Source organism: the organism of the source record quoted next, unplaced genomic scaffold (assembly GCF_019419815.1).
Source record: "Pyrus x bretschneideri cultivar Hongxiangsu unplaced genomic scaffold, Pyrus_bretschneideri_v1 Contig10, whole genome shotgun sequence".
NCBI classification, from domain to species: Eukaryota; Viridiplantae; Streptophyta; class Magnoliopsida; order Rosales; family Rosaceae; genus Pyrus; species Pyrus x bretschneideri.
The window spans coordinates 9,508,490-9,580,578 of NW_025999391.1; the positions used below are offsets into that span (position 1 = coordinate 9,508,490).

The 72,089-nt window shown below is 38.6% G+C and overlaps 3 protein-coding genes across 4 annotated transcripts in view; 1 reads left to right on the forward strand and 2 right to left on the reverse strand.

The window, feature by feature from the left end:
- LOC125470189 (cytochrome c biogenesis protein CCS1, chloroplastic-like) overlaps positions 1-578 on the reverse strand; it is a 3,722-nt gene extending 3,144 nt beyond the window's left edge. Inside the window, exon 1 of one of the 2 annotated variants that reach the window (XM_048568839.1) lies at positions 41-578. In XM_048568839.1, coding sequence (XP_048424796.1) covers positions 41-485 — 445 coding nt within the window. In that variant the 5' untranslated portion in view covers positions 486-578. The remainder of the gene's footprint in view (positions 1-40) is intronic. The other variant, XM_048568836.1, reaches the window with a different exon arrangement.
- Positions 579-26,909: 26,331 nt separating this feature from the next.
- LOC125470193 (transcription termination factor MTEF1, chloroplastic) lies at positions 26,910-28,039 on the forward strand. Its single transcript, XM_048568849.1, has one exon. The coding sequence runs from the start codon at positions 26,940-26,942 to the stop codon at positions 27,783-27,785; it is 846 nt and encodes a 281-aa protein (XP_048424806.1). The 5' UTR covers positions 26,910-26,939; the 3' UTR covers positions 27,786-28,039.
- A 93-nt stretch (positions 28,040-28,132) lies between these two features.
- LOC103936656 (phospholipase A-2-activating protein) lies at positions 28,133-43,740 on the reverse strand. The gene is made up of 23 exons (XM_048568842.1): positions 43,493-43,740; positions 42,989-43,320; positions 42,655-42,758; positions 41,801-41,869; positions 41,359-41,419; positions 40,244-40,383; positions 39,287-39,476; positions 38,751-38,812; positions 38,374-38,462; positions 36,146-36,218; positions 35,995-36,054; positions 35,759-35,905; positions 35,598-35,636; positions 35,441-35,475; positions 34,671-34,757; positions 33,448-33,613; positions 32,665-32,742; positions 32,212-32,348; positions 31,667-31,743; positions 30,232-30,301; positions 29,986-30,051; positions 28,635-28,784; positions 28,133-28,508 (listed from the first exon to the last, which is right to left on the reverse strand). Exons 1-22 carry the CDS (start codon positions 43,550-43,552, stop codon positions 28,656-28,658), a joined length of 2,271 nt encoding a protein of 756 aa, XP_048424799.1. The 5' UTR covers positions 43,553-43,740; the 3' UTR covers positions 28,133-28,508; positions 28,635-28,655.
- Positions 43,741-72,089: the final 28,349 nt, after the last annotated feature.

The following is a 72,089-nucleotide window of genomic DNA, read 5'->3' on the forward strand; positions in this document are numbered from 1 at the left end:
TGCTCATTCAAAGATAACAAAACCCAGAAACTCAACATACCCAGAGCCATAAGACCAGCAATGGCAAACATTTCTCCAATAGCCAAAGGCAGATAAGACAGAACCGAAAGAACCCTTCTAGGAAACCTTTTCACCAAACCCATCACCCCAGTCCCACCCCCTGACTTCACCGGAGCTTCCTCGCCTCCGGCGGCGTCGCCACTCTTCTCCACCAGAGGCGGCGGCCCTCCTTCGGAGAGTATAATCTGCTTAGTTATGTTGTTGCTTTTGTTCTTGCTCTTCTTGCTGTCTTGAGGGGTCTTCAGCCCACAAGTGGTGGTAACTGAGAGGGAGAGAGGTGGTTGCCGGAAGGAACGTCTATGAATTTGGGAAGTGTGGGGAGAGAATGTGGTGAGTTTGAAGGGGCAGTGGAGGAGACGGGCTTTGAGGAAATGCGTTCTGGGTAGACATGATTTGGGGACTGTGGTGGGGTTTAAAAACTCCATTGATGGAGCTTCGTGAGAGCTCGAGTGTTATCAGATCCAGAGCAACTGTTTCCGTTGAGGGAGTGAGGTGTAACGACCGGTACTCATGTTAGTTTATCCTGAAAGGAGATGTTTATATACAATTAAACTATTTTGGGCCTTTCGAATTGGACATAACATTCGTTGCCGTGTTTTCTGAATTGTATCGTTTTTGTAACATATTCGATCATAAATTGTGTCATGTAACATCCGTTAAAATAAATAGGTAATACGACTTGATCCAAATCAACTTGTTAATATTAACAGATAATATGATCTGACTCGTTATCCATTAAATAATACTTAATATATCAATAAATAATAAAATAAAAAACATAATACTAAATTAGTATCTATTTATCGCTAGTGACCCTTTACCACAATGGTGAAAATGTGTTAAGCCCTTACATGACAGTGTGAGTTCAAATCCCATCGTTGGCTAACGTAATATCTAATCCAATAAAATCAATCGTTTGACACAAAAAAAAAAAAAAAAAAAAAAAAAAAATATATATATATATATATATATATATATATATATAGTATCGACATTAATTATAAAATATTAAATGCTTAAAGATATGCAAAATAAAAAGAGTATTTTTCCTTTTAATAATTAATTTTTTTTTTTAAAGGTTGTGGAGCATTTATCAAAAGCCAAAGGCAAATTTGGAAAAATAACCAAAGTTTAGACCCGATATGGAATTATAGCCACCATTTTAATTTTATGATAATTATAACTAAATCAAACTTTTAAACTATCTTAAAGGGAATGGTTATTAGTACTCCAAAAATCTCATTTCGCACTCCAAACTTTCTATAATTAGAAAGAAAAATACATTTGTAAGGAGTGTAGAATGTGATTTTTGGAATGCTAATAATAGTTCCCATCTTAAAATGAGAAATTAATCTTCATCACTTTTTTGTTTTCACTATTCACTTTGCACATGCAATTTCGTATTCTTTCTTCATCCATTGCAAAATATATCAGAATGTATGCAATTTAGTTAGTGAAACACCAAATCCATTGCAAAATATTCACTTTGCACATGCAATTTCGTATTCTTTCTTCATTGCTAAGCATGATGTCAATAGCTACTGAGTGCGCGAATGCATCGTCGATGATCATCTCATTCCTATTCCAAACCTCATCCAATACTGCGTAGTGGACCAAGATTTTGCGATTCTCGGGAGGCCGACATGTTTCGTCTGAAACATTACCGTAATCTAGAATAACCTCATGCGTTGGAACAGATGAGTGAGAGATGCTTGGATTCAAACTAGGGTTACTAGTTAGTGTCATCTTCCTCTTTCGGGGTTGTGAATCCTTTGAACCAAGAGGTCTGCCACGCTTCAGGGTTGGAATAGATGATTAACTAGCTGCCAAACTAGCTGCCAATATACCTTACTGCGTGGAAGGTGAGGCCTCCCCACCTTCGAGGGCGGTCTGACCTTCCCAGGCAGGTTGTTGACGTACGCGGGGTACATATATCCTTGCAAGTGCGTTTGCAGCGGGTATATGTGAACTTGTCACCTTTGCTAGATCATTAAAATTATCTGGCAGACTGGGCAATGCGGTGATCTAAATGAGACATAGTGGGAGCATACCATGACAATTCACGGCGTTTTAGGGGAACATTAACATGCTTATCTCCTCCTAATGACAGGGAGACTGTCTCATCAAAGTGACAATCCGCAAAATGTGCGGTAAAGAGATCTTCTGTCAAGAGTTCTAAGTAGCGAACAATTGATGGCGAATCATAACCGACATAGATTCTCATTTTTCTCTGAGGACCCATTTTGGTACATAGCCGCGACATTATTGGCACATAAATGGTGAACCCAAATACCCACAAATGCGAGACGTTAGGCTCATATCCAATGACCAACTGTAACAGTGAATGTGGTTGAGTAGCGGTGGGCCTCAGGTGGACCAACATAGCTGCGTACAATATTGCATAGCCCTAGGCAGATACCGGCAATTTGTTTCTCATGACCAAAGTTCGAGCTATCAATTGAAGGTGCTTTATGAAGCTTCTGCTAGGCCGTTTTGGGTGTGAACATGGGGAACATGATGTTCCACATCAATCCCTACTGACATGCAATAATCGTCAAAAGTCTATGATGTAAACTCTCCAGCGTTATCCAGTCAAATTGACTTAATCCGATAATCAGGGTGGTGAGCCCTAAGCTTAATCATTTGAGCTAGAAGTTTAGCAAACACGGCGTTGCGTGTGGACAATATGCAAACATGTGACCATCATGTCGATGCATCAACCAACACCATAAAATATATAAATGGTTCACAAGTTGGTTGGATAGGTCCACAAATGTCCCCTTGAATCATCTGATGAAATTTAGTGGGGTCGTGAATAATCTTTGTAGACGAGGGTTGAGTATTCAACTTCCCTAAAGAACACGCTTTGCATGGCGGGAGTCTAACATAGGGATGTAACTTATGCCCATGTGAAGATTTGAGGATATGACGCATCATGTCACGTCTAGGATGTCCCAAATGGTCATGCCAAAGCAACAAAGTGTCCTGGAACTCAGGCATAGGGCCGCCCACACTGTGGGCTTCAATGCTGCTAATGGTTGTGATGTATAACCCACTTGGCAGACGTTCCAACTTCTCATGAATACGCTTTTGGCCATATTCGTATGAAGTGATACAAAGAAATTCAGAACCATTATCTTCTTTGGTTTCAATATGATATTGATTATCTTGAATATCTCTAAAACTTAGCAACGTTCTTTCGGAATGTGGAGAATAGAGTGCCTCCTTAATGATTAAGATAGTATCATTGGACAACATGATATGTACCTTTCCGTATCCTTCAATTAGGTTGGATGAGCCTAAGAGAGTTGTCAAAGGAACTTTCTTGGGTATTAAGTTAGTAAAATAGTGTTGTTCACGCAAAATAGTGTGCGTGGTTATATTATCTGCCAGACAACTAACTTCCCCGTAAGACATACCTAGAAATAAATTGATTGAATTGGTCACATGTAAAAATATAATTCCATTCATTCAATTAAGCAATTAGAGAAAATAATATCCATTCAAATAACAATCCATAATTCAAAATAAACCAAAACCAAACAAATTATTCCAAATACTTAGAAAAATTGTTCAAAATTAAACTATAAACATAGAAAATTAGGGGGGGGGGGGGTAGGGCCGGCCACTCCTAGTGGTTTTGGCCACTAGGGGGTAAACACCCTAAAAAAATGTCTAATTTATTCATCCATAGGCGTTGACGCCTCCTGAAAATCCGATATTTACATTGATGTAGTTTCTTCCAAATGATCCATATGTGCAAAGTTAGACTCACGACATGAATGATACTTGGCAATAGCCTCAGGGGAAGCTCGGCATACGCATGACCAATGATCCCTTGATCCACAGTGATAACACATGTCCAGTTTAGTAGAAGCAGGCTGAATGGGAGCTTTGCCCTTATTCTTGAAGTTTGGGACCTTATGGGCGAGTATCGGACGCTGCAGGGTCACATTTCTTCCTTTAGGTGCGGCACTCTGTTAACCTTGGGCCCGTGGTGGGGCTAGCCACACATTGCCATGGCCACGACGATTCTTTCATCGTTTATGGCTGGTATAATAGGATGCATGCGCTTCAGGCGCGGTGTTCGAGCCAGTGGGTCACGATTGATGATTCTTCGTCAAAATTTGGTTCTGCTTTTCAGCAAGAAGTAAAACAGAGATCAAATCCGAAAACTTGGGTGAATTTCTGTGCCCTATATTGTTGCTGCAGGACAATATTGATGGCATGGAAGGTTGAATAGGTCTTCTCCAGGAAATCTGATTTGGTTAGTTCCACTTTGCAAAATTTCAATAGTGAACGGATTCTACAAACTTCAAAGTTGTATTCATTCACGAACTTAAAGTCCTGGAAGCGTAGATGCTACCGGTTGTGTCTTGTTTCAGGCAAGTATATGTCTTTTTGGTGATCGAAATAGTCGGCCAGAGCAAGCCAGAGGGTGCGTGAGTCCTTCTTAGTGAGATACTCAGCCTGCAGTTCATCATGGATGTGTCTTCGAATGAAGATCATTGCAATAGCCTTCTGAGCTTCGTTAACAGGTTTGTCGACAATAGGTGTCTCGATGGTGGCTCCAATACCCTTTGCAGTCAGATGGAGCTTCACGTCTTGAACCCACTTCAGATAGTTTCTTCTAGAGATTTCTAGAGCGGAGAAATCGAGCTTGTTCAAGTTCAACATGTCCCTAAAACAGAGGGGAAAATGTGATTAATCATATGGTAAGCCATAGACATATATCATAGAACATGCAAGTTCTATAGACATGTATTGGTTTAATTTATGCATGAAAACTACAGGTTTAATGTGGTATGTTTCGAATGAAAACTTCGGGTTTCAAAGCACTAAATTTGAAAGGGATCTTTTGATATAGACGCCTCAGTTTTAAATTTTTTAGATCAAACGTCCATGCCTTTTAGTGATTTGATTAATCTTTTTTTGTCATAATTTTGGTGCTATATGCACATTATATTGTAACAAATTTCCTATAATCTATCCTTTTAGTTACACTCTCCTCCGTTAGGGATAATTGTAAAAAAAAAAAAAAAATGTTGGTTAGATTCAATTTATTTTCACAATAATGCTACAATTTAGCAATAATTATCTATGATTTAAGATATTTTCTTTCCAAAATAGTTTAAGATATTTTTAAATCCCACAAAATCAAACGTACTGAAATAAGTTTTTCTTTTAGTACGTTAAGAGAAAATAGGATTGAGAATAATATAAACGTACCAATACACAATGCGTACAAAATAAAACGTACCAAAATAAAAATAATGTACCAATATTAACAATATGTATCAAATCAAACGTACCAAAATTACAAATAAACGTACCAATTAATGATTTTTGTAAATTCAAACGTACCTGCAGATAATATGTACGTAATGTTTTGTACCTAATAATAATTCGTCAACAACTGTACTTAAAAAAACAGCCAAAAAAAAAAACAGCATTTACGCTTCCAAGACTTTAAGTCTGTGAATGAATATAATTCTGAAGTTTTTTGAATCCGATCATTTCACAAGTTTTGTAACGAAACTTCGATCGACGAGGATCTCCTGGAGAATACCTATTTGACCTTCTCCGCTACTAATATTGTCCTGCAACAACAATATAGTGCTCAGAAGTTCACCAAGTGCTCGAATTTGATCTCTATTTTACTTCTCGCTGAAAAGCAAAATCAACTGTTGATGAAGAATCATGAAGCTCAACCTATTGGGGTGACTGCTGTACCTGAAGCAAACGTTAACACAAACAAACGTCCAAAACGCCAAAAGAGGTGTGGAAGGGGGGCCAGAAGCCACCTTGCCAAGGTTAACAGAGCCAAGGCCCATCTAAGGGAGGAAACAAAGCCCAAAAATGCCCTAACCTCGCTCCCAAGGCCCCAAACTTCAAGAATAAGGGCAAAGCACCCAAAACCATGGATGCGGACATGTGCTATCGTTGTGGTTCAAAGAACCATTGGTCCCGTGTTTGCTGAGCTCCCCAAAACGTTGTAGCTAAGTTTGAATCAAACTTTTTACAAGTGGACGAATCAAAGAGTTCGAAGATGGAGGTTTCTGACTTTCAAGAAGCTATCATGCATTTTTTCTTAGACTATGGATTTTGTCCCTACTTGGGTTTTTGCCATAGCCTTAGGGTTTTTTAGTGAGACTTACATCTTTATGCAAGTTCCTACCTTATTGAGAATAAGCGTTGTTCCCAGAATCAGTGTCGACGAGTTGACTTCCTCAACTTCTACATGATGCAAAATCTACTTTAAGTATTTACACACTCAAGGGGGAGTATTATGAACTTTCCTAGTTTAAGTGTGATTGTGTAAATCCTAGATTAGATTTGATTCTAGTTATTCTTTCCTATATGAACTTGTATTCCTTGGGGATGAAAGATTTCTTCTCCCTCTAGTTTAAGTGTCATGCTATAAAAAGGAGTACTCCTTTTTACCACTAAACCATCTGATATGTCAGTTGATGATATGACATGACAACTCACTTCAATTTTCTTTAAATGGTTACAACAAACATTGGGTCAGTTGCTAGTTGAGTCGCTTGTTGCTAGCTTGACATGTGTCTTAAATAAAATAAGTTTCCTAATAAATGAGTAATAAGATAGAAACAAATTATGCCAAGGACAAGGGGTTAATAAATGATATTATTTATTTCATAATTTTGGAGAGATTTTTTAAAGTATTGGGTATTTAAGTGGTACTCCACATGTTATAATACAATTAGAGGAAATTATACCTTTTTTTTTTTGTCCCTCTTTATTTAATGACACGTGGAGTACCTGCTTAAATACTCGCCACTTAAAAAACTTTCTCATAATTGTGGTCCAAAAAAGATAGCCTCCCTATCATATTCTAAAAAGAAAATCTGATAACTACAGGGGTTTTTATTTATGGATAATACTTTCATTTTTTGTTTTTCATTGAGGGATGAACTTATTCTTTTACTTGCAAATAGTATATTTTCACTATAGTTATTTTATAATTGAAACTACTCAACTTCTCAATCATTATTTGAAAATCATACTTACAAAACATCATCCGAACCGGAAATCGTTTAGTCATTTAAGATATATCAAATAAATTGACGGTTTTATCATTGATATATTATTTGGTATGTACAGCATTGATTTATTTGGTACATGGGAAATAAGGAGTTAATTAATAATAGAATCCCTTGCTTTGGCTCTATCATATGACATATGTACAAATTCAAATCCCACAACCAATAGGTAAAGCGACAATAAAAACTGTACCAAAAGCGACAATAAAAGCTGTATCAATGTAATGTACAATATATATAAACAATATTCATCCGTTTTGGAAGAGCTGTACATAAGTAAATCATATTGGGAATCAAATTTTTAAATGAAGCGATATTTCTATTCTAAGTTACATTACAAGAAGAAGGCGGGTTTGAGCTTGGAACGTAATGGGTTAAAGAGGAAGACCTTAACCACTAGGGCAATTCACTACTTTCAACCGGAATAAAACTTAATGTATCAATTTTTTATGTCGTTTAATGTTCCCATTGAGGACATCCCAAATGACTAAAACGAACCAAGACCACAAGCTCCAAACCAAAACCTTTTCCACCAAATCATTCTTTCTTTCCCTTGGCAAAGAGGGATGCAACATTACGAGAATTGCTATAACTGGTAACACCCTTGTCATACAAACTTCCATGGTACGTCGACCAAACCGAAACAAAGCTCTGATCGTAGCAAACACACGTTGAACAAAACAGTTGGCTTCGAGACTAAAGGCAGTGCCAGCAATAACAACAGGTACAGACCATGATCCCAGACCTGCGGCACCGTGTGATTCGATCCCTTTTCCGTAGAGAGGGACCACTGTTTTCTCCTCTATAACAGCCTTGCAAACCCAGCAGTTGGAATTTGAATTCCATTTGTTAACCCATTTGTTCAAACAAGGCCAACAATAAAGATGGCCACAAAGTGTGACAATCGGGTCTCGGGCTAATTCGGAGCAAATGTTGCATTTGAATCCAGATGTTGGATCCGATTGAAGTTTCGATTTTCCGTAAGAAAATATGAGTTGGCTGAACTCTACACCAGTTCTACAAATTGGGCACTCATTGTTGGAATGTGACCTGAAAAGCCATTTCATCAAACAACTCCAGCAGTAGAGGTGGCCACAGGGTGTTATGACTGGGTCTTCCGCTAAGGCCAGGCAGATGTTGCACTCAAAACCACAAACATCATCACCTCCAACATCCATGGGAGCTCTTCAAGATCCTAAACCACATAAATTACCAAAATTAAGTTTAATTAGATATAACAAAAAACATAGGAAAGTTAGCGTAGCAAGACAAACTACAGCACCAAATTTTCTAGGATAAGGGAGAAAATACAACAAATTAAGCATCTTAAGAAAAGTATAATACCTCAATATCAGCAAAATACAACATATTACTGCTATGAATTAGGGTTTTTCTCTGATAAGCTCACCTTAATTTTCAAGAAGGTCTAGGAATGGTTCTGACTCCTGAGATCGAAGCTCGTGTTCCTCGTTTGTTCAGGTGCTTCTGGAAATGAGAATGGTCTGAGGTCTGCTATAGGTAACACTTACAGTTTTAAACAAAAATTAAAAACAGTTTATAGTTATTTGTTTTAAAACCGACAACTTGTTTGGTTTTTTAATTTTCCTAGTGATTGGGAAAAGAAAACAGCAACCATTTGGAAACTGTTTTTAACAAAAAACTGTTTTTCCTTTTTGCTAAACGAACACACACCCCAACGGCTATCTTGATCGAAAGGGTTTTATACATTAATAGTTAATTTTCGGCATTTTGTATATATTGTTATCATAAGAAAATAACAACCATCGAATCAAACAACTAATCATGGAAATGATGTATTCGAATGAAAATGTGAAGCGTACAACACTCCCAAATTTAAAATATAGAAAATTATGAAGTTGAAGAAATATATAGTAAGTGCTTTGAGTAAGGAATTTGTAATTTTTTTTTTTGTTATATAAACGATGTTCTACCCTAATTTATGCTAGATGGAGGAGATGAGAACGGTTTGAACTTAAAACGTAATAAGGTTGAAAGAAAAGGCCTTAACCACAGGACAATCCACCACTTGCACATTACAATAACGAAAGTTGTACAATCACTTAATTAGCACATAATGAAATTGAAACTATTTCTTTAGTATATACTTGAGTAATTAATTTGAAAAAGAAACACTTATAGCAGTACTTAATGGGAATTAATTCAACGTCATCTTTCAAGACAAGGCCGGCAGTAACAAGGCGTTACAATTGGGTCTGCATCACCAATTTCACGGCAAACATTGCATATAAAACCACAAGCATCATCCATGACCTACAGAATCCCAAAACACGTTGATCATCGACCATACACATTCACAGTAATACTTTGCACAAACAAAGAAAACTAGGCGTATGAATAAGTAAAAGACCGAATTTGTTCACAGTAATACTTTCTACCTGTCATCCCTCTTATCTTTAATACGCAAACAAAGAAAGCTTCGGATGGAGAAAGGATTACCAAGTGAAAGGGATTCGATCGACGTTTGCTATCGTCTATGGTGTCCGAACGAAAACATTTTCCTCTCCTATTTTTCATGCACCGAAAAATAGAAAATCACAAAAAGAGATGGAGAACTGTTCTTGAATGCATGACCCCTTAAAGACGAGTTTGCTCTCTGCCGATTAGAACGGGTTGAACGCGGTCACCTTTCTTTAAATTTCTTGGGCCAAAAATAAAAATAAGGCCTCCTAGCGGCCTATTCATTTTTATTTATGCAAAAGTCGTACAATTTCGGCTCACCAACTTCGAAGTCCAAACTAAGGTTCGGACGATCATCTCCCTTCACTCTAACCTGTTTGAGACATTATACAAGATTCCCTCCAATACGCGCCTACCACACAGATGACCAGAGCCCGAAATATCTCGTCCTCTTAAATGCATGTGCATGCATCATTCAACATGTTGATGTCACTATTGCGATCGTGGCAACTGTCACAAGACACAGCTAAAACACCTACCAAGAATTACAGTTATTGTCAACGCCAAATGAACGGTCTACCTCTACTCTAGCTCAGCGATATGTTGAGGTTGCTCATTCTCCACTACCTATAAATAGATGATAGGAGCATATTTAGGCGACTTACTTAGCTTGTTTTCGTGCATCTATGTTGTTAATTCATAGTTGTTTTAGTAGTTTAAGCCATTTTCGTGTGTTTTTAGGTTCATATGGCTAAGGAAGCAAAAAGATGCATTTTGGAGCATTTTGGAGCAAAATTGGGCTTGGAATGGATAGCATATGCTTGGAGCCAAAGTGTTGGACAAATTTGAAAGCCTTGTATGCACTTTGGACATAAAACAAAGGGCCTAGCCCAATCAAACAATCCTTTGAGCCATGCAAAACCTCTAGCCCAATCAACAACCCTTAGCCACATGCATTTCCACCTTCCTACTTCATCATTTCATCATTGCACCACCATTCACACACACATGCACTTACTCTTTCATCATTGCACCACCATTCACACACACATGCACTTACTCTTTCATCATTGCATCACAAATTCAACACATGCATTCACACACCAACAACCTAGCTCTTTTTCCATCATTATTTCATCCACATGCACTCTTAATCATAACAACCACATTCACTCTTAAACAATCACCCACATATTCTCCCATTCCCCCTATAAAAACCCATGCATGCATACACAAAAATCACATCTCATGTTCATACACAAGACACCACAAACACATCCAATCTTCCCCTTTGCCGCAAGCTCCCATTCCATTTCTACACAATCTCTTCTCGGCTTCATTCCATTCCATACACTCTCCCATTTGCAGAAACCATTCAACCTTAGCCGCTCCACCTTCATTTACAACACACTTGGAGCACCAACACCGAATGCAACTCTTAAGGGATTTCAACATCAGTTTTGCTTCAAGGGTTCTTTCTTCTTAATCCTATGTTCACTCATGTTATATATTTTTATGTCAAACCTTTTGTAAACATGAAGTGTAACTAATCTCTCTCTAGGGATTCGATGTAGCCTTGCAAGATTGCCATGTAGTTAATTCAGAATTCTCATTTAATTTATCTATTTCTTGTTTCATTCTCCGATTTAATTGTGACTTAGTGTGTTGATTTTAATGCTTGATCATCATTTGAATTAACCACAGGTTGTTTAGCCAAGATTAAAGCACACATCATGCATAATCTTGGTGGATATGTGAATGAATGAAGGGAATGTTTTGCAAACATCCTGCTGAGTGTTCCCTTTGGTTTTGTGAAAGATTCTTGTGCACTACATATTCTTGATTAGGAACCAAAGTTGCACATCACAATTAGGCTCATGATTAGAGACATTTGATCAAATCCGCACATCATATGGTTGATCATATCTAAGTGAAACAAACTCAAGAAATAGGTAGATGACTGAGTATAAACTGATTTAACAAACATGGCCTTGGGTTAGCAATGGTAAAATCGAATCCCTAGCTTCATCTCCATTGGTACTATCTCATTTTATTAGTTGTTGATTCATTTATTTGTGTTTACTTCATTTCCTTATGCTTTCAAGTTACAACAACAAATCTGCCTACATTGATTAGTTTTATTTCTCTAGTAAAAAGTTCTTGCAAAACAAGTGATTATATAGGTCCAATTAGTCCCTGTGGATTCGACACCCTTACTTGTGCCATTATACTAAACATATTCTAGCACGAAGAAGGAAAACCTCAATTAATAGAGCCAAAGGCCTTCGCGCTCGTGGCCTTCATCAGATTCAATCTCTACGATTAAATAAAACCTTGAGTGATTCTTCAATCAACCCAACTGTTATTCAGTATAAACCTAATTGCTCTTGAACAAAACTTAGTATAAACCTAATTGCTCTTGAACAAAACTCTCTTAACTCTTTAGCTACAATCTCAAAGCTGTCATTCAAATCAAACATTGCCTATGATCCCTAAGATCTAACACTTTTACAACTTTGCCACCTCGTGGTATAATTCGGTAGATGTGCACTTCCAACCACCCTGATTTCCTCTCTGAGGTACATGTTTTGTACTAAGTCTAATTCGACACTAGTGATCTCGGTGGAGTTCTCTAGCATTATCTCTCTCTTCATGACCTGAATCTTATTAGAATTTTACTGATTTCTTTACATTGTCAGTCAATTTACATTTCAAGTCATGTAGCTCTGCCCATCGGCACATATTTTACTACTGTAAACATTCGTAGTCTTGACTCAATCATGAAATGATTACATTTTGTTGTTTTATTTTCTATTTTGCTTTCATTTACATTTTAGGCAAGTAAACATAATGTTACACTGAATTTTAAATCCTTATTTGCTTGAGGCACAGAAAAGAACTTAGTCGAACTAGCATCCCACTCGGTGCAACATCATTTGGTTAAGAAGTTAGTTTTACGTGCAACTTTCACACACACTCAAGCATAACACTCTATGTTGGAACCCTAAACCCAACAGTGGCATGCCTATTTTATCTTTCTCTCGAGCCATCTCGTGCCACTGAGACCAAAAGCAACACTTAAGGCAAATACGTGTTGAACCCAGTCCAAACTTTGTCCGAGTTTTTAACACCAACAAAAATAATAAATAAACCAATATAAAAATCAGTTCTCTAGTTGGTTTTGATTAGAACAATATGATAATTTATGCTCATAAGTTTATCTACTGTTGGATTAATCTAAAGACTCATATTAAAAAGATTCTCATAGGTTCTCAAAATGAGAATCATAAGTTGTGTGGGAGGAGATTTGAATTTGGTGCAGAAGATGGAGCACACTGCTCTAGCCAACTTGACTACTAAACCCTATGACATTTTATCTCTTGACACTCACTAGATTAATGAAGTCTTTATTTTCAATTATTGTGACATCCCGTCCCGGAAATATAGAAACGCACGTGTGAAATTACGACTTTGCCCCTAGTTCGTTTTTGTCACGTTATGGGTTGTTTTGTGTGTTGTGGTATGTGTTAGGCCACACACACACACCTGCACATTCACTGTCTCTCTCTACCCTTTCTCTGTCTCTGTCTCTCATCTCTCTCTCCTTTCCCGTTCTCACCAAACGTACAGACACACACCAAGAACCATTATACCGTAGCAGATCGAGGAAACCAAGGGTGCAGTTGTGTTCGTGAGGTCGAGGGGAGCACGAATATACCATTTTCAGGTAGGAACTTCGACGTTTTCACGTTGATTTCACAAGCTCCGATTTGTGTACTGTTCATGCAAAAATTATTCATTGAGTTTTTGGACTTTCGAAGCTTGTAGATGTGTTGGTGAGGTCCCAAGGAGCTTGGGAGTGCATCGTTGGACGGATTTGGACGTCAGAACTACGAACTGTAAGTTTGGCCGAATTTTCATGTTTTTGAAAAGTTTATTCCCGTTGTTTTTAGGCCCTAAAACTAGTCCAACGTGGTAGATTATGATTAGGGCTTCATTTTGGTATAAAGTACATGAAAAATGGATGAAAAACGAAGGAGAATAGTGAGTTTTAAGTTTTCCCAGTTTTTCCGGTGACCGGAGTCCGGCGAGGGTAGGCCGGAGAAGAAACAGGAATATTCCGTTAAGTTTAATTGAATATTCCTAACAGCAGTAACGGTATCCGGTTAGTTTTAACGGAATATTCCTGACGGCGTCAATTGACACCATCAGTGTGCATGGCACGTGGCCGCGCGTAGGTCCGTGCCTATTTTGGCGCGTGGGGGCGCATGAGGGGTCCAAAAATTATTTTAAAAATATGGTTGTGATCCTGAGGTTGTGTAGAGCACGTTGGTATATTCATTTGTCCATTTTGAGCAATGTATGAGAAGTTATTACGAGAAGTTGGTTATGTGCTTTAAAGTTAACGTTTTTATAGCTATTTCGCATATAGGTGACACGTACCCCGAGGACGAGCGTGCACACGCGAGGCAGGGGGGCTACGACCCTTCTACATACCAGTGAGTGGGCTTTTGGTTTTCCGTATATACCTATATACTATATTTTCCCAGAACTTGAATAAATGTTTATTCATTATGCCATGCATTACATTATCGTTTTTCGTGCATCGTTGAGTACGTTATTAGTTGCATATATTTATACTTATGCATATTGGGTGCTGTGGACGCACAGGTAAGCGCTATTCACGTTTATGTTTCAGTAATGGTTTGAGATAGTTAGAGAGCTCATAACCTGCACCCCCGGTGTTAGTGCTCCCGCCCATGGCCAGAGCACAGTCCTTCACGTGATGTTCACCTCCCGCACCTTATGCTCACCTTGGATTCAAGGTAGGTGCACAGTCCTGTCGTACAGACCACTTTAAGTGGTTCCGACTCGTAGGTGACCCGCGATTATTCGCCCAGTCTTCACGTGATCGTAGCACTTGTTTACACCCAGGCCTGTCGTACAGACCACTTTAGGTGGTTCCGACTCGTGGGCAGGTTTAGATATTGAGATTGAGATTTGAGCTCTAGATGCAGCCGTACAGGTCACGTTAGGTGACTCCGGCTGCCAGATTACATGATATTGATATGTTTATACCTGGGCCCTTGCATATCGTTATGAGATTTCGTCATGGCATATTATCGAGCATGATTGATATACCTTTGAGCATATTTGGCATATGTATTATGTGTATATATTTTCTGGGAAGTATACAAGTTTTACGGCGAGGGATTAGAAAGTATTTTATAAATGGTTTTCGAAAGCTTTGTTTTTGCCCACTCACACTTTTGTTTTGCGCCCCTCCAGATTCTAGCTGAGTAGCAGTTCCGGTGGTTTCCCAGAGGGTGTTTCCGGCACTTCTGACAGACACCTATCCTTGTAGGGTCACCTTCGGGTGAACTATCGTCGCATATTTTTCTTTTGGACTGCTGTTGTCTGGCTTTGAATTTGTCTTTCACTTACGCTAGCACTTGTTTAGTACTTTGTATGCTAGTTTTTAATTATTCGTACTTTTATATTATTACTTCATTAGCTTCCGCACGTGCACATGGCTACGTCACCTTCGTGTGACGGCCAACACGCTCCGATCTCGGTCGGGGTGTGTCAGTTTGGTATCAGAGCCTAGGTTTGGCAGTCCTGTGTCCTTGTGAGTATTCTAATGGTTTTGGTGTCTTCTGTCAGAATTATGCCTCCTCGTCGAGAACCACGTCGTTCTTCTGAGTCTAGCTTCCCCGATGTTGCTCAGTTGGGGGAAGTTTTTGCTACAGCCCTTCAGTCAGTGATGCACCCTCCCCAGAGGACTCATCTGGAGACTATGTACAATCTGAAGTTGGATAAGTTTAAGGGCAGTGAGGGGCATGAGGGCGCAGAGCGCTGGCTAGAACACATAGAGAAGACTTTCCGTGTGCTGCATAATCAGGGAAACCTTCCTATGGAGAGGTGGGTCGAGACGACCTCATGGTTTCTGGATACGGAGTCTGCAGCTTGGTGGGAGCAGGAGCTTCATAGGTTGACTCCAGATCAGAGGACGGATTGGAATGTTTTTACGGATTTGTTCAAGCGGAGATATGTGCCCCCTGAGTATATCGATAGGAAGAAGCAAGAGTTTACTGAGTTGAAACAACGGAAGATGTCGGCGAATGAGTACTACCGCAAGTTTACGGACTTGTCTCGTTATCATCCTGATGTCGTTGGTAATCCGGCGGAGATGCTTCGTCTTTTCCGTTTGGGCACCAGGAAGAAGTGGCGTTCTATGGCGACTACTGTCCACAGCGAGACTTACCGGGACTTCTATGAGATACTGTTGAGGATCGAGGACTCTGAGAATATGTCGAGCGACACTGATGAAGAGAAGGACAGCAACCAGAAGAAAGATGACAAAGGTAAAGGTCAGGCATCACTCGGGCCCCGTCAGACTCAGAACTTCAAGAGGGGTGGTGCTAGAGGCCAGAGGCAGGGCGATGGTGGGCGAGGCAGAGCCCCAGTTTGCCGTAGGTGTAACAACCGGCATTTCGGCGAGTGTAAGCATGGTAGCAGTGGTTGCTTCACGTGTGGACAGGTGGGACATAGAGCGGCGAATTGTCCCCAGGGTCAGCAGCAGCAGAAACCGCAGCAGACCTTTATACCACCACCTGCACCGCTCCAGCAGATCCAGGGTCCTAGTAGCTACGGCCAGGCGGGTCGAGGTGGTGCTTACCACTATCAGGGTGATGCTGTCCCTTATGCTCCGGGGCAGTATCAGCATCCCCAGGATCCCTATTCCCAGGGTGGCTATCCCCAGTATTCAGGCGGCTATATGCCGTATCCTCCAGCTCCAGCGGGTGGTTCTCAGTGGTATCAGGGAGAACAATATCAGCAGGGGGAGATGGCCACTAGCAGTGCAGGGTCTTCGAGACAGTCGGGTCAGCCCAGTCAGGGGCGTGGTGCTCAGGGACGCGGCGTTCAGGTGAGCAGAGGCCGCGGCGGGCGTCAGCAGGGACAGGGGCGTCTTCACAATATTTCTCTGCAGGACGCTCAGAACAACCCAGACTTGATTATGGGTACGTTGAACATTCTTGGTTGTTTCGCTAGAGTCTTAATTGATTGTGGAGCTACACATTCCGTAATTTCTCATACATTTGCTCAAGTGACGCAATCTCACCCCACACCTCTAGGGTATGATTTAGAGTTTGATATGCCTAGAGGAGAGAGATGTGTTGTAGATTGTGTGTACCCAGGATGTCCAGTGATCGTAGAGGGTGTTGCTTTGTCAGCCGATCTTATCCCGTTAGATATTGTGGACTTTGATGTGATTCTGGGCACAGATTGGTTGCACTTCTATCGTGCCAACATTGACTGTTACGGGAAAGTAGTTACGTTTCACCGACCTGGACTACCTGTGGTTACTTTCGTGGGTGAGCAGAGTAGGGTGAGACATGGCATTATTTCAGCGTTGCGAGCGAAAAAGTTGTTGTCTAAGGGTTGTCAGGGGTATCTAGCTCATGTGGTGCTAGATGAGGCTGTTCCTAACAGAGTTGAGGATGTGATAGTGGTCAGACACTTCCCTGATGTTTTCCCCGAGGATTTACCTGGTTTACCCCCAGATCAAGACGTGGAGTTCACTATTGAGTTGCTTCCAGGTACTAATCCTATTTCTTTAACTCCTTATCGTATGGCTCCCGCGGAGTTAAGGGAATTGAAAGTTCAGCTGCAGGAGTTAGTGGATAAGGGATTTATCCAGCCTAGTACTTCGCCTTGGGGCACTCCAGTGTTGTTTGTGAGGAAGAAGGATGGAACTTTGAGGCTGTGCATCGATTACAGGCAATTGAATCGGGTAACGATTAAAAACCGTTATCCATTGCCTCGTATCGATGATTTGTTTGATCAGCTGAGAGGTGCTTGTGTGTTCTCTAAGATTGACCTGAGGTCTGGTTACTATCAGTTGAAGATTAGTAGGGATGATGTCCCTAAGACGGCGTTCAGGACTCGTTACGGTCATTACGAGTTTCTGGTTATGCCATTTGGGTTGACGAATGCACCAGTTGCCTTTATGGATTTGATGAATCGGGTGTTTCAGCCTTACTTGGATAGATTTGTTATTGTCTTCATTGACGATATTCTGGTGTATTCTAAGTCGAAAGCGGAGCATGTTCGACATCTTACTTTGGTGTTAAAGAGGTTGAGGGAACACCAGTTATTTGCTAAGTTTAGCAAGTGCCAGTTCTGGTTAGATCAAGTTGCGTTCTTGGGGCACATCATTTCTGCTCAGGGTATTTTGGTTGACCCTCAGAAGGTTGCAGCAGTAGAAAGTTGGGAGCAACCGCGAACCGTCACCGAGGTGAGAAGTTTCCTTGGGTTGGCAGGGTATTATCGGAGATTCGTTAAGGATTTTTCGGTGATTGCCTTGCCACTGACGAGATTAACGAGGAAGGATGTTAAATTTGAGTGGGATGATAGGTGTGAGCAGAGTTTTCAGCAGTTGAAGCATTGTCTCACTCATGCACCTGTTTTGGCACTCCCAGACGATAGTGGTGATTTCGAGGTTTATAGCGATGCTTCCTTGAATGGTCTGGGATGTGTATTGATGCAGCATGGTAGGGTGATTGCTTATGCCTCGCGGCAGTTGAAACCTCATGAGTTGAATTACCCTACGCATGATTTGGAGTTGGCTGCTATCATCTTTGCGTTGAAGTTGTGGAGACACTATCTTTACAGAGAGAAGTGCAGGATCTTTACAGATCACAAGAGTCTCCAGTATCTCTTTACTCAGAAGGAACTTAATCTTCGTCAGCGGAGGTGGTTGGAGTTACTCAGCGATTACGATTGCACGATTGATTATCATCCTGGTCGTGCGAACGTAGTGGCTGATGCACTTAGCAGGAAGTCACAGGGTCGTATTAACGCGTTGTACGCTAGTCGTGTCCCTCTTTTGGCTGACTTGCGTGCTACGGGAGTGAGGTTAGAAGCAGAAGATCGAGAAGTGGCGTTACTTGCTAATTTTCAAGTTAGGCCGATACTTGTTGATCGGGTGCTTGAAGCTCAGGTAGTTGATCAGGAGACTCAAGAACTTATTCAAGCTCGAGAGCAAGGAAGGAGGCGAGACCTCAGAGTTTGTGTTTCGGATGGCATGTTGATGCTAGAGGGTAGAATGTTCGTGCCTAATAGTGTGGAGTTGAAGAAAGAAATTCTAGATGAAGCACATATCTCGGCTTATGCCATGCATCCAGGAGCTACTAAAATGTATCATACCATTCGACCATTTTACTATTGGGCGGGTATGAAGAGGGAGATAGCCGAGTATGTGAGTAGGTGTGCTGTTTGTCAGCAGGTTAAAGCAGAAAGGAAGAAGCCGTTTGGGTTGTTACAGCCGCTTCCCGTTCCAGAGTGGAAATGGGAAAATATCACCATGGATTTTGTGTACAAGTTGCCGCGTACACAAAATGGCTTTGACGGCATTTGGGTGATCGTTGATCGACTCACTAAGTCTGCTCATTTTATTCCTGTGAGAGAGAAGTATTCCTTGAGCCGTTTAGCGGAGTTGTTTATCTCGAAGGTGGTGAAGTATCATGGTGTCCCAGTGAGTATTGTCTCGGATCGTGACCCACGATTCACATCGAAGTTTTGGGTGGCTTTTCAGGAAGCTTTGGGCACGAGATTACTTTACAGTACGGCGTATCATCCACAGACAGACGGACAGTCAGAGAGAACTATTCAGACGTTGGAGGATATGCTGCGAGCTTCGGTGTTGCAGTTTGGTGATGCTTGGCATCAGCGGTTAGATTTGATGGAATTTGCTTACAACAACAGTTATCATTCGAGCATTGGCATGGCGCCATTTGAGGCCTTGTATGGCAGAGCTTGTCGCACACCGTTGTGTTGGTCAGAGGTTGGCGAGAGAGTTTTAGTGGGTCCAGAGATTGTCGAGGAGACTACTCAGAATGTTCAGGTGATTAAGTCTAACTTGAAAGTAGCTCAGGACAGACAGAAGAGTTTAGCGGATCGGCATGCTACGGACATAACGTATGATGTCGGAGATTGGGCATTTCTGAAGCTTTCACCGTGGAGAGGTGTCGTACGGTTTGGAAAGAAGGGGAAGTTGAGTCCCAGATACACCGGACCATACATGGTCACAGAACGAGTCGGTGAGGTAGCTTACAGGTTGGAGTTGACTCCAGAGTTGGCTAGAGTGCATAACGTTTTTCACGTGTCTATGCTCCGACACTATGTTGCTGATCCATCTCACGTGATACCTCCGCAGCCGTTAGAGATTAATCTGGATTTGACGTATGACGAGGAACCGGTGACGATCATCGATTGGAAAGATAAGGTTCTGAGGAACAAGACGGTGAATTTAGTGAAGGTTTTGTGGAGGAATCATTCGGTCGAGGAAGCTACGTGGGAGACAGAAGATCGGATGAGGGATCTGTATCCTCGATTGTTCTTTGACCACTAGGGGTTGTTACTTGGTTGTTTTGAATTTCGGGACGAAATTCTATTAAGGTGGGAAGGTTGTGACATCCCGTCCCAGAAATATCGAAACGCACGTGTGAAATTACGACTTTGCCCCTAGTTCGTTTTTGTCACGTTATGGGTTGTTTTGTGTGTTGTGGCATGTGTTAGGCCACACACACACCTGCACATTCACTGTCTCTCTCTACCCTTTCTCTGTCTCTGTCTCTCATCTCTCTCTCCCTTCCCGTTCTCACCAAACGTACGGACACACACCAAGAACCATTATACCGTAGCAGATCGAGGAAACCAAGGGTGCAGTCGTGTTCGTGAGGTCGAGGGGAGCACGAATATACCATTTTCAGGTAAGAACTTCGACGTTTTCACGTCGATTTCACAAGCTCCGATTTGTGTATTGTTCATGCAAAAATTATTCATTGAGTTTTTGGACTTTTGAAGCTTGTAGATGTGTTGGTGAGGTCCCAAGGAGCTTGGGAGTGCATCGTTGGACGGATTTGGACGTCGGAACTACGAACTGTAAGTTTGGCCGAATTTTCATGTTTTTGAAAAGTTTATTCCCGTTGTTTTTAGGCCCTAAAACTAGTCCAACGTGGTAGATTATGATTAGGGCTTCATTTTGGTATAAAGTACATGAAAAATGGATGAAAAACGAAGGAGAATAGTGAGTTTTAAGTTTTCCCAGTTTTTCCGGTGACCGGAGTCCGGCGAGGGTAGGCCGGAGAAGAAACATGAATATTCCGTTAAGTTTAACGGAATATTCCTAACGGCAGTAACGGTATCCGGTTAGGTTTAACGGAATATTCCAGAATCTTAACGGAATATTCCTGACGGCGTCAATTGACACCATCAGTGTGCATGGCACGTGGCCGCGCGTAGGTCCGTGCCTATTTTGGCACGTGGGGGCGCATGAGGGGTCCAAAAATTATTTTAAAAATATGGTTGTGATCCTGAGGTTGTGTAGAGCACGTTGGTATATTCATTTGTCCATTTTGAGCAATGTATGAGAAGTTATTACGAGAAGTTGGTTATGTGCTTTAAAGTTAACGTTTTTATAGCTATTTCGCATATAGGTGACACGTACCCCGAGGACGAGCGTGCACACGCGAGGCAGGGGGGCTACGACCCTTCTACATACCAGTGAGTGGGCTTTTGGTTTTCCGTATATACCTATATACTATATTTTCCCAGAACTTGAATAAATGTTTATTCATTATGCCATGCATTACATTATCGTTTTTCGTGCATCGTTGAGTACGTTATTAGTTGCATATATTTATACTTATGCATATTGGGTGCTGTGGACGCACAGGTAAGCGCTATTCACGTTTATGTTTCAGTAATGGTTTGAGATAGTTAGAGAGCTCATAACCTGCACCCCCGGTGTTAGTGCTCCCGCCCATGGCCAGAGCACAGTCCTTCACGTGATGTTCACCTCCCGCACCTTATGCTTGAAGGAAAAATTTTGTCCTAGCTAAGAACATGCATGAACATTTGAATACATAGGCATACTAATAACACTTTAAAGTAGGCATGCATTCAAAAACAATTCATAAAACCCATGACTTTCAAAGCCTAGTATATGGTGAACCATAAGACTCTTTAACAATATTAAAGAGAATAAGAATTTAGAGATTCTTTACCCTTGAAGCTCATCCTTGATTGCACAAGGGATTCACCCAAGTGGAGGGCCTTCAAGTCACCTCCTTGCTCCTTGGATCTTCCTTGTGTTTTCCTCCCTTTTAGTGCTCCTTTTTCTTCTTTGAGGATTTGAGGATTTGTTCTCCAAAACACCAAAAGTTTGGTGTCTCTAAGTCTCCACACCAAAGATGTTGTGTGAAAATGAAATGGATGACTTAGGGAAGAAAGATTGCTAGATGTTCTTCCCCTAAGGTGGCCGGCCTCTATGTAGAAAATGAGAGAATAGGTTTCACCCAAATTCTATTAGAAAACCCCTAATGTGAAAACCAAGCTATAATGTTGATTTTACACTTCATTTCATGTGAGTGGCAAACTTGTAATTAATACAAGTTTGCTACCCCTCACCCTTATGGCCATATGTTGTTATTGGGCTTAATTGCCCATTTTGTTTTAGTTGTCATACAACTTAAACATAATGGGCCTTGTGGACCAAAACGTTTTTGTGCCCCGAAGCCCAAAACTAACTTAAACGCCCAATACGAACGTTTCGTATAATTAATTAACTATTTAATTAATCTTGACCATTCTTCAATTAAACCATTTAATTGCTTATCCATTTCATATAATTTCTTCACTTATATCCTTACTCGGTGTACGATCCATTAGGTTCCAATTAGCGAGGTAGTGGACGATGTTACTCTTAACGATCGATTGTGAATTGAAACCACATTTCAATTCTCCCTTAAAATTAGTATTTGCTAATCTTTAGGGCTTCCACAAACCATGGGTGACGCCTAGCAGCATGTCATGGTTACCCAAGCTAAGTAGAAGTGGTTGGAGAACCTATCCAGTTACAACTACAATGCAATACGGTCCTTCTCTAATACAATACTCTTAATCACATTGTTTAAGTGATAGTTTGTTTCATGTCTACTATCCAATGTGATATTTCTCTATATGATTCAATTGAATAAGATTTGGAACAACCTTCCTTAGTCATATTCATATGCTTTGGCCAAAGACTCTCGAATCATATCTTAGAGTATTCTCCTTCCACCATGGAAGGTTAGAGATCCCTTGTTGTGCATTCATATGCCTACATGACTAGATAGCTTGACCCCAACAATGCCGTGGACACTCCAATGGAATGCCGTTGACATAATCAAAGATCAAGGACCTAACCATTAGACATCAATGATGCCTCAGGTCAAAGGACTACTTTGCATATTGCAACTATTGAGTTCTCACATGACATGTATGTTCGAACTCTCGTTTGATCGTTGTTCAGTGTACTCGATTACTCTTTCGAGCACCTATGTGTTTGCCTTAGTGTCCAACACCAAATGACTTGAGACTAGTTCATACTCACGCTTGAGTCGACATAACACATACTAACCTTAGCGGATTGTCAATGCCCAATTGGCAATCCTATGGCTAGGAACGTTTTAGGAATGAACATAAGAGAAAGGTCTCGTTAATTTAACTAACTTAAATCACTTGTCTCTTAGATCAAATACATTCCTTGGATTCCTTTATTGCTTAAGCACAAGATACTATAAATAGTGATTAACAATAAGCTTTTGCCCTCTATTAAACATATAAAAGTTTAACACAATAAGTATTCCAAAAAGCTATTACATCAAATGAGTGGCTTTGTGGGCATACTTCCAACAATGCTCACCTTGGATTCAAGGTAGGTGCACAGTCCTGTCGTACAGACCACTTTAAGTGGTTCCGACTCGTAGGTGACCCGCGATTATTCGCCCAGTCTTCACGTGATCGTAGCACTTGTTTACACCCAGGCCTGTCGTACATACCACTTTAGGTGGTTCCGACTCGTGGGCAGGTTTAGATATTGAGATTGAGATTTGAGCTCTAGATGCAGCCGTACAGGTCACGTTAGGTGACTCCGGCTGCCAGATTACATGATATTGATATGTTTATACCTGGGCCCTTGCATATCGTTATGAGATTTCGTCATGGCATATTATCGAGCATGATTGATATACCTTTGAGCATATTTGGCATATGTATTATGTGTATATATTTTCTGGGAAGTATACAAGTTTTACGGCGAGGGATTAGAAAGTATTTTATAAATGGTTTTCGAAAGCTTTGTTTTTGCCCACTCACACTTTTGTTTTGCGCCCCTCCAGATTCTAGCTGAGTAGCAGTTCCGGTGGTTTCCCAGAGGGTGTTTCCGGCACTTCTGACAGACACCTATCCTTGTAGGGTCACCTTCGGGTGAACTATCGTCGCATATTTTTCTTTTGGACTGCTGTTGTCTGGCTTTGAATTTGTCTTTCACTTACGCTAGCACTTGTTTAGTACTTTGTATGCTAGTTTTTAATTATTCGTACTTTTATATTATTACTTCATTAGCTTCCGCACGTGCACGTGGCTACGTCACCTTCGTGTGACGGCCAGCATGCTCCGATCTCGGTCGGGGTGTGTCAATTATACCCTTGTATGAAAAGACAATAAATAACAACTATTATTTCCAAAAAAAAAAAAAAAACTTGTGAAAAAAAAAATTCTTCCCATCATCACTCACGCCAAATCCTCCTTCACTCCACATAACAATCAGAAGTCACTCCCTCCCTCCAAAATCTCCAAACCCCAACTCCATCCTCTTTCATGTTCATTAAGCATTGATACACATTTTCGGAACGTGGCTTGCCAGAAGCGGTATGCCACCATTTTTCTAAAAAAAACAAAAAAACTTAAGGAATTAAAATTGTATTAAAACAAAATTTTAATCTCTATCTTTCTCTTGTAAATTGCTAATATTGTCATTGTCTTGCTCTTGACATATGCTCCCACCTTGGCAGGATTTGCACAAGTAGGTGGAGCAATCTGTGGAGAAGTTTGATGACATTTTTTACAACTTACATGCTTAAAACTGAGATCTTTATGTAGCTGTCCAGGGTAAAAAAATATAAAGCGACCGGAAGGAGAAGGCATCGGGCAACTTATTATCAACGTGGCCAACGATTTTCTGGCCAAATGGTAACGGTACACGCATTAAGTACTTTTTTTTTTTTTTTTAAGGCGGAAAAAGTCTGAGAGAACCGCTTTGTACGATAAACAAGATCACAGAAAATACTTTTTTTCTAAAAATATTTGGAAGTACTTATTTCAACTTTTCGTAGCTTTAATTAGGAGAAGTTCTTCAGGAGAGAAGATTTTCTCCGATTCTTTTTGTAAGGATCCTGATAATCTTTAAATTGTGTTCGTTTATCGCACATCATGTTATCAGAAATTATTTCAAATATTTTTATTTAAAATTAAATATAAATAGTACCTGAAGAAAACTGATTGCATAATATATGATAAATAAATAAGATTTAAGAATCACACAATATATGATAAACAGACAAAATTTAAGAATCTTCAAAATTCTCACAAAAAGAATTTGACGAGAATCCTTATTCGTTCTTTAGTTCTGATACCAGGCCAGCTGTCTCATATAACCCACTCACAAAAACACCCCATACCCCACCTCAATATTTGTCAGGGCCACCATTTCTCAAATTTTGGTCCCAGTCCTCTCTCATACAACACCCACTCTGAAGGCGCACCCAGGACCTTCTCCATAAGTAGGCATGAGTTACAACTGAATTGAACGAAATACTATAATATAAGAATAATATTATTTAGACATCAAAAGCTGATATTATTTACTGGTACACTCTCTTGTGCAGTGCTTACTAGTAGAGTGTTCATCAGTAGAGTCTATCTTTGGTATCCAAATAGAAATGGATAATACTAAGGAGAATTAATTTTTGGACTAAATTTTAAAAATTAAAGAATATGAAAGTTGATGGTTGGTTTATTACTTAAGTTTTGATAGATGTGTTTATTTTCACTAGCGACAAATCATTTAATTTGTAAATTTAGTCTAAAAATTTAATCTTCCTAGCATTACCCAATAGAAATAAAGGAAAAAAAAAGAGACACTAGACCTACATACCGCTACATAAAACAAGAATGTTCCAAGCTCGAAATAAGGCTTGTTCAAATCAGACACCATAAAACATGTAACCGTAGTGAACAATTTGCTTTGAATTTTTCCCAACGATCGCACATTATTTCAATAAAATCACACTCGTCCAATTGTCGTACACATTTTCGCCACACAATCACACTTGTTTCATTCCGTGTCCAACATCATATAGCTGGCAGAACAACAATTCCAGTCCCAGCTAGCACGGTTGACATGAACTGCAGCACCTTAGATAAACAATTGGCATTAAGAGCTGAAGCAATGGCATTCCTAACTTGATGAACTGATCGTCTATTCGAAGTACAGAAGGAGTTCTTCTATCAGAATTGATGAATCACCAACCTCTATGATCTCCATATAACCATCAATAGCCTTCAAAATTACAAAATAAAACATCGATTATCAACCATAAGTATTTGCTCTGAAGAAAAATAACATTAAGAAAAAGGGTTAAGGATTCGTTAGGAGAAAACTTGCACTCGATCGACAGTTTTATTTATTTACCTGTGTTTTTCTTGCTCGAAAAATGTTATTTCGAGCCCTAAAAGCTCGACCGATTGAAATTTCTATTCGGGTAACAACCAACACATAATTTCAGTAAAAAGAAATAACGAGAAGAAGAATGTAACACAAAGACACATCCATGTGAAACTTCATAGCTAGATTTTATTATTTATCATAACTCAGTGAAGAAAAATCACAGACGACGCTACCTCGATAGGTTTAGGGTTTCAAATTAGTCCCCTTGTTTCTTTTTGTTCAAGAAAATTTATGATACGTATCCTTTATTGATTTCATATATAGTCGTCCATAAATACAATTACAAAGCATTAAGTAAGAAGCTAATAAAAAGGAATGAAAAGGAACTAGCTAGGCAAGATAATAACTTTGCAATAAACGTTAAGAAAATTAGTAGGGCCATTTCACACATAAAAAATTTAAACTTGAGAGTAAAAAGTCGACATAATGCCCTAAATAACCAACTAACGAAGTCCACATCTACTATTAAATATCAGTTTAAATTGCATCTTTTGTTATGGTTTTCAACGTTAAAATATATATATACACACACACGCACTTTTAACTACGTAAATTAACAACTATCTTCAAAAAGAAAAAATATATAGCTCAATTTTCAATTCACTTAGGCTTAATTCAAATCTCTCGCCCTAAATATGTGGTTGTATTAAGAACTTTCAAAACATATCCATCCATCCCCTTATCCTCTCAATGCCTACCGCCTAAAATAACGACGCCCACACACTCACCAAAACTCCCTCTTTTCCCAGTTGCTTGCGATGCCACTGCTTCACACTCTTTCCATCATCCCACCTCCCTCTCCCTCCTCCTCCTCCTACTCTATCGCCACCTTAAACCCTAATCCCCATCCTCCCTCCCACTTCATCAAGTTCCGTACATCCTACCGCGAAAACCTCCGGTACCTCAAAACCCTGCGCATCATCTCCCCCGAAACCAGCCCCAAAAAGCTCCCCCTCCCCGACGCCACCGACCAAATCCTCGCCACCGTAGGTTTCCTCAAGTCGAAGGGCTTTACGGACCCCGACTTCCCAAGACTGGCCTTCCTCTCCCCTAAGCTCTTCTCCCCCTCCCTCGACCCAACTGACATTGCCCCCGTCTTTGATTTCCTCGCTTCTGATCTCTCCGCTGACCCTGCGTTTTCCTGCGGCCTCATCCTTCGCTGCCCCGACCTCCTATTTGCGGATGTCGAGTTCTGCCTCCGCCCCACACTGTATTATCTTGAACAGTTGGGGATTGACAAGCCCAAGTCACCGTCGAATCTGAATGCACATTTGCTGAACACGAGGGTGGAAAAGCTCAAGAAGAAGATGAGGTTCTTGAGGAGTTTAGGGTTTTCGCACGAGGAGGCGGCCAATGTGTGCGCGAGGCTGCCTGCGATTTTCGGGTACAGTGTGGAGGATAACTTGCGGCCCAAGTGTGAATATTTGGTGAAGGATATGGGAAGGAGTGTGGAGGAGTTGAAGAAGTTTCCGCAGTATTTTGGATTCAGTTTGGAGAAAAGAATTGTCCCCAGGCATTTGCATTTGAAAGAAAGGAATGTCGAGATTCCGTTGAATAGGATGCTATTGTGGAGTGACCAAAAGTTTTATACAAAATGGAAATAATCAAATCGATGAATGGTATGCAAGTCATTTTGTTCAAAGATTTTAGTAGAAACATAAGTTTTACCAATTTAATTTTTCTTCCGTATGCGAGTAGAGAGAGACATAAGGGTACAGAAACCGTCTACGCATATCGACCGTGGATTTCTTCGAGAAATTTGTTGGAATAAGTAGCCCAACGGCTTGCTATTCAGAAAATCATAATTTGTACGGTTAATGCAGAACATCGAGGGGAAAACAATCCCCGGAGGACAGCCTGCATATCACTCGTTACCGTGACCGTAATTGTATAAGAACGGATCACAAATTGGAAACTCAGAACACACGCTTCAGAAGACGAATTAGAGATATAAGAATTGCCAACCATTGTCTGTAATGAAAAATTAGGCACTGTATAAATGGTTCACTCGCTTCGAGTGCATTTCCATCGACAATCTTGAATGGTACAATTGACACCGTAGTGACACATTTCTCATTCATACACTGCGATTAAAGTCAGTTATAAGTACGAGAAAAGTTTGACAGCTTGTCGTCGTAACACCCAACCAGGGTGTTCCTCAATCGTTGGATACTATTTTCGAACCAGAATCATTGTATCCTTTTTCACACGTCAAAATGATGCATATATTTGGAATCATGTGCAATTGCATGTCTCCACAAAATTGCACGGCTACTGCAGTCCAATATTGAGAATCACTTCGACAGGTAAATCACCGGTTCCAAATCCTATCAAGAGTAATCAAAAGATAGCAAGAGAGGGAAGAATTAGCAAACTGCAAGATCAACATAGCCACACGTTCCAGCGTAGTTGAAATGTCGCAAACAATTTCACAGCTGAGGATAGTAATTTACCAAGGATTCAGAGAGCGAGCTCTATTTTGTTAAAAGTTCAATGTCCGCTCCAACTTCAGCAATCTTGGTTTCTTTGGAAGCCTTTGCTAGTTTAGCAATGTTTTCAACATCGAAGTCAATAGCTATCTTTTTCACAAAGCCCTCAAGCATCTGTTTTAGACAAGTCGTAAAACAACATAATGAGCATCACTGATCAGACCAAATATAACCACTAAGGGGCGATTTCTGACAGAGTAAAATGATTCAAGAAAGTAGTCAAGACAGCTATATGAGACTCACATGTACAAGAAAAGTGAAACAGCGGTCCACCCAAGTAAAACACTCAAAAACTATGAAAGCATGCGAAACAAAGACCCAAACAAGAAGAAAAACATCCAGGAAACAAGCAGAACAAAAAACAACCAAGGAAACATGAAAACTAAGAGATGGCTGATCATGGAAAACATTTTAAGACTATTAGAAAAAAAATTTGTAAATTTATTAGGTGAAGAATATATTATCCTTGCCTAACATAAGTTTTGTTGCCCTACCCAATAACACCCAATAACAATATGTAAATGTATTCTTCCTTTACTGTGTATTTAACTATCTACCTGAATTTTGGAAATTGCTTAAGGACAAAACATCAAGTCGTAAAAGTTTTAAAATACATTCGAAGTTGTAGCATGGAAGATGATGGCCCTCTTTTTTACATTCTGTTTTATGGTGTGGAGCAGGTTTCTTCCAAGAACTGTTACACCTTCCTGATGTTTTAGTGGGGATCAGCAAACAAGGCGGCTATTACAGTATTACTCCTCTACACTGTATTTAAACTACATCGTTGTACGGGAACAAAAGGATTGTTAACATTAGAGCAGAGAAGAAGATGGTTTGCTTGTCAATTTGACATAGGTGATCTACCTAGCCATCTCCTTTTGTATTTTCTGATTCATTCATGTTACATTTTGTTAATACAACTCTCCATGTACAATAGGACAATTGCTTGACTTTTTGTAATAATTTTTACTTTCAAAAGAGTTTTCTTGAGATTTCAAAATTGTGAAACTTGCTAAAAAAGTGAACAGCATTCTAATGAACATAAAAAGTAAGTACCATACCCAAGCCATGAACTGGCCCATTGTACCACATGTATGATAAAAGTTACAAAATAGCACACACTCTAGAAAAGAAAAGATATTATATTGAAAGAGGATAGGGCACCATTGAACCAAGATATATGAAAGACCACGAAAACACACAAAAAAACGCCCTTGGGGGAAAACGAAAAATAAGAAAGAAAGCAATATATGCCAACTTATTTTCAAGAAAAGCAAGTACTAGCATTAAATGGTTATGAGTTCTCAACACATACCAGTGATCCAATGGCAACTAAAGCCCGAAATTTTGCATCAGCATCTAGATTTTCTTCTTCTGCAATCTGCCCAAAAAAAAAAAAAAAAAAAAAAAAAAACACTTTCATGATTCACAACATTTTAGAAATTCTCCATAGGATAGAAAGATAATCTAGTCCACCTCGAAAAAAGCAGTGGGCCTCTTACGTCCAAGTTCAAATAATTGCAGAAGAAGAAAAGGCAAGTAATAAGATGATGTATTATACCTGAAGTGCTGAAGAAAGAACCTGGGATTGACCTTCTTGATCCTTCTTTTCGGTTAACAAAACAGCATAACTATCAATCCCAAAGGAAAAACTCAATCGATTAAAAAAGAGTATTATATACCAAGTGTGGAGCACATTATGTAAGAAACATCAAATTTTCCGTTTTGGTTGGCTTTGCAGTCTTTGTTCATCCTATTACGTGGAACTATCACAAATTTGGAGAAAGAAAGATAGGGGGTGGAAGGACAAGTTGTTTCATGTATTATTAATAATTCAACATATATTGATTTTGCATTGTCCATGCATAACCTATTATGCATATATCATATATGACAGGCAGACAATATAACTTTCAACCTCCCTTTAAGTTTCTTCTTTACATGCATAACAAGTTAAAAACTTGAACACACAGGTGTACAAAGATGAAAATGTCGGTATTGGTGGAAATATTGGTAGAATGTTGATAGCTAATATTGATTTAAAATTATTGAAAAACGAAATTTATTTTAAAATATAAAAATTCAAAATGAAAGTTTAGGAAATGCTAAACAAGTAACTATAAACTATGCATCATTTCTTATTATGAGAAATTAAAAACTTATCAATTAAACAAGTTTGATATAGCATAAATATGAATAAGGATATACTTGGATAAAAATACTGTGCGCCACTGACACATAGGACCTTCAAACTTCAAGTCTAAAGCGTAAACACTTCTTACTTTCATTTACATAAGCATTCTAATGGGTATCTTTAACCGAAAACAAAAACTCAAATTCTAAATTGCAATCTTTTTTCTTTTTTTTTTTTACTTTATAACTATGTGCCCATACTAGCAGGCTAGTATTCCTACTACCAAGTTTAATTCAAGGTGGGTGTGTGTGTTTCTGTTCGAAAGTCCATTAAACTAAAGTGGAAAAACATGTTCAACAAAAGCAGAAAATATCCTAAAAGTAACATGTTGGTGACATCATTAAGACATCGGTACACAAAGAGAATGAATATCTTAATGGTTCTCACTGACATGGTGACACCAAACCCACCAGTTCTCACTGACACCAAAACCAACAAAATCCAAATTACATATCACTATGATGTCCGTGTCACCAATTCTTCATTGTTGATAAAATGAAAAATGAAATTTCAGCACGTCAATATTTATAAAAACCAAGCCCTAAAGCACATTTATAAATTAAGTGAAAGCTACAAAGCCTCAAATTTATTCAAATGCTGTTTATAATTAGAATGCTAATATGCTACAGAAACAATTTCCCCGCAGAAATAAATCCAAAAGGAAGGAAAAGGAAAACAAGGTCAACCATGCATTATGATCACAGTTTTACTTGAAACAGATTACATATGCAGGCAACAGTAAACTTACTTGATCACAGTTTTACTTGAAACAGATTACATATGCAGGCAACAGTAAACTTACTTGAGAATCAAGGTTGCATATGATAACTGCAAATTCTTATTTGGAGATGAATAACAACTTGAATACACATCTAGAATCTGCAAGGCGATTCAACAAATCAAATTACTAAATCATGATATCCAGAATCCAAGATGCACTAACCATGAAAGGCAGTGTACCACTTGCCATAAGAGTCATTATTCAAGTACAAAAACACATCTTTTTAGTTGTTCAATACATATTCACACAACCAGCCAATGCATCTATATTAATGATTCATTCAAGCAAGTGATTGAATCACACTCAATCTAATGATTCCTGCAACAATCAAAGGATAGATATCCTTAACAGAAAATATTCATCATAAAAATAAAATAGAAAGAATGCAATAAACATTTAATTTACAACTTTACATGTTATATAACCGCCGAATCATTAACAAAGAACTACATTTGTACAAGTAATCATGCAAGGTGGAAACGGATCTGCAAATGTGACTGGGAAAGAACCCTTTAGCCTCTCAAAAACCATAATGGTCACACGAACAATCCTGAAGGAAGGCTAACCTCAGTCCGATGCTTTTGTAACCAATTGTAGTAGCATGAATTCTTGAAAAGATTGGTCACTGCACGAACACTTGTTAAGAGATTAGCAGGAAGGGGCGGATTTGTTGCAACTTTTCTGATCAACTCCATTAGTAAATCTGGTTAGACAACAAAAGGTAAGAAATAGAGATAAAAGTTGAAAAGGACAGCAACAATGAGAAGCATGACATTTGCAACATTGTTAATGTTTTTCTTATACCATATGTAGCATGCATTTCAAGATATCAACTTGAGCATGTTCCTAGAATATCAGCCCTCATCAACCAGTCTTTAATTTTTTGGTCTTTCGACAGGTCTTTATTGTTATGTATTTTTATAGTTCATGATAAAAAATGAAGTACTTATCTATTTAAGATAAGAAGAAACGACTGCACAAGATAAAAGTACAGCATTGGATATTTGTAGCATGAGTACCATTTTCAGCTTCAAGTAGCTGGAGAAGCCGAGTTGCCCCATCAGGGTGCAGAACAATCATCCTCAAAATATCAATAACTGCAGATATAAAATAACAAATATACTTGAGTTGGCAAAATTATTTATGAAATACAAGGTGTCCACACAATAAAACTACACACCCATAGACTTCCGATGTAACAATGGACGAGCATGCAACAATTCACATTAAAACAAAGCTTATTGATTTTGTACTAAGAAAATATAATGACTCTTTTTGCCATACCTATGAAAAATGAGATGTTATGAGCAGTCGTGTTATGCATAAATGGCCCCAATCCCAACGCAGGAATTTTACCTTTTCAAAATGAAAAATCAACTATACACACTTATACTCAGATAATTCATGTCCCTTCCTCTACCATTTTTCATTTTTTTTTAACCTGTAGCCATCAATCATAAAGCTAAGAATCCACTTCAGCTACATCTAAAAAAAAATGAGGTAACCTGCAAGCTGGCAAGGTTCAGTATAATGCCTAAGACACAATAGGTTCAGTTATAATGCCTAAGACACAATCAGCCACGATAAATCAGCCACAAGCCAATTCAAATAGTTGAATCCATTAGAGATTGCATAGTCATTAGATAGCATGAACCATCCAGTTATTAACTTCAGTTCATTCTTAAACATTGATTTTTTTTAGTGTCAACTTGTAACCCGAACAGATGGAATAAATGTGCTCCAAGACCTCTAAAAGATGAACAGAGCTATACACAGAATTCCTCAAAAGTTCGCACACTAACCTGGAAATAACATTGCAACCGGCCATGATTTTAGCAATCTCAGCAACAAAGCAATGTCAACTTCGGCAAATTTACTAGAATGATAATGTGATGTGTCCTTCAATATTTTAACTATAGCACCCAACCTGGAAATCTCAACCTCATTTAAAGACGAGTTCTTCTTGTCCTTCAAGAAATTACCAAAGGATCCATTATTCAGGAAAACATCCTATGGTTAATAGAAAAAAAACGAGACACAATTCTAAAACAGTAAAAGAAAACAACTTGTACCTAGCTGCTCCTCAGGTTTGGTTAACAAGCTTGGAATTTAAAAATATAAATAAATATAAAGATATAAATAAAGTAATAAAAATATTATTTTGGAGTTATTCAAAACCCTATCATGTACAATGAAAGGAATAGGAAAAAAAAAATCAAAATAACTCCAAATTAATATTTCTATTAGTTTGTTGAAAAATAATGAAAATAACTCTAAGTTGGAGTTATTTTCATATTTTCGAATTAATATTAATTTGCAGTTATTTTCAAATACTTCATATAAACTAATAAAAATACTTAAACAAGTTTTGATGGAATACAATTTCTGCTACATGTACAATAACAATGCAAATAAATGTCAGAAAACAGTGATCATAGAAGTAGGAACCTCAATAGTTTCTATGAAAAATATAATTGTTATATCAGTATCACCCAGGTACAAAAAATTCATTCCTTTCTATCACTGAAGAAATAACCAGACCCATAGAGCAGGTCTGGAAATTAGTTATCACAAACACATGACCAGGACACAGTGGAATTAAACAAACAAAACAAGGTGCAAAATGCTAATTAGAATGAGCACATATAATTGAGTGGTCAAACCCAAAGAAAAATTCAAATTTAACGAGTGTAGCAAGCCTGTGTATTTAACAATGCATCATCTCCAAACTTTGTGATTTGTGTTTCGGTAAATATCAGATAACTCCCTATATGCATCACCATACAACTAGAAATGAAGCAATGGGTAGCTTACAATTATCTGTTAAATATGAGGACGTTTCAACAATGACAAAGAATCATAATGGTAAAGGTTGGCAAAAACTTATCAAAAGGACTGGCGGGATTTATTTTCAGTTGATTGATAGCAAGTTATAATGCTACTATCTACAACAATATGCCAATTTCTAATAAATGAAAATAATTTGAAAAACAAATGAAACTTTCAGGCATGCAAAACAACAAACCTGGTCAGAGAGTAAATTACTGTTGAACTCTGTAATCTTCTTTAGGATCCCATCAAACTGGGCGACGTCAAAAACGAGCATTCCTTTCTGAAACAATAAAAGCCCCATCCAGGCGAAAAATGAGATTGAAATAATGATTTCACTGTAGAACTGTGACTGCCGGTATTTGCGTCTAAGAATAAAGCATTCCCAAAGATGACTAGACTTAGTTGCAGTAAGTTTTTACCCCAACTACTAGGGAACAGCTATGGAAACATTAAGCCCATAAGCAATCTAATGATAGTGCACAACCTCAGTTTTTTTACTTTTCCCTTATTTGAAGGAAAATAACAAACAATAAAAAACATTTGGCCTAAGCTATAACTACATTGTCAGACAAATTATCAACATCTAATACATGCTCAGCTTTTAAAACCCAGTTATTAAGTGGGGTTTCCAGATCGTACAAAATAATCAAATTGTGCGCATTAGTTCACACACAGAACACTCAATATAATAAATCATCGATAAGTTCAAAATACTCACTCAACTGGGCCTTAGCTTCAACCACATGGATGTGCCAATAGGTCTCATATCGACCCTGGTCTTTATCTAAAACACTATTTTAGAAGTACTGAAGCTAAGAACCTTCACTATTGAGCTAAGTATATAGTACATGGATAAAACATATAACTTCAATGTGATCAGCCAATACTTTTTGCATTAACTCACAGTGCATTGCAATCTAATAGATACATCCCAAAAGTTTAGCACGAGCTGAAAGATCCTACCTTAGGAATATGTTTGAAAGTAGGTTTTGCAGAAGCTGTTACAATAAGAAAAACAAAAAAAATTAAATAACTGTTATTGGCAAATTTATAGTAAAGATAAAAAAATATGGCATACTTATTCAATTAAAGAAAATAAAAAAGGCAAAAAGATACACACCAGACTTGTTTGAAGATTGTCCAGGTACATAAGCACTTGCTGAAATAATGAAAAGATAAACAAGTAGTTATAATCAAGTGAAAACTGGAAAGCAAACAAGGAGACTATATCACATGAATCACCAACCTATAAAGGTTAGATGGCCACAACAGAATACTTACACCCAGTGTAGGGATCACGAAATGATGGATCAAGGGTGAAATTATTTTGTCCGGTATTTTGGAGGATGAAGGCAACAACTTGTTCTCGGTAGGAAAGAGGAAGGTTCTCCCTCAGAAGCCACTTGTCAGCAGTATCATATGGATTATCTGAAACATTAGCAACTCAGTGTCACATTCTTGCAATAATGTCTTCAAGTCACACCAACTACAACTAAGGGCTAGAAGAGGACTGATACCTGATCGATTGTAAGGCAGCTTACGAATAGGCTCTCCATCTCCAATGTCGACATCAAATACTGAAGAACAAGAAAGTGTTCATAAATTTTAAAATGTCTACGTACAGAAGAAAAATCAGATCAAACATTGACACAGATGTAAGATCCAGACCATAATCATATTCGTTTCCATCAAGAACAGGACGCTTCATGCCGTCATCTGGCCCATCGACAACCTCGCCAATCTGAATTGAAAGAAGTAACAGATGAAGGTTCCCAACTTTTCAAGAATTATACACAAAAATCAGCACCATGAAACATTTAGCTAGCTCTTGTTTCAGTTCTTTATTTAGGAAGCACATTTGTATGACCTTGATGTACTGTGAACCCAGTACGAGGATTAATACTTTAAAAGGTAAATTGTATTAAAGGACTAGACAAAAATTAATCCATAAAAAAGATTATCCCTCAACCTATAAATCTCTGAAACACAAAGGTCTGTCTCTGTTACGGACCACAATGAGACCAACAGGGGTTCAAAACTACTCGTATCATTTTTTATTGTTTTGACTGCAAGCAATTATGCAGGCATTGCCTAATTCAACAGCTCAAAAAATGTAAATCCCTAGAACTAATCCTAAACATAAATGATGGTATGAAAGCATTAAAGTTCAAGATCACCGCATCAATCATATGTTGAATAAGGGGCGAAAGTACAAAACTACTCGTATCATTTTTTTTATTGTTTAGACTGCAAACAATTATGCAGGCATTTCCTAATTCAACAGCTCAAAAAATGTAAATCCCTAGAACTAATCCTAACTTAAATGATGATATGAAAGCATTAAAGTTCAAGATCATTGCATCATCAATCATATGTTGAATAAGTGGCGAAAGTACAAATACACCCATAAATCAGAGGCCTAGCCTGATGAATGGCATAGGCAAATTGGATAATAAATGTGCAAGTCCCAAATCATTTTACACTGAAACCATACATCTTGACCCTCAAATTAGCCCCCAAAGCAAAAGGTATGGAACCTAAACGTGATTGATACACTAATATAACTACTATCAGTCGTATGTCCTAAAATCCAACATCTGCAAAGCACAAACACTTGAACCATTTCAAAACTCTACGTGTCTGCAGTCCAAAGCATAGAATTTTTTTTTCCCACAGGAATGTTGTTCATATAAATTCTTTCAAAACACACTTATTTTCTTTTAAAAGAGCTGCCGTTAAGTAAGACGATGGTGCACCTGCAATGAAAACATGATTGCAAGGATTTGAAAAGGAGGGAGTCCACAAGGCAGGCCTAATAACTAGCCAAACCACCTGTACAAGCAATCCAACCCAACTGTTTTAATCTACGTGGATTGACATATTTCCTCTTGCTGTCAATTTTAACAGCAGCGTCTTTTTATTTTTATTAAACCATAAAACACCCATGCTGCTTCTTTGCCATTGGTTTCATCTTGAATAATGATCCATGTTTCCCCTGGTGTATGATTTTTGCAGATGATAAAGTGTTGATAGATGAAATGCAGGAGGGAGTAAATGTGAAGCTTAACCTTTGGCTGGAAGTGTTGGAATCTATAGGTCAAAGACTGAGTATATGGAGTGCAAGTTCAGTGGGAATGAGGTCCAAATGAGATAAGGGTGAGGGTTGGAGATAGGAAGTACCAAAGAGTGAACGATTTCGTTTTCTTGGATCTATCTTGCAAAAGAATGAAGAATTGGATGGAGATCTCAACCATAGAATACAAGTTTGATGGCTGAAGTGGAAGAGTGCATTGGGTGTGTTGTCCAACCGTCATACGCCACTAAAGCTCAAGGGAAAATTTTATAGGATGGCAATAAGGGAAGCAATGCTTTATGGCATAGAATCTTGGGCGTTCAAGCATCAACAAAAAAAATGAATGTAATAGAGATGAGAATGCCTCATTGGATGTGTGGGCAAACAAGAAAGTACAAAATTAAGAACGAGAATATATGAGGTAAAGTAGGTATGGCCGCAATTAAAGATAAGATGAGAGAAAATCGGTTAAGGCAGTTTGGACATGTGAACCGCAGAACTTCAGATGCTCCAATTAGAAAATGCAATAATGAAACAAAAGCAAATGGGAAAAGGGGTAGGGAAAGACCTAGGAAGACTTGGAAAGAGACTTTAAAAAAAAGACATGGAGTACTTGGAGCTAACTGAAGACTTAGTGCAAAAACGAGCACAATGGCGTTCTAGGATTCATACATATAGAAATTGCGCTGACCCCACTTAGTGGGACAAGGCTTTGTTGTTGTTGTCAAATTGCCACGTAAGCTATTACATTTTATTTGATATCCTAAATTTGACATTTCCATTGAAGATGATCTATGGATATTAATTTGACAAAGTGAATTACCTTATCCCACTTCTGTTCTCTCATATTCCATGCATATGCCACACCATTGTCCCCCTCTCTGATAACTTTTGTCTGGCCATTACTGGTTCCTGATGACAATACCAGACAACATTATTTGATGTGAGATTTATACTTGTCAAAAGAATACAACAATCGCACAATCTTAGCAACTTAGTGGAAGATCTCACTAGCAGATGCTGCACAAATCACATAAAAATGTATAACATGATATAAGTAAAAATTGTCTTTCTCAAATTGAATAATTGTTCAAAAATTGAAACTAGAGACCTGAAAAATTAAACAATATACATGCTTGTAGTACCAAAATGACAAGGAGAACCCTAAAATCCAATAGAGGAGTAAAATTGAAATCACACCTGGAATCTGTAAGGCTTCTAGTCCAGGTAATTCTTCCAGTTTCAATCCTCCGACCCTCTTCCTAAGAGAAACAAGTTATTGCATAAATACAAGTAAAAAAGGTGAAGAAGATGACACAAATAGTAACCAAGAAATGATGTCTTAAATCACACAGAAATAGATACTGACAAAATTTAGAGCATCTAATGCAAACCAATAGGCTTGGTGGTCAGGATCTAGATGTTTTATATTGTGGCATGAAGGCTTCGAATACCCAATGTACGATTTTATATTCTCAAAGATACCCTGCAATAGACTTCCGTAAAGGAAAGGGGAAAACAAGAACTAAATACTAGAGGGAGGGTAAGAGATCACTAGAATACAACATATGCCTATCAAGTAAACATTACAAAAGGATTTATATTATTATAAGAGATTATAGTCAATCTAATTCTGGAGCATTGTGCAGACAGACAGATGGGTCAAGTCCATATTATTAGGCATAGCAGGTTCATAGCTGCTACATGACATACAGGAAACCAGAAGATGGCCACACCTGCTAATTTTGTGCTGAGAAAGTTGGGAGAAATATGACTCCACTTCTAGGGCGTCTGCAATTTTATCCTGATTTATGGTCCAGATGCGTACAACTCCATCAGAACATGCTGTCACAATATCCCCATTTTCCAAGAATTTTGCATCCCAAACACAGCCAGGATGCTCTATGCTCTGCATGCAAACTCCATCTGTAAAAGACAGTACTTCCACTTAAATTACAGTTCAGGCCATAATCGACCACTTCTACCTGAACTTCAGACTATAAAACTGATGCTTATGCCCTCAGATTTTGAAATTGCTAATTAACATTCTGATGCTTTCTACAAAGCAAATTTCACCGGCAAACATAAAGAAAAGAAAAAAAAGTCCAATGTCCAAGAATCCTTGGAGTAAGGTGTTTGAATCTTTCTTTTTTATTCCCCACAACCAAGCACCAAGCAAGAATTTTTTGATAGAATTATTAGGTTAAAAAATTAATCACATTCGTAATTTTGATGCAATTGTTTTCCAAGTAACGAGAACGCCTGGGAAAACAGGAAAATTACAAAGCAAGATGGACAAGGAGTCCATCAGGAACCAAACACAAGAAAAACAAAGAAAAGCCACTAGACCCATATGTTTTTTTGCAATAAAGTCCTTCCATCCACAAAAGAGTATAAATGGGTCAAAAAAAACCACAAAAAATTGCTGCAATTTCTTCAAAGTAAGAATTGGATTAACTATGTATTCCTCATGTATGAATAGCAAGAGAATTGGATTAACTATGTATTCCTCATGTATGAATAGCAAGCTGGGAATTAACTAACACAACTGATCAACAGCCTGCCTGTGAGTGACTTCAATTTCATACACCGTACAAGAGCAGGCGAAAAGCACACCAGAATTTGCATGATAGAACAAATAAAAATTATAAGTGAAAAATAAAAAAAGTAGCATAAAAATCAGCAGCAGTTACCCTTCCATATCTTTGCAAAACAATCTTCGCTGCTACTGACTATTAGTCCAGACACATGTGAATCAACAGAATAGACAATTGAAGTATGACCAACCATCTCCATTAAAACTTCACCAGTTAGAGCCCATAACCTGATGGAACTGCAGCATGCCAAAAACAAAAGGTATAGTTATAAAGACCTTCAATCCAAACAGACACCTTCGTTTTTGTTTGTTTGTCTTTTTCTTTTTGGGTGGGTGATGGATTGAACGAGAGAAACAAGGAAATTAAGACACCAACTAGCATATCCGAGTAGAAACAATGGAGCATTTATTATTTAATAAGTTTACAAACAGGACATTTTCTAGTAACACTTGGAAATTTGACAACATAAATTTAAATTCAATATTAGCCAAAAAGGGAGACTTGCTCAGACTCACGGTTAGTAAAATAATAATGTGGTAGAAAATTGTCTTATAATGGGCGCATTTAAGCAATATAAGTCAAAATATTCAACATGTTCCCAATATTTTAATAATTGTCAAAATTTTCAAAAGCAAGAGACATTGTGACTACATACTCTATGAGTGCTCATGTATGTGTCTTTCAGTACGTGAATGGGTAGTGCTATCCCCACATCCATTTTACTTCTCACACACCTATCTTAATTTCCAACCGTCAAATCAAATGAATCGAAGAAGATCCATAGTTAAAAATTAAAAGGTTGTGTAGGAGGTAAAATTGGGTGTGCGAATAGCACTACCCCTTGTGAATATATCTTCATAATACTACAGGACCACGTTACACTCTAAGCAGTAATTAGCATTAATTGTAGAATAAGCATTTTTTTTTTATATGTCGTACATCAAGACAGAATTAGAATCCAATCATTCATTTTCTCTGTGCTAGAGTAGTTAACAAGCTCCTAGTTATAGTGTCTGACAATTGATTTTTAAACATGATTTCTGTATGCACATTAAGCAGCGTTTGGATGTTTTATTTTCATTTTGAATGCACATTAAGTTATTCTCTACTCATTCCCTACCGACACTAAGACATGGCTTCAGAATTATGTTCATTTTAAAGGAACCAACTAGATTCAATATAAGCACAAACAAATGCAAAATCAAGCTCACCCATCATGTGAAGCAGAAAGAATTCCCAATTCGGACATCACTGCCAAGCCTCTTACAGTGTCTGCAAAATGTGTTAGTACATACATACCATAAGTAACTGCAAACATTCTGTGCAAGTCCTTTTTCTAAATAGGGCATTCCTATGCATTTTATTTATGTTACAAAAGAAAAAAACTTAAAGCCAAAAGACATTCTGTGAAAGTGAGGACCCAGGAGTGCGAGTTATCTTCAAATCAAATCATCTTCATGGCAACTTATATCCAAATGTTATCTTTCTAGCTCTAGTTTAGTATCCCATTCATGGAAATCACAAAGCATAGTAAAACAGTCTCTTCGTTCTTCAGTAAGCCACAACGTCTAATACTCCCAAACACTATCACATTTCTTCAGGGCCTACAAAATCCAAATGACCTAATAAAATTAACATAGGAAAACGTATTACCTGAATGCCCAACAAAAGTGTGAGTGCATGTACTTCCCCTCCAAAGTTTTAAAGTAGTATCACTTGAACCTAGATAGAGAAAACAGAATAAACACCATTCCAAGAAAAAGATAAATGCATTTGAATACAGACTGTGATGAAAATAATCATGTGTGGATTTCCCATAAATTTAGGGACCAAAGTAGAAATGTAAACAGGGCATAAAAATCAAATAATAGGGACTGGAAACTTCCATGGCATGTTGTCTCTTATATTGTTTGCGTAATAGAAATGACATTGTAGTGTCCACTAGCTGTCTAGAATCCCAAAAGTAACATGGTTCCCATTCATTATGACCAACTCAAAGTCTTGAATGAATTAAAATGCTAGTAGGGCACATAATTGACTGCAGCCAACTTTCAAAGTTATCACAGCTAAGAGGCCAGGAACTCTCATCCAATGAAATTTTGATCCTACCTACATGTATCACATAGCATATATATATATATATATATATATATATCAACTACACACAACGCCTAAACATGAAATGTGCCACTTACAAGCCCCAAAAGCTACTCATCCAACATGCATCACATGTTGCAGTCACCTAAGCCCAGCTGGCTTAGCAAACCCCCCTCAACCACAATGTCACCTATCCAACCACTGTTGCAGAGTCTTCTGACTGGCTCAGCTGGGCCAAACAATTGACAGTTCACTACTATGTTTCTAGTTTCTGCTCACTTTATTTTTATTGTTGTTTTGTTTGGGGTTTTTTTAAAGGGGGGGGGTGGCGGTGTGGCGCGGTGTTTGGGTGTGTGGAGGTGGAGGACTACAAGATAGAGACATCACTTGCAACAAGTTAATAACCATACCTGTGACAAGCTCGCCCGAAGGAAGCTTTATAACTGCTTGGATGGCTGCCTTATGAGCCTCCCAAGACTCTACCAACTGCCCATTCCTCCATCGCCTTAAAGTACTGCAGAAAAAGACGGCAGAAGAAATTTAACATCACAGTTTCAGCGTGGTATCTCCAAACCAACTTATTTCACAATAATTTGCTCATTGGCGAAATGAATATAGCGCAAAGATCAAATCTTTGACCACATCATGCGTCAACAAAAAACAACGAAAGTTAATGGTACAACATGCAAAAGTTCATCCAACGTATCCAGCAAACTTGGAATAGGGTAAAAACCAAAAACTCACGAGTCAACAGAAGATGAGACAATGTCCCCATTATCCAAAGCGATGCCTGTGACCTGCAACTGATGGCCCTTAAGATTTTGCACCTTCTCCCCAGTCCTCAAATCCCACACCAGCACCATTGTATCCATCCCGCCGGACACAATTCCACCATTAGGGTATTGCTCATTGGGTGAAATCCACACCACTGGGCCCACAAAACTGGTGTGGCCGAGCAGAATCTTCGACTCCGAGTACCTCCGTTCATCAGAAGGGTCCAAGGACCAGAACCTAACAGTTCGATCACGCGACGAGGTGGCTATACCCGCATTGCCACACACAGAAATCCCACGAACCTAAATCCAAACTCATTGTTCATCATCAATCACCAAATTTCAAGTACAGAAAAACCCAAATTTTAGTTCAAATCCTTCCGGGTAATAAACAGTACAAAATTATCGAAATTGATTGTAGATTCAGTAAATTGTGTGAAAAAATGAAAAGGGTTTGGTGGGTGAGAGATCTTACGTCGTCTTCGTGGCCGCGGAGTTGGCAGCGCAATTGGTATTCTTTGAAATCGATGTCCATTAGAGCGAGAGAGTGAGTTTTTGGGAGTGATCGGTAAAGAAAAGGGTTCTAGTTCGATGAATTTGAGAAGACGAAGAGTTGTGGGGGGTTTTAGGAGTTGAGAAGAAATTACATATAAATTTTTAGGTGCGAGAGCATCACGAATGAGCTTGTTCTCCAAGTTATTGATACTAGATTTGTCAGACAATTTTTAACCCATTTTATTTGGTATCGAACACTCTTCCCCTTTTTCCTAATATTATTTTGTTTTTATTTGAAATTTTTAGAGGAATACACTTTGTTAATTTTTATCTATTTATCTTCTTTGATTCATTTGATGTGACAGTGAGAATTGAGATAGGTGTGTAAGAAATAAAAATTAGTCTGTAGATAGCATTACCTTTTAAAAGTAGGAACTAAGCCAGATTTTTTTATGGATCTTGGAAATAGATATTTTTAATTTCAATTTAAAAAGTTCTGGAAAATGATTAATTCATTTCGTAATTAAAATTTGGGATTTCATAATTTTGTGCCAAATTTATAACTTTTGGAATTGGACTAAAAATTATGGGAGTTGTATGGTTTCATCTATACTAAGGGAGTTGTAATTAAGAAAATAAAATCATATTTGAGTATATTGTATAACAAATAACAAATGAAACATATCTAAAATTAATAAGTACATAATCAAATGTATGTAATAGAGTTACGCAAATTTCAAAATTTTTCGGGTCGACTTCAAAATTTCAAATGCATTCACTATCCAATTCTTTTCGAAAATTGAAATTTCAGTTTCATATTGAATTGGATAGAATATTTTGGAATTTCTTGAATTGAAATCTGATATTCCTTTCCAAGTTGCACCCAAGTCAAAACTATAAAATGCATGAAAATTGCACATATGTTTTCATCAATGTGGTTATGTCTGATATGTTTATGTGGGATTGTTATTAGAAGAGTTAAGAGGTTGTTTGATAATACTTTATAGAAGAATTTTTGTTTACAGGAGTGTAAAATGTGTTTATTATGTTGTTTTTAAATAACAAAGTCACAAAATGAATTGTGTTTTCCAAGAATAGAATCCAAAAGAAAAATAAAAATAAAAAAACAAAGATGCGTATAAAGATAATTAGTGTTCAACTACTTTTCATCATCAAAACCGACACATCAACCATCATTGTCACCACCACTCCTATCACCACCATCGTCACCACTATCTTCATCACCATCACCATAGCCACCCCTCCCGCCAAGGTTGGCCCAGGCCCAGTGCCAACAAAACGCCTGTCCAGGGGCCAAAATTGAAAAGCACGCCAAAAAAAAGTTTCCAAATATTTAGGTATTAAAAAAAAATTATTCTGTCCAGAGTCTAGAATAGACGCTAGAGTGGAACGGCCCATGTTTTGAGGCATAAAAATTAAAAAATTAAAAATAATTAACAGAAGGGGGACACTCGTCCCCCAATTAACCTTTACACATTTGAAACTTTCCCCCATCTCCACCCCGTTGCCCTGCCTTCTACCTTTTTTCTGTTCTTTCTCCCATTGGATACAAGTGCATCATTCAACTCCTAAAATTTCAAAATTTCATTACAAGATTCCCATTGGCTGCAACTACAAGCTGCTACACTATAGCTTCCAAAGCCACTAAGGCACATCCCACAAGTCCTTTTTAATGACCATCACCAACCCTTTTGAGTTTTGAGACAATCCTTTATTTTTTTTTAAATTTAAATTATAAATTTATAATTTAATATGAAATTTTCCAAGTGACATAGAATTATAGCGTAATATGGGTATCGATTATTGATATGAATCATATAATTAGTGATTATAGAATTATTGTTTATTGATGAATTGAATTCATGATTATTGATTAATTGAATTATTGATTCCATTCCAAACCAAAATTTTTTGTTCAATTTTAATAATATGTTTAGTGTTTTTTTATAATATCTAATATATGTTGGAATGATAATTTTAATTGAAAATTTTTGTTATATTGTGTGTAGGTTGTGAAATCCCGTCCTCAGATTTCACTATTTAAAATTACGTATTTCGTATTCTTAGTTTCAACGTGTTTATAATTACGGTGTATAGTTTTTTTTTTCGATAAGTAAAAGAACAAAAACACCCTTAATGAACTAAACAGACTTTTTGAGGACGTATCTAATTCCTATATGTTTTGTCACTTTTATTTACATATTTGGATAGAGCTCGACCTCATGAGTGTGTAGGCGGAAACTGTTCGCGAAAGGGAGCTATAACGAATGAGATATAAACGAACAAAGACTGGGGCGAAATGGTCATTTGGCCATTATCTGGAATGAGATATAAATGAATGAGGGAAAGGAGAGAAGGGGAAGGCTAGTCAACCCAAGTCACTTCTCGACCCGTTACACCCGCATGACCCGACTAGGTCCCTGCATGAATTTCCGACGTGAAATTGTCAATTTTTTCGGCGAAATTCATCTAACCACCACCTAGAATCAACTCCACGACTCTTCTTCTTGCATTTACACTCAAATCTAATGAGTTTTGGCTCTAGTTTTGCAAAGAACGGCGTCGGTGGCGTATAGGGTCCCATGGCGGTGATCCGCCATTCCTGAAGCCAATTCCATCGACCACCACCACCAATAGACTCCCCCAAAGCCCATGCATTGGTTGGGGCGTCGGAGTTCATTTTGGCATTGAATTAAGAGCATCCATTTCTAGGGTTTTCGACGGATTGAGGCAATTTTCAAGTATTTTCATGCTGAATTGGACTTCAACCCAGGTATGAAAGTCGTTTCTCTCATTGAGCTCCATTTTCTTGTGAAATTTGGTAATTTTTAGAGTTAGTCGAAAAATTGCGTTTCCGTTCACCAGAAACCTCCACCTACAGTGGCGTGAGGCCAATGGGCTGACGATGACTTTTTTAAGTTAAATTGGATGTCTTGATTTCAGATTTGATATCCGCTTGATGTGATTTGATTGTTTGAACCTATTTTCATTATGGTACGCCACTTGATCATTATATGAATCAACGATCCGACCGTTGGATCTTCACCAAACTTTAATGCGCTATTGTACATAATATTTAAGGACATTAGAAACTTACGAATCAGGAATTTGACGTATGGATATGGATGAATTGAATTTTTAAGTTTGTAAAACTAATATTTGTGATATGGTTAGTGAGTGACTTTAATATATGTGATGGTTATTACCCTATTTTCGTATTTAGTATTCTTTGTGGATATGACTTGGTTTTATAAATGTGATTTTTAATGTTTAGCCACCAATGTATTATTATGAAATGTGATTTGATTTTGTGTATTGGGAATATTTGTGAAATGTGATTTGAAATAAATGTTGAATTGTTTGTAAAATGCGAGGGCCAGTAGTGGACCATTAACCCAGTGTCATGGGGGTTTGTTTGTTTCAATATTATTTCATTTCTCGCTTCGTTGACCCATTCTAAATTTAGTACTTGTACTTTGTTTCATCTTGTTAAGCCTTTGTAAATTGAGCACTTGATTCATGTTTTGTTTCTTCGAGTCGTTGTTATGTTCCTTGGACTTTCGCTCAGTTCCGTTGAGTGGTCTAGAATTGGGTTTTGCTAGGGTTCTATTAAGTGGTCTGGTTCCTTGCTTCGTTTGGATTACGTTGAGTGGTCTGGAATCCCTCGTGCTTTGCGATGTCGTTGAGTGGTCTGGAATAGTATCCTGCGGCCTTGGATTTCATTGAGTGGTTCAATATCCATTGTACACTGCGATTCCATTAAGTGGTCCGGAATCGTATCCACTCAGGTTCCGTTGAGAGATCCGAAATCCTTTTTACTTCGCGATTCTGTTGAGTGATCTGAAATTGTATCCTGATTTGAACTTTGTTGAGTGGTCTGAAATCCCGCTTGGTATTTTGGTTTCATTGAGTGGTCCGGAACTCGATGTTGTTGGATTTTGTTGAGTGGTCAGAAATCAAATTCTTTAGAGATTTAGGCTTCAGCAGAACTGTGTCGCTCTAGCCCTGCATTTTGGTGTATTCTATGTGTTATTGATTGATGTGATTGTTGAATGGTGTTGGAAAGCACATGTGTGTGTGTGAAATGCATGACGACAACTCTTGTTTGGCTTATGGTTGATGTGTAGTATGGTACTCTATGTTTTCAGCTAGAAAGTGTTTTGCGAAAAGTTCAAAGTTTAACAAATGGTGAACTACGAATGGCTTGATCCGGTCGGAGGGTACATAGGCAGTTTAACAAAAAGGTTAGATGTAGCCATAGAATAAATGAAAAATTACTACGCAATTCAAATCTTGAGTTTTGTTTTATCCATATCCCGGAGGCGAGGTATGTTTGATATATAAGTACTTGGTGACGTCACGTGTAGATCCTGGACGTACGTCAGGATCGGGGCGTGACAACTTTTAGTGGTATTAGAGTTTAGGTATTAGATCTAAGTACCTTTACCTGTGAACGTTAATAATTGTTTCGTGGAATTGGTATTGTCTTTGATGACATGGCTATGTTTATGATTATTTTTGTGTGGTGAATTGAAGTTCGAAACTATCAAACTTGAGGTTAGCTTAATCTGAGAATAAATGAAGTGTGAACACCATTTAGTGTTTCGTTCTCAGTGGAATTATCGAAGTGTTGAGTAGGTAGGGATGACAATGGAAATTTCGAGGATTAAATTTTTATAAGGGGGAAGGATGTGAAATCCCGTCCTTGAATTTCACTATTTAAAATTACGTATTTCGTATTCTTAGTTTCGACACGTTTATAATTATGGCATATATTTGTTTATAAGTAAAAGGACGAAAATGCCCTTAATGAACTAAATGGACTTTTCAAGGACGTATTTAATTCCTATATGTTTTGTCACTTTTATTTACATATTTGGATAAAGCTCGACCTCACGAGTGCGTAGGCGAAAACCGTTCATCAAACAATGCTATAACGAATGAAAGATAAACGAGTAAAGACAAGGGTGAAATTGTCATTTAGCCATTATCTGGAAGGCTCCAGATTTGCTAGAGCACTGATTTGGTGCCATGTGTATAACTAGGACTGAGAGATGAGGAGAGAAATGAAGGAAAAGATGGAGAGACGGGCCAATCATGGGGGAGAAATAAGGGAAATAAGAGAAGGGGAAAGTCAGCCAACCCAGGTCACTTCTCGACCCATTACACCTGTGTGACCCGACCCCGTCCTTGCATGAATTTTCGACGTGAAATCGTCACTTTTCTGGCGAAATGCGTCGAACCACCACCTAGAACCAACTTCACGACCCTCCTTCCTGCATTTACACTCAAACCCGACGAGTTTTGGCTCTAGTTTTGCGAAGAACGGCATCGGTGGCACTGAGGGTCCCATAGCGGCGATCCGCCATTCCTGAAGCCAATTCCATCGACCACCACCACCAATAGACTTCCCTCAACCTGAGGAACAAAGCCTATGCATTGGTTGGGGCGTCGGAGTTTGTTTTGGTGTTGAATCAAGAGTACCCATTTCTAGGGTTTCCGACGGATGGAGGCATTTTTTAGGTATTTCTTGGCCAAATTGAACTTCGGCCTAGGCATGAAAGTTATTCCTCTCATTGAGCTCTATTTTTCTGTAAAATTTGGTAATTTTTAGAGTTAGTCGGAAAATTGGGTTTCCGTTTGCCAGAAACCGCCACCTGTGGTGGCGCGTGGTTTGTGGGCTAACGATGCATTTTTAAGTTAAATTAGATGTCTTGATTTCAGATTCAATATCCGCTTGATGTAATTTGATTGTTTAAACCTATTTTCATTATGGTACGCCACATGATCATTATATTAATTGACGACCAAACCCGTTGGATCATCGCAAAACTTCATTGTGTTATAGTACGTAATATTTAAGGACAACAAAAACTTATGAATCAGGAATCTGACGTACGAATTTTGATGACTTGAATTTTTAAATTTGTAAAACTAATTGTTGACTGCCACCTAATTCTAGCAATTGACGGAGATCCGACCGTTGGATCGTTCCAAAATTTTAGGATATTGTTCTAGACGATAAATGAGACTTTTGGGAAATTACGAATCGAAAATCCGTGGTCGGATATTCTAGATCGATTTACATAGGGTTGTGGACCTTACCGTTGATTGAGAGTTGACTTTTGGTCAACATGTCTTGAATCGTTTTAAATACTAAAATTAGTATTACTGGAGACTAAGTGAATTCTAGTGGGCCTACATTGGTTAGTGAGTGACTTGAATATATGTGATATGGTTATTACCTAGTTTTCATATTTAGTATTCTTTGTGGATATGACTTGGTTTTATAAGTGTGATTTCTATTAAAATGTGATTTTTAATGTTTAGCCATCGATGTATTATTATGAAATGTGATTTGACTTGTGTATTGAGAATATTTATGAAATGTGATTTGAAATACATGTTGAATTGTTTGAAATGTGAGGGCTAGTAGTGGATCTTTAACCCAGTGTAATGGGGACTTGTTTGTTTCGATATTGTTTCATTTCTTGCTTTGTTGACCTGTTCTAAATTTAGTACTTGTGCTTTGTTTCATTTTGTTAATGTGAGATCCCACATCGGCGGGGTGAGGGTTGGTCCCTAGCCTTATACGTACATGCTCACCTCCCATTGAAAGATGCATTTTGGGAACTCACTCGCTCCGCATCCCATAAGAACTCCAAATTTAAGTGAGTTTAGGTGAGAGCAGTCCTCAGATAGGTGACCCTTCGGGAAGTTCTCATGTCGAAACCCAAGAACAAATATGTGAGGGCATGGCCTAAAGTGGACAATATCTTGCTATGCGGACTGGGATGTGACAATTTGGTATCAGAGCTAGACTCACTGTCTATTCGAGTGTGCCGACGAGGACATCGGGCTCCTAAGGGGGTGGATTGTGAGATCCCACATCGGCGGGGTGAGGGTTGGTCCCTGGCCTTATATGTACATGCTCACCTCTCATTGAAAGACGCGTTTTGGAAACTCGCTAGCTTCGGATCCCATAAGAACTCCAAAGTTAAGTGAGTTTGGGCAAGAGCAGTGCTAGGATGGGTGACCCCCTGAGAAGTTCTCGTGCTGAAACCCAAGAACAAATTCGTGAGGGCGTGGCCTAAAGCGGACAACATCTTGCTATGCGGACTGGGATGTGACAGTTAAGCCTTTGTAAATTGAGCACTTGATTCATGTTTGGTTTCTTCAAGCCGTTGTTATATTTCTTGGACTTTTGCTCGATTCCATTGAGTGGTCCGGAACTGGGTTCTACTGGGGTTCCGTTGCGTGGTCCAGTTTCCTGCTTCGTCTGGATTCCATAAGTGGTATGGAATCTCTCGTGCTCTGTGATGTCGTTGAGTGGTCCAGAATCGTATCCTGCCTTGTATTTCATTGAGTGGTCTGATATCCATTGTACTTCGCGATTTCGTTGTGTGGTCCGGAATCATATCTACTCGAATTCCATTGAAATATCCAAAATCCCTTTTACTCTGCGATTTTGTTGAGTGGTCTGAAATCATATCCTGGTCTGAATGCCATTGAGTGGTTTGGAATACCTCTTGGTATTTTGGTTCCATTGAGTGGTTCGGAACCCGATGTTGTTAGATTTCGTTGAGTGGTCCGAAATCACCTTCTTCATAAATGTAGGCTTCGGCCAAATTGTGGCGCTCTAGCCCTGCATTTTGGTGTATTATATGTGTTATTGATTGATGTGATTGTGGAATGGTGTTGGAAAGCACTTGTGTGTGTGTGAATGGCATGATGACAACTCTTGTTTAGCTTATGGTTGATGTGTAATGTGGTACCCTATGTGTTTCTACTAGGAAGTGTTATATGAAAAGTTCAGAGTTTAACAAATGGTGAACTACAAATGGCTTGATCCAGTCTAACAAAGAGGTTAGATGCAGCCATAAAGTAAACGAAAAACTCTCTATTAGGAAACAACATATTGAAGTCATGTCTTTTAGGTTAGATGCAAACAAAATATTGAAGTCATGTCTTTTAGGAAACAACTCTCTATTAATATGAAAAAGAAAAAAGGCAAAGGATAATAAAATTGTCGAAAGTGTAAAAGGATTTCTAATAAAAAAAATTCAAAAAACAATGAATCGGTTGAAAATTTGATAGAAAATGATGTTGGTGATGAGTTACAAAATGTTGGTGAAGGGGCTCATGATCATGAAATTTGTGGTTATGTGGAGGAAAATGCTGGTGATGAGTCTCATGACCATAAAAATGGTGGTGATGTGGATTTAAATGTTGATGATCATATTGTTGTAGAGGAAAATATTGAACCTCCATAACCTATATTCCATTTAAACTTTTATGATCCAAGAGTTTGGGATGGTATTACAACAAAAATGAGAGACATACTTGTAGAAAAAAGGCTAATTAGAGAAACTAATCTCACTTCTCCAAAGAACAAGCTCTCTACAAAATTTTCCTCACACTACTATGATCGAAAATTACCAACAAGTGAAATTTCAGATAGAAAATGACCCATGTACTCAAAAGAGTTAGATAAAGTCTTTTGATTTTGTTGTAAATTGTTTAGAACAATTCTCAAAAAGTGAGTTAGCAAAAGATGAAATTAGTGATTGGAGACATTTTGTTGAGAAGCTTGACAAAAAAATCAAACAATTGACAAAAAATTTCAAATGCAAACCAAGAACCTAGAGACTCATTCTACCAACAGCTCAAATCCACGCCAAAATCCTCACACCTACGAGACCACTCTATCACCCAGTGCTTTATGGTTAAAATCTTTCAAATTATCACTTTTTTAACTTAGGGATTTGGATTTGCAGGTAATTGCCTCTAAAATTGCGCACACCAATAGCCTCCTTCATCTGCATCTATCTTCCAAGGCCTCTGGTTAGGTAATTTTTTTTTTTTTAAATTTATATACAGAATGTCCTTGGTTTTCAAGATATTACCGTTGGCTTTCTTTATTCTGGGTTATTGTTGGAATTATTCACTTGATGTATTTGCACATAAGGAGGTTTAATCTTTCAATATATTTTTTTTTTCTATTTTTTTTTTTAAATTTCCAGGTTGTTGCTCAGTAAAGAAAAAAAATTGAGTTATTGTTCACACTAATTGTTGAAAGAAAATAGTTTGGCTTTGTAATTGCTTTGAAATTGAATCATAATTATTTATATGTTACTGTGCACTCTGCAATCAATTCTTTTATCTACTATTTGAGAATTTTTTGTTGAAGAAGTGATATTATTTTATTGATGTTCACTTAGACTTAAGCAGTAAACACTTTGTATTTGAAGAAAGATAGTGGATGTAAATCTAAAAGCTTGAGCAGCTTTTAAAGTAACAAGGTGATCAGGAAGAAGGGATAGACACCCATCCAATCATAAAAGATGCTAGTACATATCAAATACATGCCTAGTTTTATAATCACTTGACCCTTGCTCTTTAAAATAATCTTTCAATTTCATTGCATTGAACTTCCCAAGTTGGAGCATGAAAACCTTAACTCTATCAGAATTCTTTCTATCAGGTACCCCCCACCCAAGGGCATCCTTAAATTGCATTTTTGAACTCCAAATTGTCCCAGTCACTAGTTTGCCAATAACATAGAAGTGTAGGTTAGTTGTATTGACCGAGTAATGTGTTAGTTATAGGTTAGTTGTATGTTCTGTCAACAGGCTTGTTAGAGATAATTTAGAGTTGGTTAGTAACATTGCTTAATATTTATGCAGCTATGTTCTTTATAAAAGGTTACCATGTGATATCTTAATTATATGTTTTTGGTGTAAGTATATTAACTATGTAACATTGCTTAAGATTTATTGTGGAACCTCCGACACGATGCCCAAAGTGATGCAATTTCAAAGTTTGATCAATATTGCATATTAATTGTGTACCTTGAAGCAAAATTCCTTCTAGCCTTAACCCACAAACACATTATTTGACACACCCCGACCGAAGTCAGGGCATGCTGGCCGTCACGTGAGAGTGACGTAACCATGTGCACAGTGCGGAAGCTAAGAATAATAATAAAGTATGAATAAATAAAAACCGAGCTATACACTGAGAAGATAACAAACAAGTGCAAGCGTAAGTGTGAAAAATAATATTCAGAGTACAAAAGACCTATTGCAGTCCAGGGGAACAAACACTAAATAAACACACCTAGAGGTGGTCCTACACTGGTGATAATCTGTCAGATATGCTATGAATTCCTCGAGAGCCACCGAAAGAGCTATCCAAACTAGAACTTGGAGGGACGCAAAACAGAAAGTGTGAGTGGGCAAAAACAAAGCTTTTCAAAAATCATTTCAATAACAAAAGTTCTAACCCCTCGCCGTAAAACCTGTATAGTTTCCCAAAAAATAGAATATGCACATATATAGAAAACATGCTCAGAAATATGCCATGTCGAATGCCTCTATATAAAATGTAAGTACTCAGGTAATATCAATCAATGCCATGTAATCTGTCAGCCGGAGTCACCTAATGTGACCTGTACAGCTGAATCTAGAGCTCAAATCTCCAACTCACTAACTATACCTGCACACGAGTCGGAACCACCTAAAGTGGTCTGTACGACAGGACTGGTTGTAAAATAAGTACGCTCAAGTGCTACGATCACGTGAAGATTGGGTGAATAATCGCGGGTCACCTACGAGTCCAAAACCACCTAAAGTGGTCTGTCCGACAGGACTGTGCACCTAACTTGGATCAAAGATGAGTGTGTGGTGTGGGAGCTGAACATCACGTGAAGGACTATGCCCTACTCTGGGCCGGAGCACTAACACCGGAGGTGCAGGTTATGAGCTCTCTATGCATCTCACATCACTACTAATCACAAAACATAAACCATAACTTACCTGGCACTTACCTGTGCATCCGCAGCATCAAACATACATATATGCAATTACTAATGCATAATGAAATAGGTAAACGCAATGCATGGCCTTTAAAAACATATAGACAATTCATTTCATTTTCTGGGAAAATCACAAGTATATAGGTATATACGAAAAACCAAAAAGCCACTCACTGGTATGTAGAAGGGTCGTAACCCCCTTGCCTCGAGTGACTGCGCTTGTCCTCGGGATAGGTCTCACCTATATGCGAAACAACTATAAAAACGTTAATTTAAAGCACATAAACCCAAACTAGGTAATAAATTCTCATACAATGCTCAAATGGGGTGTATGAATACACCAGCGTGATCTACTCAACCTCACGAACATCCCCATATTTTTAAAATAATTTTCCGACACCGCACGCGCCGCCACGCACTGGCCAAGGCATAGCCACATACGTTGCCCACGCGCAGGCACGTGCCTGGCACACTGACGGCGTCAATTAACGCCGTCAGGAATATTCCGTTATATTTGACAGATTCCGTTAAAGTTAACCTAACGCCGTTAGGAATATTCTGTCCAAACTGACGGAATATTCCGTCGTCTTCTCCGGCCAACCTCCGGCAGCGTCGTCGTCGCCGGAAAACTGGGAAATTTTCTAAACTTAATTTCTCGCTCGTTTTTCACCCAAATTTCACGAAATTGGTACCAAAATGAAGCTTGCAACTAGAGGAACAAAACCTTACCACTTTCAAGCACTAAAATCAACGGAATCTCGCCGGAAAACTTCACCAAATCCGGCCAAACCTGCAACTCATGATCCCGACGTCCAAAACCTTCAAACGAACCACCCCGAGCTTCCTAAGGACCTCACCAAGCTTCCTACAACCCTGAAAATCCCAAAAACACATGATTTTACGTGTGCATGAACAATACCCCGAATTGAACATCTCGGGTTTGACGTGAAAATGAAGGTGCCCTTACCTGAAATGGGTATGGTTGAACTCGTATGAAGCTCACGAACACAAAGGTATAAGTCTCCACCATGATCTACCACGTTTTCGAAGGATTTGATCTTGTCCGTACAAAGAAGAAAGGAAAGAGAGAAAGAAACAGGGATACGGGATGGGGAAAGGATGATAATGAGTGTGGGTGTGTGTGTGTGGTCCAAAAGCAGCCAACCAACTTCCAAAAATGACCACACAACGAAACAAAAACACTAGGGGAAAAACCGTCATTTTACCCTTACGGTACGAAAAATCCAGGACGGGCTGTCGCACTATTTTTCCAACATAGAGTTCATTCAATTGCGTGGATCCATTCATGTCCTTTGCAGGTTGATAGTGGTATTCATTAGATCACCACCTCCATTTTGAAGTGCATTGACATATATATATATATATATATATGTATGTATATATGAGCAAAGTTAACAAAATTTGAGGTACCTAATCTTTTTGTTTGAGTTTTTTTTATAGGTATACAACAGAAGAAGTAATGATGCAGTTGGAGCTATAAAGATTGCACTTATTCAAAGGGCTAGTTTCTTCTAGATTGCTTGATGCTACACATTTTGTATAAACCAACTCCTATTCAAGGGTTTTTTTTTTTTTTTTTGTTTGTTTATGGCATTATCTCTTTTAAGATGCAATTGAGATGTATTGTATTTGGGTTACCTTGGACATGTTTATGTAAAAACTATTGATATTTAAATTATGTGTGTTTTTGTGATTAAGTTTTAAAGTATTTGCTTGACATTCATGGTAAGTTGGCATTCTAGTTTAATTTACTAAAATGATAAAAAGTAAAAGAATAAATGAATGAAAATAAAATATAAAAAATTCGTAAGAGCAAGTGAATATATACCTATCCATCACATTGTATTAGGATTTGTGATGCCTAGATCGTCACAAACTGACTCAATATTGACATTTGGGCATAAAAATTATGTGAGAAATCGGGCATCATGCATATTGAAAATAGGTGACGAATAAAAAATTCGTCACATAAACTATCGGTGATGCCATATAGGTGACATGATTTGTGACAACCAAAATTCGTCACACATAGTATATGTGACGAATTTTCAATATTCTGTGACGCTTTACCTTGGTCATTGAAGCCCTATTTTCTTGTCACTGTTCTAAAAATCCCTACCTAGGTTTTAGGTGGCTAGCCACTGCCCCAATTAATGCCTAGGCATTTGAAAATTAAGAAAGGGCGCCTAGACCTGTTGAGGCCCCCGCCTAGGCCGCTCAGATTCGCCTAGGCACCGACCAGGTTGCGACTCACTTAGACAGAAAATAGATGGCTTTCATTTTACATTTTTTTTCTTCTATAAATTGTAAAGACCTGTTGAATACTTAAATGAACACACATTATATGCTTGTTCTCTATGTTTTCATTATGTCCAATACTTCATAATATATATGTCATTCTATTTTATAGTTTATAATGAAATTATAGATATTTTAAGTATAAACAGACACTTATTTACAAGAAATATGATAGATTTACTTAAATCCACCAAGTCCGCCTAGGCCCCCGCCTAACTGCCTAGGCACTAGGCCCTAGCCCGCCCCCCGACTAGTGCCTAGCGTTTTTTAGAACCTTGTTTTTTGTAGTGGAAGACCTTATGAAGTCTCTAATGGAAATTTCTTATGTTTACTTGAAATGATTGCGGAGTTTGATTCAATAATGCAAGAGCGATTCTGACTCATTGACAATAAAGAGATACATCATTTCTATCTAAGCCATAAAATCCAAAATGAGTTGATAGCTACTTTAGCTTCAAAAGTCAAAACTGATTAAAAAAAATGAAGGATTCTTTAGACATGCCCTTGAAACTCTTATTTTTTTCAAATAAAAACCCACCAAATATTAAACATTCAAACAAAACCCAAATTTCAAAAATACTACCATCTAGACAAATACGTAACCAATTATTATAACATATTTATAACTTATGCCACAAGACTCTGATTATGTCAATAAAGATTATTACTCACCCTAATTATGATTACCAATTAAACCTATACAAAAATTATATGGAAATTTTACATTTCTTGTATAATAAATATTAGTAACATATACATATACATATACATACATATACATAAATACATATATACATATATATATACATATACATGACACACCCTGACCTGAAATATCCACTTGGACTTTAAATCGAGCTGTTCTGGCTGACACCTGAAAGGTGATGAAGCCATAAAGTGTAGTGAGGCGGAAAATGTGAATAAATTTAAACCTAACAGTGCCTAAATGTAAGAGTGCGCATGTGAGCAGGAGTGTACCCAATTCACACGTGATGTCAGAGTATAAGTAAAGTACAGTAAAGGTAGGATAAGAATTATACCGTTGAAGGTAATCACCTATATCAAAGTTTGCCAAGAATCCTCGTCGACACGAAAGCTCAACCACTAAAACTTGGAGGGGTGCAAAACAAGGGTGGGTGGGCATAAAAACTTTTTACGTACTATGTTTGTGAAAACCTTTTCGAAAACATAATAACCCTTTGCCGTAAAATAAGTATGGTTACCAAAATATATGTACTATGTATAGCATAAGAATACTTACCCTAGCCTGCAATATCTCGAGAATTCAATACGTCATAATATTTCGTAAATAAATATCTAACGTCTGGTAATCACATAATCTCGTATAAACAAACATAACATATTGAGTGCTCATTGACATATGCTGAAATAGAAGTTCATGCAGAGATATTCTGACATGAACATGACTGGGTGTAATAATGATATACACTCTAGTACTACAATCACGTGAAAATTGGTGCTATGCGCATCACATACGAGTCCTAATTGCCTATAGCAATCTAGGATAGGACTGGCACCTACAATGGATCCAAAGTGAGTGTATGGTGCGATGTGAACATACACGTGAAAGATGCCCTGGCCCGGCCAAGTACTAACATTGGTGCAGCAATGATGAGCAGATAACGTAAATAAAATCATACATCGGTATATCAATAATTTACGTCGACATAATACTATTCACTGCTATAAATATAAATAAGGCATCCCATAATAATATGCATCCATATGCATCCCGTAGGATTCATAATAATCTCATAATTTCAATCATAGAGACAATTCTTCTAATGTCAATTTAATTATGGAATCACTTAGAAAATGCATTATTAATCTATGTATGGAAATTCAAAAAATATATATACTATATAAAAGAAAAGACCCACTCACAGATACTTGCGAAAGTCATAACTGTTTGAATAAGGGAAGCCAGAGTCTCCGATAGTAATCGCACCTAGGAATAATAATGGGACCAATTAGTAAAAATCAACTAAAACGATTAAATTTGAGAAAACGGAGTGCGAATTTGGAATCAGGGCGTCAAAATACACTACAAAGGTTCCCGCACAATTTTCGTAAAACTAAAAGTCAACGGCCAATCCTAGAAAGTCAACCGAGTCCCCTGGTGGTCAACTACGTTAAAACCTCATAATTTCACTAATGTTTGGGCTGGGTTTGGGCTTAGGCCCTTTTTTATATGTATCGGGTCGGGTTGATCCATATGGACTCGCAAGTCGGCCGGTTTCTACAAAAAAGAACACAGGAATTGAGGATGGCCGAAAAACTTCAAAGGCCTATAACGGGACCAAAACTCAATCATTTTCTATGATTCAAAAGCCAAAATGAAGCTGAGAGCATAAGGAACCAGAATCTACATAAGTGGGGGTGAGCCGTGGTCGGAGTTAGCCGAAAAAAGCTTGTAAATGCTAGGTTCTTCGTGAAAAACTAGGGAATTTTCCCTCGTGCCATTTATGTACCAAAACTGCCACCAAAAACCTTAGAAAAGCTAGAAATACACACCAAAACATGATCCATCAAGTTTTAAGTTGTTTTCAAGACTCACCATTGTTGGAAAATTAACCCACCAAAACCGGGCTCGGGTTATACGGCGTGGGTTCGAGATCGGAGCTTCGTTTTTTATTTCTCTGGTTTAAATCGAAGAAACGAGGTGTAACATCCCGTCCCGGGATTTTTAAAACGTACATGGGAAATTACGATTTTACCCCCTAGTTGTTATTTTACGTGTATATTTGTGTTGTGTGGGTTGTGGGACCACACACACTCATACATTTTCTTTTTCTTTCCGGGATTCCCTCCCTCATTCCCTCACTCTGTCTTTCTCTGTCTCTCTCTCTCTCTCTTTCTTCCTCTCCTTCCCCGAGTCCATCTTCTTCTTCTTCCTTCTGCAAACCTACGGACTACACACAAAACCTACTCGAACCTGCACCAATTAAGAAACCAAGACCACCCTCGTGCTCGTGAGGCTGAAAGAAGTCCAGTGGTGCCATTTTCAGGTAGGAACTCCGACGTTTTCACGTCGATTTCACGAGCTCAGTTTTGGTTACTGTTCATGCAAATTAAATTTACTTAGTTTTTGATTATTTGAAGCTTGTAGACGTGTTAGTGAGGTCCCAAGGAGCTTGGGAGTGTATCGTTGGACAAATTTGGACGTCGGGATCGTCCTGTACGAAGTTGGCCGATTCTTGAAGTTGAAGACAGGTATGATCTAGCAATTTTTAGGCCTTAAAACTAGTCTAACGTTGTTCTACTAGTCCTAAGCTTCATTTTGGCGTTTGAATCATGGAAATTGGTTGAAAAACGAAGGAGAAAACTTAGTTTGAAAATTACCCAGTTTTCCGGCGCCGTCGCCGGCGCCGGAGGTTCGCCGGAGAAGAAAGGGGAATATTCTGTTAAGTCTAACGGAATATTCCTAACGGCAGTGGACGGAATCTGGTTAGATTTGACGGAATATTCCGTCAGTTAACGGAATATTCCTGACGGCGTCTGTTGACACCGTCAGTGTGCAGGTCACGTGGCCGCGCGTGGGAGGCGCGTAGGTCCGTGCCTGTTCAGGCGCGTGGGGGCGCGTGCGTGGTCCAAAAATTATTTTAAAAATATGGGTGTGATCCTGAGGTTGTGTAGATCACGTTGGTATATTCATTTGTCCAATTTGAGCAATGTATGGGAAGTTATTACGAGAAGTTGCTTAGGTGCTTTTAAATTAACGTTTTCGTAACTTTGTCGCGTTTAGGTGATTCGTATTCCGAGGACGAGCGTTCACACTCGAGGCAGGGGGGCTACGACCCTTCTAATTATCAGTGAGTGGGCTTTTGTTTTCCGTATATACCTATATACATATTAATTCCCAGAAATTAAATAGAAAAGGTTATATGTTTTATGCCATGCATCATATGAATATTATTTACGCATCATCGTATGTATTAGTAGTGGCATACATATATATATGTGTGTATTTGGTGCTGTGGACGCACAGGTAAGTGCCAGGTAAGCGGTATTCATGTTGTTATGCAATGGTAATTTGAGATGTTTAGAGAGCTCATAATCTGCACCCCCGGTGTTAGTGCTCCCGCCCAGGGCCAGGGCACAGCCTTCACGTGTATGTTCACCAGCACCGCATGCTCGCCTTGGATCCAAGATAGGTGCAAGCCTGTCGTACAGACCACAATAGGTGGTTCCGACTTGTAGGTGACCCGCGATTTATCGCACAGCTTCACGTGATCGTAGCACTAGAGCATACATATATATATTACACCCAGCCTGTCGTACAGACCACGTTAGGTGGTTCCGACTTGTGTGCAGATTCAGTTATTGTATTGAGAATGGAGCTCTAGAGGCAGCCGTACAGGTCACGTTAGGTGACTCCCGGCTGCTAGATTATATGTTGTTGATGTGAATTATGCTTGAGCATTTATATTTGATTATGAGATTATGTTGTGGCATATTATGGAGTATGAATGGCATATCATGGAGCATGATTGACATATCTATACATACGTATATATGTTCATTTTCTGGGAAGTATACAGGTTTTACGGCGAGGGGTTAGAATGTATTTTTGCTAAAGAGTTTTCAAAGAGCTTTGTTTTTGCCCACTCACGCTTTTGTTTTTGCGCCCCTCCAGGTTCTAGTGGTCTAGCAAGTTCGGTGGTTTATCCCAGAGGGCGTCCCGGCATTTCTGACAGACACTCACCATTGTAGGGTCACCTTCGGGTGTATATATGTCGTATCTTTCCTTTTCGACTGCTGTAGACTTGCTCTGAATTGTGTCTCACATACACTAGTACTTTGTATGCTAGTAGGTTTTTAATTATTAGTACTTTTATATTACCTTCTTAATAGCTTCCGCACGCGCACATGGCTACGTCACCTTCGTGTGACGGCCAGCACGCCCTGATCTCGGTCGGGGTGTGTCAGCTTGGTATCAGAGCCTAGGTTTGGCAGTCCTGTGTCTTTGTGAGTATTCTAATAGTTGGTGTCTTCTGTCAGAATCATGCCGCCTTGTCGGGAACCACGTCGCTCAGATGAGTCTAGTTTCCCTGATCTTACTCAGTTGGGGGAAGTGATTGCTACAGCTCTTCAAACAGTGATGCGCCCTCCCCAGAGGACTCCTCTGGAGACTATGTATAACCTGAAGTTGGACAAGTTTAAAGGTAATGAGGGTCACGAAGGCGCAGAACGTTGGTTGGAACACCTAGAGAAGACTTTCCGGGTGTTGCATAACTAGGGGAACCTTCCTATGGAAAGGTGGGTTGAGACAACCTCTTGGTTTCTGGAGATGGAGTCTGCAGCTTGGTGGGAGCAAGAACTTCGTAGGTTGACTCCAGCTCAGATGACCGATTGGAATGTTTTCAATGACGTGTTTCAGAGGAGATTTGTACCCCCTGAGTATATCAATCGTAAGAAACAGGAATTCACTGAATTGAAACAGCGAAAGATGACGGCTAACGAGTATTATCGTAAGTTCACTGATTTGTCTCGTTACTATCCTGATGTCGCTGGCAATCCGGCGGAGATGCTTCGTCGTTTCCGCTTGGGCACTAAGAAGAGATGGCGTTCTATGGCCACTACTACTCACTGTGAGTCCTACCAGGAGTTCTATGAGATATTGTTGAGGGTAGAGGACTCAGAAAATATGTCGAGCGACAGTGATGAAAAGAAAGATGACAAAGGGAAAAGCCAAGTGTCGCTTGGGCCTCGCCAAACTCAAAACTTCAAAAGGGGTGGTGCCAGTTCGAGTTCGTCTAGTGGTGGTTTCAGTGCCTCTGGACAAGGACGTGGAGGTAGGTTTTATGGAGGTGCTCGAGGCCAGAGACAAGGTGATGGTGGCCGAAACCGAGTCCCATTTTGCCGTAGGTGTAATAACCGACACTTCGGCGAGTGCAGGCAGATTAGCGGTAGTTGTTTCACGTGTGGACAGGTGGGACATAGAGCGGTGAATTGTCCCCAGAGTCAGCAGCAGAAGCCGCAACAGACCTTTATGCCGCCACCTGCACCGATTCGGCAAATCCAAGGTCCGAGTAATTATGGTCAAGCAGGTAGAGGTGGTGCCTATCACTATCAGGGTGATGTTGTTCCCTATGCTCCGGGACCGTATCAGTACCCCCAGGACCCGTATTCACAAGGTGGTTATCCCCCGTATCCCAGCAACTACATGCCGTATCCTCCAGCTCCAACGGGTGGATCTCAGTGGTACCAAGGAGGACAGTATCAGCAGAGTGAGAATGCTACTAGTAGTGCAGGGTCTTCGAGACAGATGGGTCAGCCCAGTCAGGGGCGTGGAGCTCAAGGTCGTGGTGTTCAAGCGAGCAGAGGTCGTGGTGGACGACAGCAGGGCCAGGGGCGTATTCACAATATTTCCCTGCAGGATGCTCAGAACAACCCGGACTTGATAATGGGTACGTTAAACATTCTTGGTTATTTTGCTAGAGTTTTAATTGATTGTGGAGCTACACATTTCGTTATTTCTCATACATTTGCTCAAGTAACGCAACCTCGCCCCACACCTCTAGGGTACGATTTAGAATTTGCTATGCCTAGAGGAGAGAGATGTGTTGTAGATTGTATGTACCCAGGATGTCCAGTGATAGTAGAGGGTGTTGTTATGCCCGCTGATCTTATCCCGTTAGATATTGTCGATTTTGATGTGATATTGGGCACAGATTGGTTGCACTTCTATCGTGCCAACATTGATTGTTACGGGAAAGTAGTTACTTTTCACCGTCCTGGATTACCTGAGGTTACTTTTGTGGGTGAACAGAGTGGGGTAAGACATGGCATTATTTCAGCTTTGCGAGCAAAGAAGTTGTTGACTAAAGGTTGTCAGGGGTATCTAGCTCATGTGGTGCTAGAGGAGGCCGTTCCTAGCAGAATTGAGGATGTGAGAGTGGTTAGACACTTCCCTGATGTTTTTCCTGAAGATTTACCTGGTTTACCCCCAAATCGAGATGTGGAGTTCAATGTTGAGTTGCTTCCAGGTACCAATCCTATTTCTTTAACTCCTTATCGTATGGCTCCTGCTGAGTTAAGGGAATTGAAAGTGCAGTTACAGGAATTAGTAGATAAGGGATTTATTCAGCCTAGTATTTCACCTTGGGGCGCTCCAGTGTTGTTTGTGAGAAAGAAAGATGGGACTTTGAGGCTGTGTATCGACTACAGGCAATTAAATCGGGTGACGATTAAAAACCGTTATCCATTGCCTCGTATCGACGATTTGTTTGATCAGCTGAGAGGTGCTTGTGTATTTTCTAAGATAGACTTGAGGTCTGGGTATTATCAGCTGAAGATTAGTAGGGATGATGTTCCTAAGACGGCGTTCAGGACTCGTTACGGTCATTACGAGTTTCTGGTTATGCCGTTTGGGTTGACTAATGCACCAGCAGCTTTTATGGATTTAATGAACTGGGTATTTCAGCCTTACCTGGATAGATTTGTCATTGTCTTCATTGACGATATTCTGGTGTATTCTAAGTCCAAAGCAGAGCATGTCCGACATCTAACTTTGGTGTTGAAAAGGTTGAGGGAACACCAATTGTATGCTAAGTTTAGTAAGTGCCAGTTCTGGTTAGATCAAGTCGCGTTTTTGGGGCACATCATTTCTGCTCAAGGTATTCTTGTTGATCCTCAGAAGGTTGCAGCTGTGGAGAGTTGGGAGCAACCACGAACCATCACTGAGGTGAGAAGTTTCATTGGTTTGGCGGGATATTATCGGAGGTTCGTTAAGGATTTTTCGGTAATTGCCTTGCCACTGACGAGGTTAACAAGGAAAGGCGTTAAGTTTGAGTGGAATGATAAGTGTGAGCAGAGTTTCCAGCAATTAAAGCATTGTCTTACTCATGCACCTGTTTTGGCACTCCCGGACGATAGTGGTGATTTTGAGGTTTATAGCGATGCTTCCTTGAATGGTCTGGGATGTGTATTGATGCAGCATGGTAGGGTGATTGCTTATGCTTCGCGGCAGTTGAAAACCCATGAGATGAATTACCCTACACATGATTTGGAGTTGGCTGCTATTATCTTTGCGTTGAAGTTGTGGAGACATTATCTTTACGGAGAGAAGTGTAGGATCTTCACAGATCACAAGAGTCTTCAGTATCTCTTCACCCAGAAGGAACTTAATCTTCGTCAACGGAGGTGGTTGGAGTTGCTCAGCGATTACGATTGCACGATTGACTATCACCCTGGTCGTGCGAACGTAGTAGCCGATGCACTTAGCAGGAAGTCACATGGCCGTATCAATGCGTTGTACGCTAGTCGTATTCCTCTTTTGGTGGACTTGCGTGCTACGGGAGTAGGGTTAGAAGCAGAAGAGCGAGAAGTGGCATTACTTGCTAATTTTCAAGTTAGGCCAATCTTAGTTGATCGGGTGCTTGAAGCTCAGGTAGCTGATGAACAGATTCAAGAACTAATTCGAGCTCGAGATCAAGGAAGGAGGCGAGATCTCAGAGTTCGTGATTCTGATGGCATGTTGATGTTAGAGGGTAGAATGTTCGTGCCTAGTAATGTGGAGTTGAAGAAGGAAATTCTTGATGAAGCACATATCTCGGCTTATGCCATGCACCCAGGGGCAACTAAAATGTATCATACCATTCGACCATTTTACTATTGGCCGGGTATGAAAAGGGAGATAGCTGAGTATGTGAGCAGTTGTGCTGTTTGTCAGCAGGTTAAAGCAGAAAGAAAGAAGCCGTTTGGGTTGTTGCAGCCGCTTCCCGTTCCAGAGTGGAAATGGGAAAATATTACTATGGATTTTGTGTACAAGTTGCCGCGTACACATAATGGCTTTGATGGCATTTGGGTGATCGTTGATCGGCTCACTAAGTCGGCACATTTCATTCCAGTAAGAGAGAAGTACTCTTTGAGCCGGTTAGCAGAGTTGTTTATTTCAAAGGTTGTAAAGTACCATGGTGTCCCTGTAAGTATCGTCTCAGATCGTGATCCACGGTTCACATCGAAGTTTTGGGTAGCTTTTCAGGAAGCTTTGGGTACGAGACTACTTTACAGTACGGCATATCATCCACAGACGGACGGACAGTCTGAGAGAACTATTCAGACCTTGGAAGATATGCTGCGAGCATCAGTGTTACAGTTCAGTGATGCTTGGCACCAGCGGTTAGATTTGATGGAATTTGCTTACAACAACAGTTTCCATTCGAGCATTGGCATGGCGCCATTTGAAGCTTTGTATGGTAGATCTTGTCGCACTCCGTTATGTTGGTCAGAGGTTGGCGAAAGAGTCTTAGTAGGTCCGGAGATTGTCGAGGAGACTACTCAAAATGTTCAAGTAATTAGGTCTAACCTAAAAGCAGCTCAGGACAGACAGAAAAGTTTAGCAGATCGACATGCTACGGACAGAACGTATGAGGTCGGAGATTGGGTATTTTTAAAGCTTTCACCGTGGAGAGGTGTCGTGCGATTTGGAAAGAAAGGGAAGTTGAGTCCCAGGTACATCGGACCGTACATAGTCACAGAAAAAGTTGGTGAGGTACATGGGAAATTACGATTTTACCCCCTAGTTGTTATTTTACGTGTATATTTATGTTGTGTGGGTTGTGGGACCACACACACTCATACATTTTCTTTTTCTTTCCGGGATTCCCTCCCTCATTCCCTCACTCTGTCTTTCTCTGTCTCTCTCTCTCTCTCTCTTTCTTCCTCTCCTTCCCCGAGTCCATCTTCTTCTTCTTCCTTCTGCAAACCTACGGACTACACACAAAACCTACTCGAACCTGCACCAATTAAGAAACCAAGACCACCCTCGTGCTCGTGAGGCTGAGAGAAGTCCAGTGGTGCCATTTTCAGGTAGGAACTCCGACGTTTTCACGTCGATTTCACGAGCTCAGTTTTGGTTACTGTTCATGCAAATTAAATTTACTTAGTTTTTGATTATTTGAAGCTTGTAGACGTGTTAGTGAGGTCCCAAGGAGCTTGGGAGTGTATCGTTGGACAAATTTGGACGTCGGGATCGTCCTGTACGAAGTTGGCCGATTCTTGAAGTTGAAGACAGGTATGATCTAGCAATTTTTAGGCCTTAAAACTAGTCTAACGTTGTTCTACTAGTCCTAAGCTTCATTTTAGCGTTTGAATCATGGAAATTGGTTGAAAAACGAAGGAGAAAACTTAGTTTGAAAATTACCCAGTTTTCCGGCGCCGTCGCCGGCGCCGGAGGTTCGCCGGAGAAGAAAGGGGAATATTCTGTTAAGTCTAACGGAATATTCCTAACGGCAGTGGACGGAATCTGGTTAGATTTGACGGAATATTCCGTCAGTTAACGGAATATTCCTGACGGCGTCTGTTGACACCGTCAGTGTGCAGGTCACGTGGCCGCGCGTGGGAGGCGCGTAGGTCTGTGCCTGTTCAGGCGCGTGGGGGCGCGTGCGTGGTCCAAAAATTATTTTAAAAATATGGGTGTGATCCTGAGGTTGTGTAGATCACGTTGGTATATTCATTTGTCCAATTTGAGCAATGTATGAGAAGTTATTACGAGAAGTTGCTTAGGTGCTTTTAAATTAACGTTTTCGTAACTTTGTCGCGTTTAGGTGATTCGTATTCCGAGGACGAGCGTTCACACTCGAGGCAGGGGGGCTACGACCCTTCTAATTATCAGTGAGTGGGCTTTTGTTTTCCGTATATACCTATATACATATTAATTCCCAGAAATTAAATAGAAAAGGTTATATGTTTTATGCCATGCATCATATGAATATTATTTACGCATCATCGTATGTATTAGTAGTGGCATACATATATATATATGTGTATTTGGTGCTGTGGACGCACAGGTAAGTGCCAGGTAAGCGGTATTCATGTTGTTATGCAATGGTAATTTGAGATGTTTAGAGAGCTCATAATCTGCACCCCCGGTGTTAGTGCTCCCGCCCAGGGCCAGGGCACAGCCTTCACGTGTATGTTCACCAGCACCGCATGCTCGCCTTGGATCCAAGATAGGTGCAAGCCTGTCGTACAGACCACAATAGGTGGTTCCGACTTGTAGGTGACCCGCGATTTATCGCACAGCTTCACGTGATCGTAGCACTAGAGCATACATATATATATTACATCCAGCCTGTCGTACAGACCACGTTAGGTGGTTCCGACTTGTGTGCAGATTCAGTTATTGAGTTGAGAGTGGAGCTCTAGAGGCAGCCGTACAGGTCACGTTAGGTGACTCCCGGCTGCTAGATTATATGTTGTTGATGTGAATTATGCTTGAGCATTTATATTTGATTATGAGATTATGTTGTGGCATATTATGGAGCATGAATGGCATATCATGGAGCATGATTGACATATCTATACATACGTATATATGTTCATTTTCTGGGAAGTATACAGGTTTTACGGCGAGGGGTTAGAATGTATTTTTGCTAAAGAGTTTTCAAAGAGCTTTGTTTTTGCCCACTCACGCTTTTGTTTTTGCGCCCCTCCAGGTTCTAGTGGTCTAGCAAGTTCGGTGGTTTATCCCAGAGGGCGTCCCGGCATTTCTGACAGACACTCACCATTGTAGGGTCACCTTCGGGTGTATATATGTCGTATCTTTCCTTTTCGACTGCTGTAGACTTGCTCTGAATTGTGTCTCACATACACTAGTACTTTGTATGCTAGTAGGTTTTTAATTATTAGTACTTTTATATTACCTTCTTAATAGCTTCCGCACGCGCACATGGCTACGTCACCTTCGTGTGACGGCCAGCACGCCCTGATCTCGGTCGGGGTGTGTCACGAGGCATGCAGGTTGGTGGTGCTAAGATTAGGTGGGGGTGAAATCTTGGCCTCATGGTTGATCAATGTTGCAGAGGGAGAAATGGGTTCGAGAGAAATAAAATGAATAGAGAGATGCGGGATGAGATAGTGAGGAGAGAGAGTGTCTGGGAGAGTTGGGAAGGGAGGCCACATGGAAGAGAAGGAGTGGTGGCTTTGGTATGAGTGTGGGTCCTACAACAAGAAAATTATTAAAATATTAAAAATATCCACCCAAAAAAAATATTAAAACAATAGTATAATAATTATGAAAAAGATATAAAATATAAAATAGTAAGTTTTTACGAAAGTATATTTCGGATTCGTAGTTCTGTAGAATCTTTGTCGCAACTTTGAATCCGCTTATGCTTACGCGTTCGTATCATCGAGTGCTTCGAAAATACGGTAAACTAGTAGCTCGTACACATCGCGAAAAGACGATCAACGAAAGTCAACATTCTCGCCTCTATGGGTCACACTTTTAAAATTAATAAACTAGTAAAATTAGGAATGGATTGTTATATATATATATATATATATATATATATTAATCTACCGATATTCATAAAAATAATAGGCACACCTTTTGTGTGGAAAAATTCCTTTGTACGACCAATGATTTTGCTTCAAATAATATTGATTGACAAAAAAAATCAAAGACTTAATTAATATTTCTTTACTTTGTAGGTAAATTATTTCGCATCAAATAATCTTTTTCGATAAATTATATTTGTACAAATTATATTGTAGGTACATTACTGTAGATACCTTATTTTTCATAAAATTTAAACAATAAATAAATTATATTTGTACAAATTATAGTGTAGGTACATTATTTTTCACAAAAATTAAACAATAGGTTATTTTTTTCATAAAAATTAGACAATAGGTCAATTATATTTGTTCAAATAATAGTGTAGGTACATTATTTTTTATTAAAAAAAATAAACAAAAGCTAAATTAAGCAATAATTTAGGTACAGTATTGTTCATAAAAAAAAGGGTCAATTATATTTGTACAAATTATAGTGTAGGTACATTATTTTTTATGCAATAGTGTAGATTAAAATATTGTCTAATTTACTACAAATTTGAAAAACAATTACAGTCTTAAAGATAGTATAACATTAATGCTTCTTTTAATTTTTTTTTCGCAAAAGGACTAATTCTACAATTACTTTTAATATTTTAATATGCAATGAATTTAAATAGTCATTCTTTTTTTTTTTTTAAGAATCATTAATCCTTCTTTTCAAATCTGCATAATTTTTTTTTTAATAAACGATATTATTTACACTAAAGGGGTGAGAGAGTGGGCTAAGTCTCACAATGGACTAGTAATAATGTGGTTCAAATTCATATTTGATGAGAATTGAACCTAAGACCTATCACTTACACTAAATGATAATATACATTAGAATTGATATTGGGGTAATTTAGGCATCCAAAAGATGCAAAACATGTAAAATGAAATAGAATTACTAAATTGGCTTATGTGAGGTCTTATTTAGATAAAAAAAAACTATGTCGAATGATTTTAAATAAAGAAACTTGAGTTTTAGGGGCTAAAGTCACATTGTCAGAAAAATAAAAGAAGCCAAATTTTTTTTCTATCATCCTTGATTGTACTCCTTATGCAAGTCATGTGGAACAAATGACTTTAATTTTGAGATACGCTGACTTGTCAAGTAGTTCAATAAAAATAAGGGAGTATTTCATGGAGTTTTTAGGTGTGGAAACTACATCAGGACAAGGACTTTTTAATGAGTTGCGAGATGTCCAAAAGTCTCTTGATCTTATTATATTGATAATGTGCAGGGACAAGATTATGATAATGGATCTAACATGAGAGCAAAACACCAAGTTGCCCGTAAAAGATTGCTAGACATAAATCCTAGAGCTTTTTACATGCCATGTGTATCTCATTGTCTTAATTTAATAATTTGTGATATGGTAAGTTCTTATCTTAAAGCAAAATTTTTTTTTGGAGCATGTCAATGTATATATACAGTTGGAATATTTTGCTTGAACATATTGATAATTTAACTTTGAAGTCATTTTCAATGACTCGATGGGAAAGTCACATGGAAAATGTTAAAGCATTTAAATCCCAAGTAGCCCAAGTTAGTAATACTTTGTTTAAGTTGGTGTAAATTACTGAGAATCCCTAATTGAATAGGGATGCAGGACGTTTAGCGTTAAAAGAACCTCCAAGTTTTGATTTTGTTTTAAGTTTTGGTTATTTGGTTTTTATTGAAGATTGACAGGGTGAACACAAAATTTCAATCTGAAAACATGCATCTTGATGTTGCTGTAAAGGCATTGGAAACACTTTTTATGTTTTTTGAAAACTATAGAGAAACTGGTTTTGTTTTTGCCATATGCTAAGACTTGATTTGGGAATTTACCTTGTTTTTCAAACTATATGTCATAGACCTAGAAAAAGACATTATGATGAAGTTGATGGTAATAAAAAGGAACAACAGTCTGCTAAAGAATCATTTAGAGTAAATTATTTTCTTGTTATAGTGGATATTGCTCTTTTTCAACTGAAACACATATGTGAACAACTGAAGGCTTTTGAATTTATTTTTGGCTTCTTGTTTGATGCACTGATGTTAATATCATTGGATGATCAAGAGCTAAAAGAATGTTGTATGAACCTTGAAGCACATTTGAAACATGAAAATTCCACAAATGTAGATGGAGCGTCTTATGTTTCGAATTGCAGATTTCGCAAATGATGTTTATCTGAAGAAGCATTTCTATCTAATAAGTCTTGGATATCCATAGAAATAACAAAGTTTGTACAATAAATTGACATATGTCCAAATGTGTTGATTGTTTATCGTGTCTTATTGACTGTATCTGTGACTGTGGTAGCTGTAGAAAGAAGTTTTTCATAATTGAAATTATTAATTTAGCTGCAGAAAGAAGTCTTCCATAATTTGGAGACCAAAAGTTATAGGAAAAGATAATACGTTTGTTAGTCTACAATGTATATGGTTGATGAGATGGCAAGATTTATTTTTTTTTCTATCTTTTCTATAATAATACCATATTCCATGAATTTTTCAATAATGTTAACCTAAATTTTCAAAAAAGGTATAGGTATTTTAGTTTTTCGCAAACTTATAAATGATCTTTCCTGAAGAACAGAAGAAATTAGATATCTGCATTGAATAGTTATTACTTAAAATAGAAGCAGTAAAACAAGTTTGAAATAATATGTCAATAGTTCAAATTATGATAAAAATTATAGATTTTGAGCCTATTGACAAATGGTACTTATGTTGTTGATGACTATTTTTTCATATGTTTAATCGATGTAACTTTAGTTCAGAATAAATGTATATTGTTGTAATTCAATGGTTATCATATCATTGTTGTATATTGGCTTATTATACATTGGAATGCATCCTTAAACTATTGCTTAATTATTAGTACCACTTCAGTAGACTCAAAATGCATGCCTATATAGATTCAACATACATATAGAAAATTGGTCCTACGATTATACCTTAAATTGAAAATGTATATTACTTTATTAAAACCTACTGATTAGTCAAACGATTAAACATTTTTTTCTTTCACAAACAATTAAATGTTTGAGACAATGAGGTGCAGTGCTGGATTAAGAGATTGAGAAA

What these genes read in the sequence shown, in the direction of transcription:
- LOC125470193 (XM_048568849.1), top strand. Translation starts at nt 26,940, where the DNA reads ATGCCACTGCTTCACACTCTTTCCATCATCCCACCTCCCTCTCCCTCC.
- LOC103936656 (XM_048568842.1), bottom strand. Translation starts at nt 43,552, where the DNA reads ATGGACATCGATTTCAAAGAATACCAATTGCGCTGCCAACTCCGCGGC. An exon ending in TCCGCGGCCACGAAGACGAC is followed by an intron (nt 43,321 to 43,492) that starts GTAAGATCTCTC and finishes GTTTGGATTTAG; the next exon opens with GTTCGTGGGATTTCTGTGTG. An exon ending in CACTTTTGTTGGGCATTCAG is followed by an intron (nt 41,420 to 41,800) that starts GTAATACGTTTT and finishes CACATTTTGCAG; the next exon opens with ACACTGTAAGAGGCTTGGCA.